Raw genomic sequence first — 72089 nt, forward strand, 5'->3', positions numbered from 1 at the left:
TTACATACAACCCAACTTTATATAGGAATACATTGAGAACACCAAAGTGTGTGTCATAAACATGGGTAGTATTGGGGGTTATAGAAATAAAATGTGGGGGTAGTGGTCATAAAGTAATAGGGGTTACTTCTACAAGAGTTATGAACATGAAGTAGTAGGAGTTATATGTAGAGGAGTAATAGACATCCACACATTAACATTTTCAAAACATGGGCAACATATTCAATACAATAGAAGAAGAAGAAAAAGAAAGCATTGTAAATCATAACAGGAATCATCATGAAAAAAAAAAAAAGTACTCCATTATATTCTAAGATGTAGTAATACACTTTGTTGGCGCATGTATGAAATTGTTTCAAGTCACTGGCGGTGTGTATGTTCATATGATATGCAGTGGCGTAGCCACGTACATGAACGGTGGTCGAAACACCCTTCGTCGGAAAATTATGCAAAGTATAAAGGTTAAAAATTACTTCTCTTATGTATATATTAAATCTTGAACACTCTTAGCGAAATTTCTAGTTGCTTATGCAGGTTTTGACAATTTATGTTAATTAAGGTTCAACTTCATGACGTTGTGGATTGAATACTGCTTTCATAGAATGAATGTTAGCTAGCTGATCTAACCTCTTATTCTAAAAATAAGAATCGTTCACTCTACCAGTGAACTCTTTTTCTTCACTAAATGGTTCTGAAGGTTGTTATTACTTCTGGGGGTGCAATAATGATTCAAAAAGTACTGACGAAACATTACGACAAAAAAAAAAAAAAAATGGTCTAATGGAAGAAAAGTTTAGAACTAGAATTGGTGGGGTGCGCCAGGCCAAGGCATTAGTGCAACGCCAAGGTGACATTTGAAGGACCCGATAGCAAGCTACCGTGGTGGACCTTCCCCCATAAAAAATAGAGTTAATATCGTGTGAGTCGATGACTCACATATCAGATATTAAACTGATAAGAACAGATACTACACTTGATCTTAGCCAAAAGGCCGAGAAAGGTATGCTTTTTCACGTATTGTGCGGGCTTTATTATACCCCACTTCTTATGCAGAAGCTCTCATATCCAGTCAGTGTGGGACTAAAAGAGCTTCTATACTTTTCTCCAAGATCTAAGATTCACTAATCACTTCGATCTGGTTTTATATTAAACTAATTCTATCCCTTAATCATCTATAATATAATACTAGTGTCATTTGGCCCGTGCTAAGCCCGGGCCCAAACCGATATTAAAAATTAATTTTTTAGATATATATTAAACTTTTTTTTAGCTCTTACTTCTTGTTTATGTAATATCAATTTGACACTTTCTAAAGAATTCTAAAATATTATAGTACAAAAAGGTATCTGAAAGTTAAAGTAAAATATTTTTCTTGGTTTATATATTAAATTTTTAAAAAATAAAAAATCAAACAAATGATTTTTTTTTTTCTAATTTCCTTTTTACTGAATTTTTTGAGTTTTTCATATGTTAAATTAAATTTCCTTATATCTCTGACTTGAACGCATATTAGCTGATTCAATTTTTGCAAAAAAACATTACAATATTCAATTAATGTAAAAAGTATTTAATGCATATTGTTGTACGATAATTATTAAAGTTAACTTATAAAAATATAAATAATTAAAAGCCTTGGTATTACAAGATATTTTTGTAGGTGTTCTTTCAAACTAAACCACATAAAAAGTGCTGAAAATTGAATGAAATTAAATTGTTCTCACTTCAAGCTTTCTTTCTTTTCAAGAAATGCATGTTTAAAAATACTTAATGTTTTTTTCCTTATTTTTTTTAATTTAATGAACTCTTTTTATGGAATGTACATTGTAATAACATTTTCATGTTAAACTTAAATATTTAATCCTAAATAATATAAAATATTGACTATCCCGTATTTTTCAAAATATTTTAATACTAAAATATGTGTGAATTTTTTATTTTTTTTACAATTTTTTAGTGTTATTACTATTTGGAGATCAAATTATATTTTCTTTAACTAAAGTTTGTTCCAAATATTTTCAATATATATATATATATATATATATATATGAAACAGTGTTTATAGTTCCTCTTTTAATATAGTCATTTATTAGGTAAATTTAATCTTAAAAGTGTGTGCATGTAAAATTAGATGAGTTAAGCCATACTTCGGAATTCAGTTTTTGATAGAGATGGAAGGACTATAATATACATTTTTGATACGTTTTTAAAATATTTAACAATGATATAAGTTATTTGTGTTAATTTTTTTTGATATAAAATTTAATCCTATCCTAAGCGAAAACTTATTTTATTACTTATGTTTGCAAGCACGCCCTACATAAAATTACCGGAGAAAATAAAACAAACAAAACTTTACGTTCAATCGGACGAATAATAACTTACAATAGCAAATGATATGAGGACTACAAAAAAGGGGTATTCTCCCTTATATAGTAGTAATTTTTTATCATCTTTGTGCATAGGTGTTTATTTTATATGACATCATCACTATTCATAACTTTTTAAGCATTTTAAAGAGGCTCAAAGTTTACTGTATTTACCAAATTAAATGTGACAACTTTAAGTAATAAAGGAATAAAGTAGGGATAAAAATAAAACATACAAAAAAGTATAGTCCTACTTAACCTGCAAAAAGTTGATCTAAAGGGCTATGTAAAAAGGGTTTGGAAGTATTTCAATTTACTGGAAAGACACTTTGGTCTGCAAAGTAAGAAATAGCAAATGTAAGGGCATATGTGGAAAAACAAATCATTTTGGTTAGCAAACTTCACAACCAAATAGTTAGAATGTGACTAAGGACGACAAAATCATTACTTTGGCACTTATATATAATAGTAATATTTGATGAAAGAGCAATGAATTGCTTCATTAAGAAGTTAATATACTGAGTTTAAGAGCTTGAAGAAGCTTCTTTAAACTCACAATATTGCAGTTTAATTTTGTCGGCTGCAAATTATTTCCAACTCTCTTGCTCCAAACTATTTTGCTTTTAGTGGGAGCTCAATGAAACATATTCACCCTCCGATATTTGGCATATAGACATTACTCCCTCCGTCCCAATTTATGTGGTAATTTTTAGCTTTCTAGAGTCAATTTGACTAAAATATGAAGCTAAATTGGATTAGATTAACTTAATATTTTAAGATTAAAATTTATATATTTGAAAACTACATGAAAAGTATTATAAGTAACAACTTTTCTCATATTAGTTTGGTAAAAAAAAAAAGCATTTTAAAATGTTGGTCAAAGTTCATGCAGTTTAGATCTCGAAAAGCGAAAAATATCACATAAATTGAAACAGAGTAGTATTTTACGCCTTAGAAATGAATCAAGGCACATAAATGACTACATAGATCCACCAGTGTAAGTCATTAGAGTACTGAATAATAAGTGACATCTTCATATCAACTTATTGATATCAAAAATAGCTTAGACATAAGACTTTTCTGATAAATGCAGTAGAAGACAAGAAATTCCTTGTCCAACAAGCACCAGTGGTCTAGTGGTAGAATAGTACCCTGCCACGGTACAGACCCGGGTTCGATTCCCGGCTGGTGCATGACATGAGTGCTGTGAAGATAATTGCGCAATATGTGATGATTGGGGTCTTCACAATGTCTGATATCAGATCACAAAATAGCGCATCTGAGCCTCTCATTTTTTCTTAGATCTATTTTTTTCTCTTAATTCTTTAGTTTGTCTAACTAAACACTACGTAGGCGATGCTGAAAAGATATTGTATAAGCATTTTATCATTTTCAATTACTATATTACTTGCAAAGTACATATTCTTTATATCAAAAGCATTAGTTTGTCTAACTAAACACTACGTAGGCGATGCTGAAAAGATATTGTATAAGCATTTTATCATTTTCAATTACTATATTACTTGCAAAGTACATATTCTTTATATCAAAAGCATGTAAAATGTAACCGCTGAGCAGTATAGTATGATCCAACAAACTAGAGGTTTGGGGTTACTGGGACTTCAAATACAGAATATCTGTGTTGATTGAGAGTCATATTTGTGGTTATAGTTAGCTTTACCGGTTTAGAGATCACCCAATCAATATAAATAAGCATGTTTTGATGAGACATATACGAAAACGATGCATGATAATACTTGGAGCAGCATATTTAATACAAAAGAAGAAGAAGAAGAAGAAGAAGAAGAAGAAAGCATTGTAAATCGTAACAAGAATCATGATGAAAAAAACATTCTAAGATGTAGTTTGTTGGTGTATGAAATCATTTCAACTCATGACTAGCGGTATGTTCGTACCATATGCAGGTTGTTTGATCCGAAGGGAGTTGGAAGATATTGTGACACTTTATATTTGATTGAGATTCGACTTAATGAAAAGCAAAATATTTTGTGTATTGAATTGTTCTTCATAGAATGAATGTTAGCTAGCTAATCTAAGCTCTTATTCATAAAATAAGAATACTGGTGCATGACATGAGTGCTGTGAAGATAATTGCGCAATATGTGATGATTGGGGTCTTCACAATGTCTGATATCAGATCACAAAATAGCGCATCTGAGCCTCTCATTTTTTCTTAGATCTATTTTTTTCTCTTAATTCTTTAGTTTGTCTAACTAAACACTACGTAGGCGATGCTGAAAAGATATTGTATAAGCATTTTATCATTTTCAATTACTATATTACTTGCAAAGTACATATTCTTTATATCAAAAGCATTAGTTTGTCTAACTAAACACTACGTAGGCGATCTTATTGTATAAGCATTTTATCATTTTCAATTACTATATTACTTGCAAAGTACATATTCTTTATATCAAAAGCATGTAAAATGTAACCGCTGAGCAGTATAGTATGATGATTGAGCCCCCTCCACCACAAACTAGAGGTTTGGGGTTACTGGGACTTCAAATACAGAATATCTGTGTTGATTGAGAGTCATATTTGTGGTTATAGTTAGCTTTACCGGTTTAGAGATCACCCAATCAATATAAATAAGCATGTTTTGATGAGACATATACGAAAACGATGCATGATAATACTTGGAGCAGCATATTTAATACAAAAGAAGAAGAAGAAGAAGAAGAAGAAGAAAGCATTGTAAATCGTAACAAGAATCATGATGAAAAAAACATTCTAAGATGTAGTTTGTTGGTGTATGAAATCATTTCAACTCATGACTAGCGGTATGTTCGTACCATATGCAGGTTGTTTGATCCGAAGGGAGTTGGAAGATATTGTGACACTTTATATTTGATTGAGATTCGACTTAATGAAAAGCAAAATATTTTGTGTATTGAATTGTTCTTCATAGAATGAATGTTAGCTAGCTAATCTAAGCTCTTATTCATCAAATAAGAATACTTCCGCTCTGTGAACTGTTTTTTCACTTCATTGTCCTGAAGTTTTTTCTTACATTTGTGGTTTCTTCTCTCAAAAAGTACAGAGGAATATTACGACAGGAAAAAAAAGTCTAATGAGAGAAAAGTTATAGAACTAGAATTGGTGGGGTGCACCAGGCCAAGGCAATAGTGCAACACCAAGGCGACACTTGAAGATCCCGATAGCAAGCTACCGTGGTGGACCTTCCCCCTTAAAAAATAGAGTTAATATCGTGTGAGTCGATGACTCACATATCAGATATTAAACTGATAAGAACAGATACTACACTTGATCTTAGCCAAAAGGCCGAGAAAGGTATGCTTTTCCAAGTATCGCGCGGGCTCTTTTATACTTCAACTCCTTACTGGTAAGTTTTTCTGTCCGGTCAATGTGGGACTAGAGACTAGAAGGGCTTCTATACTTTTCTCCAAGAGATAAGATTCACTAATCTCTTCTGGTTTTATATTAAACTAATTCTATCCCATAATCGTCTATAGTATAATAGATTAAATATGAAGGTTAATATACTGGGTTTAGGAGCTTGAAGAAGCTTCTTTAACTTACATTTTGTTGTCTGCAAACTTACTCCAAAATTTTTGCTTTGATCAGTAGAAGCTGAAACAGTAGATCATTTTGTAAGGTTAGTTTAATTCTTCAATATTCAGTTGAACAAAGAGAGCTTCCCAATGCCAAAAGATTTCATCAAATTTTACTGCTTTTGCTAAAAATCTACTAACATTCTGCTATAACGAAACTAAAGAAGGACCCCTGTGACACTTCACTAGACTTTTCCTTATATAACCAAAAATATTATTTATCCCACTATTTATGCACTATATGTCAACGAATTATGGAGATCTCCTTCCCTCCGCTTAGCTCCGCCACTGGATGGGGTGCTCAATGAATGACATTTAAACATTACAGTATTTTAGGCCTTGGAAATGCATCAAGGCATATAAAGAACTATATAGATCCGCCAGTTTAAGTCAATTAGAGAGTAATTTCCTTCATCTGTCCTTTTACAATAATTCTCTTTTATTTTGTGACAAATAGACAAACAAACAACAACATACCCACTATAGTCTCACAAATGGGATCAGGGGATGGTGAGCTTTACGCAGATCTCATTTGTAATATGTTAGACGCCAATATATTGATATCAAATAGACATGGGAATAAAATGAAATTCTTTGGCCATCAAGCACCACTTGTCTAGTGGTAGAATAGTGCCCTGCCACAGTACTTACCCGGGTTCGATTCCAGGCTGGTGCATGCTGAGTTTGTCTAACATTAACTTAAAGTTCAATGTGAAAATGATATTAGGATCTCATACTAAAAACTACATAGGCGATGCTCAAAAGAAATTATGCGGAATATCTGTGTTGATTAAGAGTCATATTTATGGTTCTTGTTTAGAAGAAGAAGAAGAAAGCATTGTAAATCATAATAGGAATCATCATGCAAAAACATTTGAAGATGTAGTAACTTTTTGTTGGTGTATGGAATTGTTTCAAGTCACTGGCGGTGTGTTTGTACACTATGCAGGTTGTGAGGTTTAGCCTTATGACAGGAAAAATATTTTGCGGATTAAATTGTTCTTCATAGAATGAATGTTAGCTAGCTGAATCTTACTTAACTCTCTATCAATGAACTGTTTCTTCACTTGATTGTCCTGAAGTTTTTGTTACGATAATGAGCAAACATTACAACAAAACAAAAAAAATCTAATGATAAAAGTTTATAACTAGAATTGGTGGGGTGCGCCAGGCCAAGGCAATAGTGCAACGCCAAGGCGACACATGAAGGCCCCGATAGCAAGCTACCGTGGTGGACCTTCCCCCTAGAAAAATAAAGTTAATATCGTGTGAGTCGATGACTCACATATCAGATATTAAACTGATAAGAACAGATACTACACTTGATCTTAGCCAAAAGGCCGAGAAAGGTATGCTTCTAAATGTTTCGCTTGGGCCCTTTTATATACCACTTCCAAATTGCAGCTCCTCTATGCAATCAGTGTGGGACTAAGAAGTAAGAAAACACCTAAAGGAAAGTGCAAACATATATTAAAAATTGATGGCCTTTTCCACTTGTTGCAGCAGCACATGATGTTCTCAAGTAAAAGTAATAAATATAATATTACTAGGTTTATGCCCGCGCTCCACCCCACGTTTGACAGATACGAGGTACAAGTACAGGAAATGATTTTTTATTCACTGTAATGTTTGTATATTCTCTATGCAGCTTGTAATTTAGATGTTTCAGGAACTAATTACGTAAATTGGTCATGTGACCATATGGCTTAATTAGCATAAAAAAACAATCAACCCCATTCATTGTTATGGAATTATATAGTAGGCATATGAAGAATACTGATTAAATTGGTTATGTAGTGCCAGTTGTTTCTTTAATGATTCAAAAAATGACTTATTCAATCGGCAGTTTTTGCGATAGTTAAAAATGATTATGCTATTGTTTGTTAGAGATGGCAGTCCAATTTCTTTTAAACTGCAGTAGTATAGGAAAAGGAAAGTTGAGACTTTAGATTTTATGTTTTTCCTCTGTCTAAGGAGGAACTCTAAAAGATCAATAGTGTAGTGATGGGAAAACTAAGTTCTGTTCTGATGCTAATAACTGCAGTATACCAAGGTGAATTTCATAAATGATTTGTTTGTCCTTAAATAATAAGCAACTGAAGAAGTTTGAATAGCTTAAAGAGAACATTATAATATATAGCTAGTGTTATACTAGAAGTTTAGCATACAACCATTGGATCATTGTTAGCAAAATGTTTAATGATAAGAGGGGTGTGGTGAATGGATGAGATTCCTCCGCATCGTTTCGCCTTAGATGGGCCCTATGCAGGGTGAATATCAACTTAGTCAGGCTGGTTTCTTCTAGATATCAAATAGTTATACCAAAAAAGAAAAATCGTTTAATACCCAATTACACAACTTTCTTAGTCAAGATTTGTTATTTCTATTTAGTCTTATAACAAAGAACACTACTAACGAGTGGAATATAGTAATGAAGTTAAGCTCTACAAAGTGATGAATTGGTTATCTTCATCATGCTTTCAGCTTGCTATATTTTCTACTCATAGTTGACAGTAAAAGAGCATCGATAAATGTTACCACCAATAAAAGGTTGACTACTGAAAATAAGTTTAGAACTAGAATTGGTGGGGTGCGCCAGGCCAAGGCAGTAATGCAACACCAAGGCGACACATGAAGGCCCCGATAGCAAGCTACCGCAGTGGACCTTCCCCCTTAAAAAATAGAGTTAATATCGTGTGAGTCAATGACTCACATATCAGATATTAAACTGATAAGAACAGATACTACACTTGATCTTAGCCAAAAGGCCGAGAAAGGTATGCTCTTCCAAGTTTTGCCCGGGATGTTTTATATTCAGCTTCTTACATAGGAACTCTTCTGACAAGTCGATGTGGGACTAGAAAAGCTTCTATACTTCTCTCGAAGATATAAGATTCATTAATCTCTTCTGGTTTTATATTAAACTAATTCTATCCCATTAATCGTCTGTAGTATAGTAATAGCTTAATTCTGAAGGTTAATACATTGGGTTTAGGAGGTTGAAGAAGCTTATTTTTAACTAGCAATATTACAGTTTTCAATTTGTGGCTGCAAAATATTTTCAACTCTCTCCTACTCCAAAATTTTTGCTTTCAGTAGGAGCTAAGCAGAGAGAGTTTGCCAGTGCTAAAAGATTTCACAAGTTTAAGTCAATTAGTGAGTAATTTCCCTCATTTGTCCTTTTATGGTAATTCTCTCATATTTTATTTCAATAAACTGAAATACTAAGTTACATGTTCAATATAATCTAATCGACGTGAGAGTTACATGAAATTCTTAAACGATCGAGCACCAGTGGTCTAGTGGTAGAATAGTACCCTGCCACGGTACAGACCCGGGTTCGATTCCCGGCTGGTGCATTAAATGAGTGCTGTGAAGATATGTTGTGCACTGTGTGAGAACTTGGGTCTTCACCGTGTCTGATATCAGATGACAAAATAGCACATCCGAGCCTCACTTTTTTCTGAAAAGAAATTGCGTAAGCATTTTATCGTTTTCAATTATAATTATTGCAAAGTACATTTTCTTTTATATCAAAAACATGTAAAATGTGGACACGAAAGAAAGATAGAGGATGATTGAAATACTCTCCACCACTAGCTAGAAGTTTGGGATTACTAGACTTCAAATAGGGAATATTTATGTTGATTGAGAGTAATATTCGTGGTTATTGTTAGTTTTACCAGTTTAGAGATCACACAATCAATATGAATAAGCATGGTTTGTGAGACTTATATATGAGATGATGCAAAATAATACTTGGTGCAGCATATTCAATTCTAAAATGTAGTAATACACTTTGTTGGTGTATGAAATCGTTCGTCCCATATGCAGGTTGTTTGATCCGAAGGGAGTTGGAAGATATTGCTGGCACTTTATAATAATTGAGGCTTGACTTCGTGACAAGAAACATGTTGTGGATTGAATTTGTTCTTAATTCATAGAATGAATATTAGCTAGCTGGTCTAAGCTCTTATTAATAAAATAAGAATACTTCAATTTACCAGTGTACCGTCTTTTTTCACTAAATTGCCCTGAAAGATTTTCTTACTTTTGGGGGTTCGATAATGATTCAAAAAGTACGGAGGAAACATTAATGAAAGAAAAGTTTAGAACTAGAATTGGTGGGGTGTGCCGAATTTTTTTTAAATAAGGCAATAAAGTGCAACCAAGGCGACACTTCAAGGCCCCGATAAATTCAAGCTAATGGTTATCGTGTGAAGGTGGACCTTTCCCCCTTAAAAAATAGAATATCGTAAATGAATGACTCACGATCGGATTATTAAGAAAATATACTACACTTGATCTTAGCCCAAAGGCCGAGAAAGGTATGCTTTTCCATGATTTTCTTGGACTCTTTTGTATCATGCTCTTATTTAATACGAGTTCTCTTGTCCGTTCATGTGGGACTAAAGAGCTACTATTTAAATAAGCAAAGGGAAATTGAGGGATAATATAATATTAAAAATTTGCTCCTTTATTTAAATAGTTGAATGGATCCTCAATTCTAGTCCTAAGCTTTTCTAGCATTGGAACAAAAGAGTTGTGTAATGTGAGTTTGATGAGATAGTATAACCCAAATTGGTTCTTTAATTTATCCTCCTCAACTCCATGAAAGTAAGTTCTTAGGTTGTCTTTTATAGTTATAAAGATTATAATATAATATCAACAAAGAAAAAAAGTAAAAGAATTTGCACAATGAGTTTTCTTTATTACAAGAAAGTTGTACTTAACATAATCCTTTGTATATTATTTTGTTTGTATATCAAATTGTAAATCTTGTGAAGGACAATTTACTAAGTTGTGATGGAGATATTTTGGATCGGATAGTTCCCCAAAAACTTCAATTGAGAAGATCTTTACAAAGAAGAATGAAATGACAATGAAACATTGAAGATAGCAGGCAATTCCTCCAGAGATCTTATCACCTGAAGTTGAATGTGATACAATTCTTTGATGATTTATGTATTTTGCTTATGGCTCTATATGTGAGCGTGTGCGAGGTGGGTGAAAAGTGAAAATGTGAGGGTGGTTAGGTGTGTGAGTAAAAATTAGGTTTTTTTTATTTTTTCTTTTTAGCCACTATTTAGAATCTAATACTAGGAAAATAGTCACTCTTTAACGTCGATATAAAATTTGGACACAAATATTCCTATTTAAAACAAGGAAAAACTCTAGGAACGACTACTGGAGTTTCAACAATTCCAGTTGATGAGTGTGTTATCGTTCAAGAAGGAAGAACTCGAGCGCACTTTACTGAATTAATAGTAGGAACAATTATTTTTGCATTTTCAAGTTAGACTATCTTTGATTTTAAAGTGCTAGTTATTCTTCTACAAGATTGAACTTAATCCCAAACAAAACAATGAAATGCAAAAATAACATAGAACTAGAATTGATGGGAGTTCATTTGCTTTTTTTTTTTTGTGCCAAGGCGGTATTTCAAATGAGTGCAAAGTGTCAAATAAGGCATATTACTCGAATTATGTACTTTTATTAACCGAACTCAACCACCAAAAACAGTTCCTTCCCCCTTAAAACATTCATTAATATCGTGTGAGTCTTGGCCCACATATCAAATATTAAATCCAAAAGAACGAGAACTACAAAGCCCCTATCTTAGCCAAAAAATCCATCACCGGCCGAGAAAGGTAGAGAGACAAGTATTGTGCGGGCTATTTTATACCAGAGAGAGAGAAGGAGACTTTGCAGAGAGATGCTCTCATATCCGGATTGTGGGACTAAAGAAGAGAATTCTCCATCTCTCTTCAAGAGATAAGATTTTATATTTGAATAGGCTACATTTTTTAACCCCCTTATTTCTTTCTTGGATACAAATTTACTGGTCTTAATTTTCCTACAAAACGAGAAAATGTAGAATGATATGAAAAGAAAAGAATGGATGAGACAGTACTAACTCTAGTATATACTACAACTATACCAAGTTCATCTCCTAGAGAGTAGACAGATTTAGAAATATTTTTGATTATCTCTACTCTTTGTTTCTCCTACGATGATTCACCAGTTTCTGGTTTGTTTAAAGTAGTGCTATATGTTGTGGTCGTCTGTCTTGATCAAAGATTAATGAATGAGTAACTTGAAAGGGGTGCCTTACTAAAAAAAGTGCCTTACTAAAAAAAGTTTCAAGAATACGAGTATTCCGTTTCGTGGTGCTTGAAGAGAATCCCCCAAGTGCCTTAAACTAGCACCGAGAGAAATTTTAATCCTTCTTGTTCTGCTTTTGTAGCTATCTTAATGTCATTTGAAAATATTCAGATACCTTCCCCCAATTTTGTCTCTGTACGTAACACTAGCTTCTTCTTCTTCTTCTTTTTTTTTCCTTTTTTTTTTCCTTCCTTACGCCACCACCAAATTTGCCGCTGCCTTCACCTTCTATTTCATATCTGAAAAAACAGTCAAAAAACCACCACTACTTGTTGAAAGAAAGGTACTGGTGTTCCCTAATGGAGAAGAAGGGTGATTGATTTCTGATGGTGGAACGATTTTAAGGGTCGTGCAGCTTGTGGAGAAACTAATGGGAAGGCTTTATTGGGGACAGTAGGATGATTGGCGGCTTGTAAAGTTGCACTTTATTATTAAAATGTTAATTAGATCAATTTAATATTTTAAAATTAAAATTTCAAATATTAAAAATATTATACTTAATTTAAAAATTGTTCATACCAAATAGAACACTATTAATAGGGAATTTAAAAAGAAAGATTAAGTCCTTGGAATGAACTTCGTAGTGGTTATGCCTTTTCCTAAACACATAGGAATATCGCAATACCCTTCATGGTTTCCAATCACTGACAGAGTGTTCATACAATAGAAAATTCCTGGATTATATTATTCTTTATAAAACAAATTAGGTTTAATAATGAAAAGAAAATTTTAGAACTAGAATTGGTGGGGTGCGCCAGGCCAAAGGCAACAGTGCAACGCCAAGACGACACTTGAAGGCCCCAATAGCAAGCTACCGTGGTGATCTTTCCCTCTTAAAAAATAAAGTTAATATCGTGTGAATCGATGACTCACATATCAGATATTAAACTGATAAGAACAGATACTACACTTGATCTTAGCCAAAAGGCCGAGAAAGGTATGCTTTTTAAAGTTTCACTTGGGCCCTTTTATATCATGTTTCTTTAATGTGAGTTCTCTTGTCCATTCGATGTGGGAATAGAAGAGCTATTTAAATAAGCAAAAGGTAAGTGAAGACAAAAATTAAAAATCTGCTCCTTTCTTTTTCTTTAAATAAGCTGAAGTGCACCCCACCAATTCTAGTCCAATGCTTTTCTTGGATTGGAACTTTCTTAGTATTTCCATTGGATTGAAAAGAGTTGTGAAATTTGAGTTTGATGAAACAGTATAATTTCTAATATTGGTGCTTTAACTTATCCACCTCAATTCCCCCAAGGTAAGCTCTTAGGCCTTTTTTTTTTTTTTAATAGTTATAAAGATTATATTTATGATATTCCTTGAATTAAAGAAAAGAAAAGGAATTTGATCCTAGTCGTGTCGATAGGCTTCGAACAACTTGTTAGGGCTTCGTTGATCTAAATATGAATATTTAATAAAATCATAAAACTTCATATTGTTTGGCAAAGAAACATAATGAGTTTTCCCTAAAATGCTAGAGTTGCATTTAACATAATTCTTTTGTGATTATTGGTTTATATCTGTGAGAGAGACGGACCTAAATCTTGTGAATGAAAATTTTCCTCCAAGAAAGGATTATTCAAATGTGGAAAGACAATTTTCTTACTTTTTTAACACTAAATTCCATCAATTTGAGTTTTTAAAAAACACAATTATGGTAGCATTTGACACAATAACTTTGATCTTATGGTAAACCCTAACAATTTTCTCCTAGTCGTGTTGATAGGCTTCGAACAACTTGTTAGGGCTTCTGCTTGTGAGTATAATTTTGAGGTAATCCACATATAAATTTGATCTTCTCTGCTCTTTGGAAGTACTAAATTCTTTTAATTAGAGTCTCCTATTGCTCTTCCAAGTTGATTCTTGCTTCTCATTTCATTTTCGTCTAAACTTCATATTGTTTGGCAAAGAAACATAATGAGTTTTCTTTAGGCTGCTACAATGCTAGAGTTGCTTTTAACATAATTCTTTTGTGATTATTGGTTTATATACTGATTGTAAATCTTGTGAATGAAAATTTGTTGAGTCGCGATGGAGGGTCTCTGCGTGGAAAGACAATTTTCTTACTTTTTGGGAACACTAAATTCTAGTGTTTGAGCTTTTCTGAGGTCATTATGATTGTTGTCTAGGAAGCAAAACACATTTTTATCACGGGGCTAAAGTTGCATTTGACACAATTCTTTGATCATTATGTAAGAAGCAGATCTAGAGTGTCGTTTATGGGTTCATGTGAATTCGGAATCCATTTTTTTTCAAGTGATATCACGGCCCATCTTAGCAACTGTATGATATATATCAACTAGAAATCTTGAATAATATCTAATAACTGGTCTATATGGAAGGTAAATCTTGTAATATTCGCTCACTCATGTTGAACATGCAAAAATTCGTTTTGGCAAAAGTTGAATCCAAAAACTTGAGATTGCTCTAGCGGAAGTCTTTACAAAGAAGAATGAAATGACAATGAAACCTTGGAGAGTAACATTGGAGCCAGATTTGGGCAGGTGTAATTCCTTTATACGTAGAGATGGTCTTCTTTACTCCTTGAATTACTAAATTTTACTAGTGTTCTTTTGCTTTTCTGAGGTCATCTTTGTTCTCTTGGAAGCAAAATGCTTTATTTTACACATTTTTGTCTTATTTTTATCTTCCACCAATTTTTTGTTTGTACTAATGGGCTTAGAAGAGTGAAATTAGGGTACAACCCAAAAGGGAATCCACTTCAGAAAAGTGAACAGGGCCGGCCCATCTTAGCAACTGTACCTGAGATAGTTCATTATAAACTAGAAACAAAAGAGTCCAGTTGAATCCCAACTATCTAGTTACCACATCGTCTTAAGAAGAAATTTTTGAAGCGTTTATATGCGCGAACTAGAAGAGTGAAACTTGTCCCTTCGGGGACATCCGATAAAATTAAACGATACGAGAGAAGAAACAACAATAGTAATATATGGCCACACTAGTGATACACGCAAATCGAGAAATGGTCCAAATTTTTTTCTCCCATTGACGGTCCATACAAGAAAGAGATATATCTTCTTTAATGCGCTTCAAGTATTTGTTTATATATGACTCTTGAACATGACTTAAATAACAAGATTAGCCCTACATTATTTTATAGATATTTCTTTATTTTATTTGTTTATATATGGCAACTCTTGAAAGTTATGACTTAAATAACGGGGTGTAAATACTTGCATATGCACCTTGAGTTGTTATTATAATAGATGTGGAAATATAAAATAAACCCATAAGGGTTATATTTTTGTAAAAAAAAAAATACCCATAAGTTGGTAGATATTTTTAACAAACCTTATCCCCAAAATGATTTTCCAATCTCATTAAAAAGGCTTCCATGAAAATTTATGCTACCAACCTTTTAATTAAAAATATATGTAAAAATTATATTTATTGAACTAAAAACAACAATAGTAATATAATTTTAGAAACCATCTTGATAATAATTTTGGAAGTAAATAAGTGTTCCATATAGAATTAGCGTAAAAGATATATCATGACAACCTACTATTCATCTAATAATTTGACTAGTTTTCACAACTTGTGTGAACATTATGCATATAAAAATATTTAAAAGTATCCTATTTTATTTTATATGATATTTTTTATTTTTTAGTCTTAGCAAAAATAATGACACTTTTCTATATTTTAAAATAGACAAAATATAAAATATCATTTACCCTTAATGACATGATTTTATAGTTACAAGAATTTCGTGGCATATTTAAAAGACCACAAATTTTGGTACAGAAAGAAGTTTTTAGAGTTCGCTCACAAGGGAAAGTTTAATTTGACATAATTCTTTTGGTTTTTGTGCTATGACAGATGATTTTGCAGTATTGCTCAGTCATTTTGGACAGGGAAGATCCTTTTGACAAAGTTGAACAAAAAGAACAATAAGATAATGAAAATTTGTTGCATCATCACCATAACTTATCCTTCTAGGATTCCTCATCTATTAACATGTGGAGTAATATAAATCTGAATATCAGAGAAGTCTTATGACATAGTTAAAAGCACATGAAGTTTCAAAAGTTTTACATTCACATAAATGTTATGACATTTTTAAGATTAAAAATACTAAAAGTCTTCATTCTTTATTAAACTTTGTGTCAAGTCAGACTGTGATAAATAAAGTGAATTTGTGGGAGTATATGTTTCTCTCCTCAATTTCAAAGTATTCTATTTAAGGATGAGTGATCTTATAGAAAAAGTGGTGATCATTATATTTATCTTAATTTAATTTGTCATGAAGTTTGACGGAAAAATTGACACGACCTAAAATGAGTGACTCAAAGCCTAAAAGAGATTCAGTGACAATTTTAAAATTATATATTAAGAAATTAACCATTTACTTCATCATTACCATGATATTGAAATGAAGTTATTAACATAGAAAAATTTAATTATGATGTGATGACAAAAGTAAATTAAAGATAGATTTAGATTTTCTTTTCCGAATTTTCAATATATGTATACTGAAGGTTACCAGTCTCTCTTTCTTACAAGCAGTCACACGTATATCAAACAAATTTGAAGATTTGTTAACAAAGACAATGACAAAAATGATTGGGAGATTTTGAGCCTATGATTTTGCAGTGGCCTCCATTGCAATTTTGCTTGCAAAGATTATCACATATGATATCATCATTGGAGCCTGGAATGCAACTTCCGATGTGGTTGTTGGTGCAACATTTCAAACCATCTATTCGGATGATACCTGAAATTCAAATTTCATTATAAATTTTCTCTCATCTATCTTCAAAAATCTTTTAACATAAGGTAACATAACAAAATATGAGGAAAAAATATATAAGCAAAGTTTTTTCCTTTGTTCTAGAATTGGGAAAGAATTATTGGCATTATATTGTAACTTTAAATAATCACTTACACACTTCATTTTTTGGTAGAATATATTAATTTTTTTTAATTAATCTTTAATAATATAACAAAATGTTTGTAAACAGAAGAAACTAACATGTTGATGCTATGGGATGTTCATGGTTCGGTTTTCCTCTAAAAGGAAACTAAGATGGGCTTATGACTTTTGACTTATAACCTAAAAGTCATAAGTTGGGAATTTTCGCTTACGACTTTTGGCTTATTTTTGTCATTTTAGCTTAAAACAAGTGGTTAAAAGCACTTTTCTATTTTACCCAAACACTACGAAAGTGCGTAAAAGCTATTTTGGCTTAAAAGCACCTAAAATAAGCCAATCTAAAAATAAGCTCTTAGTAAATTTTTCATAGATCTGATTTTTGTCTGTTTTTCAATTAATTCAATTTTTTTGTTGAACATATGACAATATACTTCCATGCACATATTAGATTGGCTAAATTCCAATATAACACTGCCAAATCAATTGCTCTTTTAAAAAAGGACTTCCTTAAATAATTTGTATGCATTGTTCAAGAACTTAGCCATTTCCAAGGAACATAAAATTATTCTTACAATGTATTTCTTTTTTTATGAAAAAAACTAAAGATCTAGATGTGATATACCAAGATATCTTTGCGATAATTGAATAAAATAATGATGAATAATTAAAGTTCTCAAAGACAAGTTATTTTGAACATTCTATAAATTCTTGAATTTATCGAAATAAAAATTACAAATCAAACCAGAAAGTAAAGACAAATAATTACTATAAAGGCAAACAAAGAAAAATCAATAGTGCTAAATATTAATATTGTACCGTAAATTTTTAAAAAGTATATATATAAATATACATATGCAATTATAATTTTTAAATAGGTATTTATGCGATTTGATTTGGTTTTTCGTGAACACCCCTAGTTAAGCTATATTTTGTATAAAAGAAAAAACAAACTAAATCTTTTGAGACGTTGAGCTTTGCCATTATTCAATATTTTGAGGTTAAGTCTCTAAACAATTCTTTCAAAATCAAACCAAACTATATTTATTGTCTGTCTAAAGATTTTTATGTATCTTGTTTATTTTCTTTTCTTTTCCTTGATTTAGTTCAATTTTCAATTTGGTTGGAATATTGTTAAACTATGACAACATATATTTAGAGGTATATATATATATTCACCAAATTAGTTAAGCTATTGTTTAAATATGGGATATATTTTGATTGTTGGTGAAAAAATATATACATAAAAATAATGGAGAGGAGGAACACAATGAAAAGGACACCATAAAGGAATTTTGAGACGTTGAGCTTTGCCATTATTCAATATTTTGAGGTTATGAAATAGTCTCTATTTAACAATTCTTTCACTTAATTTATAGCAAAGGGTTCAGAAAATTTATGGAAAATTATTGTTAGTTCTATATTTGTTGTGTGTCTATGAGATTTTTATGGTATATTGTTTACTTTTGCAGTCCATTTCAGGAATTTTCCTTGCAATAAAAAGTTACATGCACTGTAATAACATTAAACAATAGATGATGCGATAGATAAAAACAAGGAAAAAAGTTCCATAATTATATGATTCGCTTTCTTTAGTTTCATAGAAACTTTTTCTATTGGGTATATCACATTGAGAAATAAGATGACAGTTGAGATTTTGTTAAACCAATACGATTTGATGTGCTCGGACAATCGAGAAAATATTTGACATAATTAATATATTTGATAAGCATCGTTGTAATATTATTTTTCAAATACCAAACCAAACCAATTGTATCGTTTTTAAATCGATAAACCAAACCAAACCAACAAAAGTCGGGTTATTCATCTCGGTTTGTCTCGGATTTTTCGGGTTAGTTGATTGTTTTTTTTTTTTTTTTGGTTCAATACGAAGCATCTTATAATAGCATTTGCTTGACCAAAAATAAGATCTTACCCTTCTATTTCTAATTATGTAAAATGAAAAATGTGTGGTGAATTCATTGACTCATTAAATAAAAAATTCATAACAATTGAATTAAATAAGTATAGAACATGCATGTGATGTATAACTATAACAATCAAGTTATAAACAACTTTAATATTGTTCCGTAAAATGAATTTTAGTTAGCTTTTAAACATTTACTTAAAAAGCCTATCGCTAAATGAACAAAAAGATTATAACTCAAATTTAGCATTAAGAATTAATTATACACCACAAATACTTACAAGGAGGATTATACAAGAGGTGTTTCTTAGAGGTTCCCAGCGGACTCCATAGGATGATGATTTTCTACACCAATTTTTTATTGTTTGTCTAAAGTTGATGTGATAAAGGCTATTTTGATCACTTTGTAGGCTGTTACTCGCGATATTAGTGTTTTGACATTCGACCCATTATTTTGTAATGAAAAAGTCTCTTTTAATTGCCAAAAATAAATTAATTATACAATCGGATGTGGTATCAATTCTTAAACGGATTGATCACGAAGATAAAAATCAATGTTTAAAAGTGATAAAGTTATTATTTATAAATTATATATGTATAAAAATATTTATAAATTGTCTATATTAATCGGATCAAGTTTGGTCTCGGTTTGACTTTTTTTTTGTTAAAACCAAACCAAACCTATTATGATGGGCATCCACACCAATCCAAACCAAACAAACCACTACTCGGGTTTTTTTTTTGGTTCGGTTTGTCATTTTAATTTGTATTTGATAAGCATCGTTGGTACTAATACTAGTTATGATAGAGATTAATGAATTAGAGTTATATGGAAAAGGTGCCTTACAAAAATTGTAAAAACTAATATTTTGGACCTGGAGCTTGAAAAAAATACTTCTAACTACCTATTTTTTCATGTTATATTAGAGTTGATTGTTTTATATGTAACTAAACAAATGAAAGAAAAGCTTAGGAATAGATTTAGTGGGCTGCGCCAGGCCAAGGCAGTAGTGCAACGCCAAGGCGACACATGAAGGCCCCGATAGCAAGCTATCGTGGTGGACCTTCCCCCTAGAAAAATAGAGTTAATATCGTGTGAGTCGATGACTCACATATCATATATTAAACTGATAAGAACAGATACTACACTTGATCTTAGCCAAAAGGCCGAGAAAGGTATGCTCCTAAATGTTTTGGTTTGGCCCTTTTATATGCTACTTCCACATTGCAGCTCTCCTATGCAGTCAGTGTGGGACAAAGAAGTAAGAAAATTCCTGAAGGAAAGTAAAAATCTGTACAAAACAGTTTGTTAGCAGAATTAAGTGTCCTAGCCAAGAGAATAATGCCAAAATCTTGAGGTAAGTGTCGCAACGCCAAATTGTAAGAAACAAGGCCTGCTACAATTGATTGTCGGTTGATCTGTATATGAACTACGAAGTTTGTATTTTTAGATGTATCAAAAACTAATTACGTAAATGATCAACTGAATTCCTTCTAATGGAAATAGTAGGTACATCAAGAAGGCCGATTAAATTGTTTCTCTATTAAACAACTTAAACATCATGTCCAGTCTAATTGTGATACAAAATGAATTCAAGGGAATAATCCAATTTGAGATTCTTTGGCTCCTACAAGGGTTACACTTATCAAGAAGGACGGGAAGGGGAAGTAATAACTAATTGTAACTGGAAACACACTCGATCAAATAATCTTTTGCTAAAATAACATTCTGCTTAAGATCTGAAGAAACATGAATAACTTTAAGAAAAGTAGTATAATGGTGAAATACTCTTTCGGTTCCAATTTATGTGATGCACTTTACTGAATGCGAAGTTTAGGATACAAATGAAATAATGGTCTTCATTATGAGTAATTTGAAAAGTTTAAATTAAATGAAATAATGTCACTTCATTAAGAGAAATTTGAAATTAACGAAAAATACTAATGAAATAATATTCTTGAATATGATGTTTTAAGTGCAACATCTTTTCTTCCTACTTCACTTTCAGTTTTCTTATAGTAGGGATTTGTAATAGAATTAAAGAAACATGACATCTAGAAATTAATTTATATAAATGCTACAAAAGTTTAGGATTTGAATTGGTGGGGTGCGCCAGGCCAAGGCAATAGTGCAACACCAAGGCGACACTTGAAGGCCCCGATAGCAAGCTACCGTGGTGGACCTTCCCCCTTAAAAAATTGAGTTAATATCGTGTGAGTCGATGACTCACATATCAAATATTAAACTGATAAGAACAGATACTACACTTGATCTTAGCCAAAAGGCCGAGAAAGGTATGCTTTTTCATTGTTTGCTTGGACTCTTTTGTATCCTATTTCTTCAGTACGAGTTCTCTTATCCAGTCGATGTGGGACTAAAAGAGCTACTATTTAAATAAGCAAAGGGAAAGTGAAGACTAATATAATATTAAAAATTTGCTCCTTTATTTAAATAGGTTGAAGTGGATCCCACCAATTCTAGTCCTAAGCTTTTCTAGCATTGGACTGACAAAAGAGTTGTGTAATGTGAGTTTGATGAGATAGTACAACTTCTAATATTGGTTCTTTAATTTATCCTCCTCAACTCCCTGAAAGTAAGTTCTTAGGTTGTCTTTTATAGTTATAAAGATTATAATTATAATACTCCTTGAAAGAAAGAAAAGTAAAAGAATTTGCATAATGAGTTTTCTTTAGGCTGCTACAGTGCTAAAGTTGTACTTTAACATAATCCTTTTGTGATTATTTTGTTTGTATACGGATTGTAAATCTTGTGAAGGACAATTTACTAAGTCGTGATGGAGATATTTTGGATCGGATAGTTCCTCTGCATGCAAAGACGATCTTCTTACTCGTTGGCAACACTGAGTTCTGATGGAATCTCCTCTTGCTCTTATCACTGCACTAAAGTTGAATGTGATACAATTCTTTGATGATTTATGTATTTTGCTTATGCTCTATATGTGAGTGTGTGCAGGTGGGTGAAAAGTGAAAATATGAGGGTGGTTAGGTGTGTGAGTAAAAATTAGGTGTGGTTGCTAGTTTTTGGGTATTGCTATGAGTTTTAGCCACTATTTAGAATCTAATACTAGGAAAATAGTCACTCTTTAACGTCGATATAAAATTTGGACACAAATATTCCTATTTAAAACAAGGAAAAACTCTAGGAACGACTACTGGAGATTGAACATTTATCAATTCAAAATTTGCGTTGCTAGTTCAAGATGAGTGTGTTATCGTTTTAGCCAGGAAGAACTCGAGAGTAGGAACAATTTTTTTTGCATTTTCAAGTTAGCCTATCTTTGATTTTAGAGTATTAGTTATTCTTCTACAAGATTGAACTTAATCCCAAACAAAACAATGAAATGAAAAAATAAATTAGAACCCAATTGATGAGTGTGTTTTGAACATTTATCAATTCAAAATTTGCAGAATTCCAATTGATGAGTGTGTTGTTGTTCAAGAAGGAAGAACTTGAGCACACTACACTGAATTAATAGTAGGAACAATTATTTTTGCATTGTCAAGTTAGCCTATCTTTGATTTTAGAGTACTACTCATTATTCTTCTACAAGACTGAACCTAATCCCAAACGAAACACTGAAATGCAAAATCAACTTAGAACTAGAATTGGTGACATAGGAGTTCTCTTGTCCAAGGCAGTGGGAGTACAACAACAACAACATACTTGAAATCCCACATAGCAAGCTACCGTAGTGGATCTTCCCCTTAAAAATTGAGTCAATACTCACATCTCGGAAGATGGGGATATTTTCGAAAGACCCTCGGCTCGAGAATAACATGATCTCAGCCAAAAGGCAGAGAAAGGCATGCTTTTCCAAGTATTGTGCAAGCTCTTTTATATTCAGCTTCTTACATAGGAGTTCTCTTGTCCAGTCGATGTGGGAGTATGAGAGCTATTTAAATAAGTTGGAGAGTGAAGATAAATATTAAAAATCTGGTTAGTGCACCCCACCAATTCTTGTTTTACGCTTTTCTTGCATTGGACCATTGTTTTGGTTTCATGCTTCTCTTATAGTATGCCTTTGGACTGACAAAAGAGTTGTGAAATGTGAGTTTGATGAAACAGTATAATTTCTAATATTGGTTCTTTAATTTATCCACCTCAATTCCACGAGAGTAAGTTCTTAGGCTGTTCTTTTTGTAGTTATATAGATTATATTATATGTATAATATTCCTCAAAAATCAAAATAAAGAAAAGAAAAGGAATTTTCTTTAAGACTTGAGTCTTTACAATTTATTGATAGTATGAGATTTATGATTCTGCATATAAGTTGGCTGCAAATTGCTCATGTTCGTGTTGAAAGGCTTCGAACAACTTGTTAAGCCTTCTGCCTTCTTAAGATCAATCAAGACACAAATAAGCAGCACATACAAAGAACCTCATTTTAGTTATTGAGTTGACAATTAAATATTTATACATAGTCAATGAATTCCCGAACCCACACCTAATACTATAGCTCTGCCCCTCTACAAATATCTCATGTTTACTTGCGGATGTGCTTCTGCTGTTCTGCATAATTAATAAGTGTAAATGAACATGTATCTGTCAGATGCTTGTGAGTGTAATTTTGAGGTAATCTACATATAAAGATTTGGGTAACCGCAATATAAGCAGAAATTCTTCCTTGATTCCTTTGACCTGAGAGGTGTAATTGTATGTATAGTCTCCTATTGCTCTTCCAAAGTGATTTTTGCTCCTCATTTTTTTGTTTGACCTTCATATTGTTTGGCATAGAAAGATAATGAGTTTTATTTAGGCTGCAACAGTGCTAAAGTTGCATTTAACATAATTCTTTTGTGATTATTGGTTTGTAAATCTTGTGAATGAAAATTCATTGTCGCGATGGATATAGCTTGGATTGGGTAGTTCGTCTGCATGCAAAGACGATCTTCTTACTTTTTAGAAAATAGTACTAAATTCTGATAGAATCTCCTTCTGCTCTGTTGTTTGAAACGAAATTGAATGAGCTTTTGAAGCCTTCTCAGTGCGCTAAAGTTGCATTTGACACAATTCTTTATTGATTATGTACAGGGCGGACCTACAGTGTTGTCTACGGGTTCATGTGAACTAAGTAGCTTTTTGTTCACATACTTATTAAGAAATCTACATATCTATATACATTTGATTATAAATCAAATTATTGTTGTATATTAACTTGACGTCATTATAGATTCATAAATTTCAAATTTTGGATCTGCCTTTGATTATGTATAATGTTTATGCTCTACATTATGGAAGGTAAATCTTGTAATATTAACTCTCTCTTGTTGGACAGGCAATATTCTTTTTGGCTAAAGTTGAATCCAAAAACGTGAGATTGAGGGGAAGTCCTTACAAAGAAGAATGAACTGACAATGAAACTTAATTTGCAGGGTAATAATGGACATGGCTAGGGCAAAGTAGTTCCTTCACATGTAGAAACGGTTTTCCTTACTCCTTGAAATACTAAAGTTTACTAGAATGATCTGTTGCATTTTCTAAGGTCATTTTTGTTCAGTGTTGTCTTTTAGTTTTTTATTTTTTTATTTTTTTTAATTTTTCTTTGCTTTTGGTATGTTCAGTGGCGGAGCCACATAGAGCCGAGGGTGTTCATCCGAACCCCCTCGGAGGAAAAAAAAATACTGTTTTTACAAGTTTAAAATTATTTTTTATGTATATATAGTAGATGTTGAACCCTCTTAAGCTTCTTCGTATGTTTACTTTTTTATATTTTAAACTCCCTCGACGAAAATCGTAGCTCCGCCACTGGGTATGTCACATACACATTTGATTTAACAGCATAAGATTTCTTAAACGTTATGTCCAGTCAAATTAAGATAACATCGTATGAAAAAGGAACTAATCAGTTTGAGATTTTTTGGCTCCTACAAGGAATAAACTTATCAAGAGGGATGGGAACTGGGAAGGAGATAACTAATTGTAACTGGAAACACACTTCCACCAAATCTTTTGCTAAAAATCTAACGTTGTGCTTAAGAAAAATAACTTCTAGGAAAACAGTATATAATTGTGAAATACAATCCCTTTGCCTGTTTCAATTTATTTGATGCGCTTTGATTGGCACGAAATTTTAAGATACTAAAGAAATAATATTCTTCATTTAAATTAAATTGAAAAATTCAAAGTTAAATTATTTTTAAATATAAATAAGTCATTCTTTTTTGGACAAATTTAAAGAAAAAATGCATTCTATAAACTAGGACATCACTACTGAAAGAAAAATACTGATCAAATAATGTTTTTCAATATGATGTTTCAAATGCAACATCTTTCAGAGTTTTTCTTATACTAGTACTAGTAGGTTATAAGAGTATACAAGAAACATGAACTATGAACTACAAAAGTAGATGCATGCCAAAAGTTTAGGACTTGAATTGGTGGGGTGCGCCAAGCCAAGGCAGTAGTGCAACACCAAGGCGACACGTAAAGGCCCCGATAGCAAGCTACCGTAGTGGACCTTCTCCCTTAAAAAATTAAGTTAATATCATGTGAGTCGAAATTTCGACTATCGTATATTAAACTGATAAGAACAGATACTACACTTGATCTTAGCCAAAAGGCCGAGAAAGGTATGCTTTATTAAGGTTTTCGTGAGTCATTTTATATCTCACCTCGTACACAACAGCTCTCTTATGCAGTCAGTGTGGGACTAGAAAAGCTTATAAAGTTGATTAGAAAGAGTGAAGATGGATTAAAAACAGCTCCCACTTTAATCTGCTTATAAGAGAATTATTTGGTATTTGAAGAAAATAGAGCGATATTTGATATGGAAGGTTCAGGTAACTCCAACTAATTTGAGATTGAGGTATATAGATGATCGATTGATATCTTCTTAGTGGTTTTTCATATTTGTAAGTTGGTTCGCTAAAATATGTATTAGACTTGCTTAAGAAGTGATAAGATGCAAATGATACTCTCCAAAATAAATTTCAAAAAAGATTGTGAGATTGCCATACGTCTACAACTACAGCATCTATATTCAGAACACTAGTATGTCCTGATGAAAATGGTATGCAAATTAGCCTATATATTACACTAGTTACAGAGGGCATCAAGAAAATACTTGGTCTTTTTGAACATGTCATAGTTATGAATCGAGTAAACCTGAGGTAAATGGTTGATTTTTGTATGTAGGAATATAGTACAATCATTTGAGCATAGGATATGGAAGTGTAATCACACTGGTAGACATAACTAAAAATGAAATGAGATGTCTGAATATATACATTTATCTAAAAGAAAAGGGGAGACTTCGGATTGGTTCTAGTTCGTTTAGAAACGTAACTGTTATTCTTGGGACTATATGTGGAGCAATTCAAAGATAAATTGATACTGACTCCTCTGAATATGGTAATTCAAACTCCTTTATAACAACTATTTATGCATCATTTTCTAGTTTACACCCATTATCTCAAGTTTTGGATTGAATTAGTTCATTGACACTAATAGTTTATAAGAGAAAATTAAGTTAATTGATTATAGGAGGACTGACAGGGCGCACTGCTTGTCTTGCGAGCTAGTACATCTTCGTCATCGCGAGCCCATGCCGCCGGTCGGGTCACAAAGGATTGTGATCAAAGGAACTCCGCTACCTTCCCTGGTCAACTCCCTATTGCTATTGCGTGCGATCATAAAATTGGGTAATTTTCATAAATGTTCACTACCAAAGTTACATAACTTTGTTTTGTCACATAATAATCACAGTACTCTACGCCATTTTTCTTTCAACACGTCCGAATCCCTAGAACTCAACCCCAAATATCCAAACAAGTCACAAAAAGTAGAGCAATATAAACAACCTAATATGCTTAAAACACAATATGAGACACAAATAAACCAAACGAGGGTTCAGTTATTACACATTTTCTCTAGTACGTGGCATTTTAATTGCATAAGATTTGTGAATATTAATACTTCACGGTTCATGACTTTATTCGACAGTTTCATTTGGTTCCATTGAGCACTTCCGTTTCTTGAAAACTTTCACTACATTACAGAATTTTCAAAGTACACGGCTAGTACTATTTATTTTGAACTACTTTTTCTCAAAAGTGTTTTACTCCATTATTTACTTGGTGGTGAGTACGTACAATGTGAACATGCCTAAATCATTTTGAATTACAGACTCGTGAATCGCCATGTACCTTTTCCTTTGCCATGTACCTTTTCCTTTTTTCTTATTTTTTGGACAAGTAACGACAATATAGAAGTGCAATAATTTTCACAAAGAGACAAGTGCAATTAGTCATGACTAGACTAGTCACTGTCCCACTTTTGTTATCTTTTTCCAAATACATGCTTTCCACATAGGATTAGAAATTACTGCTAACTTTTTTTTCGGTGTCCTTTCCTTTTTCTTTTTACTTGAATTTCTACCAACTATGAGAGGCCACAAGTTACATTGTGGTTTTTCTTCCACCTTGTGATCGGCACCAGTTTTAAAGTTTCACTTTAAGGTATAATTCCTACCATATACACATCTATGCTATTAAGAATATGGTGAAATAAACATCAGTTTTGGACAAAATTGAGTTCTTGAAACTTCTATAGACTAGACCTTAATTCATACATAAGCCAACTTATAATAATAAGTCAGCATTGCTTGTGCAAAGTTCGGCATACATACGAATATTAACTAAAGTATTGATCCAAAATTCTTAATCAACCACACCGCCAAAAGTTATATGGCGAGTAATAATTACTTCTTCATCTTTAATTATTCATTAGACGTTTTTTATTCAGACAATGAAATGAAATCATCTTGGATAAAAAATGTGTTACGTCCCAAAATGGGACTTCCTAGCTAGTGCCTAGTACTATCGTACTTAATTTTTTGAGTTTTGGACCGAAGTAATCCATTATTTAAACCAATTTACTAAAATAATGCATTTCAATTTTTTTTTACATAACTAGAATAAAGATATTCCGCAGTAACGTATTAGGCATTATTTTATTCAAAAAAGTTAGTACTTGACGGTGTTAAAGGATACTACATACTTGTAAGTAACGTTTTATTCTTAATATGTAACTGAGAGTAACGACTCTAAGAATTCAGGAACAACTTTTGTACCAAATCTGACATTGATTGATTTAGGCTCAAACATAACTAACAGTAACATTTCTACAGTTATCCAGTAAGCGAGTTTAATCATTTGATTTTGAAAGAATGAGATAGATCATCACTTTTGCTATAATGATTTTAATTGCAAACCAATTAGTAAAATGAGTTGTGCATTTGATGATGAGTTCATAACGCCTAAATTTTAAATCATAGCTCCACCTATGTTTAGAAGATATTATGTATATGGTGTTTGGGAGTGTTCCTTTATTTTGAAACTTTAACACTTGAGAAAAAATTTACCGTGAATTTATTCTTAACTATAGATATTTAAGAATATAATATTTGTCCAATCGATTATAGATGTAGACAAAAATTCAAGTCTTTGCATAACAATTTTTGTTGGTTTTATACGTATGATATCTCGCTTATATGTGTCACGAAAAACATGTACATTAGCGGTGCATATTTTATCGTTGAATTGTAATTCACTTTAAAATGATGCTGACAATTGATATGTCACGTGTAAGCCATGAAACACATCTAATCTATACTTACGAACATTATAAAATGGGTCTTTTAAGATTCACTTCCATTCAATTTATGCATTTTATTAAAAATCCGCTTTTTATATTTAAAACTATTTTTTTATCCGACATATAACATAGCAGATTTAAAGTTATATAAGAAATATTGTAATATATTTATTAAAACCACCAAATTTACAAGGCTTTTTATTTTTTTAAAATTTCGTATCTAATTAAATTAATATAAGATAAAATGAAATATGAAGTATTTATCTTTTTTATAACTTTTACTCTGCACCGTCATAAGTTCACTGGATGAAAGTGACCTATCTCATTCTTTTGAAACCAAAATATTAAACTTAGCTCACTGGATCAGAGAAACATTCTTTGTTAGTTACGTTTTAGCGAAGTCGAATCGGTTACAACTTTAAAATCAATCAGTGTTAGATTTCTTACAAAAGTTGTCTCTGCTGAATTCTTAGAGTCGTTACTCTCAGTTACGTATTAAGGGTAAAACGTTACTCACAAGTACGTATTATCCTTTGATACCGTCAACCGCTAACTTTTTTGCCCGTTAGATTTTTTGAATAAAATAATGTTTAATACGTTACTACGAAATATTTTTATTCTAGTTTTGTAAATTTTCAAAAAAAAAGTTATTATTTTGATGAATTGCTATAAATAATGGCTTATCTCGGTCAAAAATTCTAATTTATTTCAAGTTTGGTCTAGACATATAAATGATCTTTGAGATGTCAATTTCTGAATGGTCGAAACATTACTACTATATATAAGGCAGAATGAGAACTTTTTGTAGTCTCACAAAAATTTTGATCCTATAATGTTGTTACACTTGGCTTTGCTTTGTCTTTTTATTGCATATTTTTATTTTTGGTCTCATTTTTTCTCCTCCCGTCCATTTCTATGTGGGCCTATGTAATTGGTGTATCTATTGAATTATAGTAATATTTTGTGAATCTTTTCTTGCCCTTTATTTCTTTCTATTCATATTATAGCTCTTATATTTAGTTCGAATAAATAATTTTTTTTTTATATAATCGAGAAGGCATTAACAGTTTATTTACCAAATTTATCATTATTTACATAAGTGAATTTTTACATAACCAAAAAGTCATATTAGGTTGATACTATTTAATCAAGGTAATTTAGTGAAATGCTTCTTACTTTCTAGGGATATAAGTTATGTCTTAATGGGTGTGCCCAAGCTAAAAATACAAGATAATATTATCCAAAAGGAGTATTAGATTACCCTTTATATCATTTGTCATTATACATTAGTAAGATTTTGGCAATTATGGAGCCACATTATCGTTTTCAACTTGAGCATTTATTAGATTTTACTAATTACTCTTGCTCCCGTTTAAATTTATGTGGCACTTTTCATTTTCCGGAGTCAATTTGACTAAATTTTAAAGTTAAATTGAATTAGATCAACATAATATTTTAAATTAAAATTTAGATACTAAAAATACAAAAAGTAGTATAAAGAAATTTTAACTTAGAATTAATATTTTTCGGCATAAACTATATTTGAATAACTAAATTGATTCTTGAGGTCAATCAATAAATATAGTTTTTCCCTTTGTTTCGTCTAATTAAAAGTAAGCTTATATCACCACATTTTAAACTTAACATAAAACTTTGTTACATGAAATATTATGAGTGAAATTTAAACTTAATAAATATTAAAAAGAAAATTAGTATTGCTTTTATATTTAAAGTTTGGGCCGGCTAAAGCACGGGCCACGTGTAACTAGTGTGTGTATATATATATATATATATATATATATATATATATATATATATATATACACACATACTTTGGATATAATGATTCGTGTATGTACTTGTGTTTGGATATATATATATATATATATATATATATATATATATATATATATATATATATATATATATATATATATATATATATATATATATATATGTATTGCTAATAAACATAAATAAGTTTGTACTGTTTTTATGCATATAGATATATATACTATGTTCAAAACACAATTAATATAAATTGTAGTTTGTGCTCCGTATCTAAAACTTTATTATATTAGTGTTTGCTACGAATACAAAGTCAGCAAAAATCTATTAATACTTTTTAAAAGGGAAGACTTGTTTAAAAGAAAACTATTTTCCTCGCTTTGAGATAAAACAAAAGCAATATTTAAGCATCAGTTGATACTTTCAATTTCAATTCGATTAATTTAAAGGTGTAAAATAGTTATTATTTTTTATCAAATTTTGATTTGGATAATTCTAATTCAAATTATTAAATTAATTTTACATGTTTAGAACGAAAAAAGTAGAAATTGATTTTCTATTTAAACGAAGAAATACTATTTTTTAATTTTTAGTAAATATTGTCGGTTTAGCTTATTTTACTTGTCATGTTGTCTTTTGCATGGTTTTTTAATGAAACGTCAATTAGAATTATAATTTGACCAATTTACCTTATTCATTATTTGATTTCCATTTGATATTTTTTTTTACGACATTAATCTCTTTTCACATTTATTAGAGTAAGAATAAAAATGAAAAAGTAATTAAATTTTATCTTGTTTTAAAATATAAATATTTTAAGTATATTTATTTTAGTAAACATAATAAATAAATGATATGTCGAAATAGCAAATAAAACAGTTCAATATCTAGATTAGATCTCAGGCTAATACAAAACAAAAAAAATTGTATGGTTTGACTACTTAACCTTTTGACGAAAAGCAATAATATGGGGTCCATGTTTTTTTATAATTTCATTCTCTTCACTAATTTCATTTCTCCATCATTATTGACTTAATGGATACTGAAATTACGAATATTGTTTGATTTTTTAATATGGAGTATACTTTTTTTTTTTTTGACAAAGATATATATATATATATATATAAGTAATTACTTAAACATAATAATCACAAAATAATTTACATAATAGGGAGATTAGTACAGAAAACATAGTAAATAAACTTACACACACTATGTTCAAAACACGATTAATATAACATTGTAGTTTATGCTCCGTATCCAAAATTTTATTATATTAGTGTTTGCTTCGAATACAAAGTCGGCAAAAATTTATTAATACTTTTTAAAAGAGAAGGCTTGTTTAAAAGGAAACTATTTTCCTCTCTTTGAGATAAAACAATAAAGAATATTTAAGCATCGGTTATACGTTCAATTTTAATTCGATTAATTTAAAGGTGTAAAATACTTATTATTTTTTATCAAATTTTTATTTGGATAATTCTAATTCAAATTGTTAAATTAAGTTTTACATGTTTAAAACGAAACAAAATAGAAATTTAATTTTCTATTTAAACGAAGAATTGCTATTTTTTTTTAATTTTTGTTAAATATTCTCGGTTTAGCTCATTTTACTTGTCATTTTATTTTTTGCATGGTTTTTTAAGTAAACGTCAATTAGAATTATAATTTGACTAATTTACCTTATTCATTATTTAATCCCCATTTGATATTATTTTTTCTTTTATGACATTAATCTCTTTTCACATTTATTAGAATAAGAATAAAAATGAAAAAGTAATTAAATTCTATCTTATTTTAAAATATAAGTATTTTAAGTATATTTATTTTAGTAAACATAATAAATAAATGATATGGCGGAATAGCAAATACAATAGTTCGATATCTAGATTAGATCTCGGTTTAATATAAAAAAAAAAAAAAATTGTATAGTTTGACTCTTATCTCTTTTGAAAAAAAGCAATAATATGATGTTCATATTTTTTATTGTAATTTCATTTGTTTGGGTTGATACGCATGTGGAAATCGATTATTAACTTAATGACATACTTTGGAAATTACATGAATGTTGTTTAATTTTTTAATAGATGCACTATTTTTTGACATTGTTTGTTTTTTAATATGGGGTTCACTTTTTTTTTTTTTTGATATTGGTTGATTTTGTTAATATGGGGTCCACTTTTTTTTCGTGAGTTTGGAGATGGTGGGTTAAAATATTTTTTTATATTGCTTGGTGTTTAGTCATTTTTTTTTTTTTTTTTAATGGACGACGGACGATGGCATACTTTATATAGTAGTAAATATATATATATATATATATATATATATATATATGTATTTGGGTTGTTGTTGTATATATATATATCTTAGTTATGTTTGATTTTTACATGGTAGTTATATAAAAGCTTTTCATTTTGACATATTTTAACTTCCATTTTGATGAAATTATTTAATTCAAATCAAATTTGGAACCGGTTTACTTTTTTTTTTTTTATATTTAGTTCTAAATAAATAATCTATACATAGTTAATGAACTTTTAAGACAAATACTAATTTAACTTGTGCGACGGATGGAGTTTGGAGGGATTAGGGGTTCGAACATGGATATGGAAAAAAAAATCTTTGGAGGAAGCCTCCCTTTTTTATTTTTTTATATTGAAACACTGCGTGTATTAGATGTGAAAAATGAGGTAGGAGGTTCGATAGGCTTTTTTTTTTTTAAAAAATTTTAAAAAAAAATTTGAAAATTATTGGATGATGAAACCAACTCTTCTATATAAAATTAGGAATATATATATATATATATATATATATATATATATATATATATATGTGTGTGTGTGTGTGTGTGTGTGTGTGTGTGGTGGTCCACAATATCTTTTATCTTATCACTTTCGTGATATTGTTGCCCTTTGTGTTTCAGAGCAAGTTGCCGTAAAGTTCAAAATGTGCTTTATCATTACACGGAATAATAATAATATTTTAAAGAAAATAGAGATAAAAAGGGGCCAAAATTGATCACGCATTCACCATAGATATTTGTCGAATAAGTAGAGGATTATTATAGTTATAAGTGCTAATTAAATATGGTCTAACGAGAGCTACAAGCACAGCCGAATAGCTTTTTAACACTTAATTACGTGCATGACTTGCAAAGAATTTTTAATATCAGAAAACACTTTTAATGAGGATGATATGGTTTCGCTTATGAGTTCGGCAAAATTTAATACTTCCTCCGTTCATTTTTACTCATCAATGCTTTTAATTTTTGGGAGTCAAACTACATGAATTTTGCCAACATTTTAAGAAATATTTTTTCATCATATTAATATGAAAACAATTGCAACTTTTTTTTAAATTAGGGATCCCGCAGCCACTACTCTTTGGGTGCGCTCTGGGTAAACTCCGCTTCTAGTGCAATAGCCCGCAAATCACATACGAGTAAGAACCAGATAGGCAGTTCTGGCGATGTCTTTCGAGAAGTTTGTTGGCAGGGGAATCGATTCCAGGTCTCTCATGTGATAAACGATTAGCTGAACCAACTCAGCCACCCTCGCAGGTAACAATTGCAACTTATAATATTTTTCATATAATTTTTTAACATCTAAATTATAATTTTAAAATATTGAATTAATCTAATTCAATTTAACTTTCAAAATTAGTCAAATTGACTCTCCAAAAGCTTATGACGCAAATCATATATTTATATTAAAAATCCAGTTAATATATATAAATTTTTTATATAAAATTCAATAACTTTCTTTTTTTAAAATTTAAAATTCTAGCTCCCATCTCTAATTTTAGTTACTCACGGCTACTGGCCCAATTGAATGGTAAGAACTGGCAACGTCCCATTTAGCTATCTGCCAAAGTTTCAAATTCAAAATAAAAATCTTAAAAAAGTCGTAAAATTTGCTGCCGACATTGGTATATCAAGATATTGGTTAAAGTCTATTAAAGATGAGGACAAGTCATCAACAATGTCGGATGGTAATTCAATTATTGGTCATGGCTCATGAATATCACGACAGGTAAATAATTCTGCAGTAGCTTTCAACTTTCATCTTTAATTTGCTTTTCTGTTTAACCAATGCAACATCACACGTTCTCGAAATCTGACAAATTAAGGTACTGTCTAGATACTTTAAAGTGTTACTGTCAACTTTCAATAATTCAACATATTACTAACTCAAACTCAGACAAGTGTTTTAGCTACGACATCTTAGTATAATAGTGTGTGTCCATTATTTAGTTCTAATAAAAAATTAACTTACTAATTATTTTTTTTACTTAATTATCTTATCACCCCCTTTAATGTGTGAGCTTGAATTTTCCTTTTTATGAATTAAACACATAAAGATTGCTTTTGATATGAGCGGATGACTCTTTTTGATATTATATTGAATTGTGTAATCATTTTGATTAAAAATTTAATTTATAAAAAAAAAATACTTTTATTTACTTAAGTATATATTCATTAATTCAAATTCAACCTGTCTAATGTAGAAGGTTGGTTTAACTAATGTTTACATGAGAAAACACAAACCATCTAGTATTTCATAAAGTGTACACGTAAGTAACGTATGGAAGGAATAATTTTAAACTCAAGCTAAAAGTTCGAATAGAACTCGAAAAGAAGAAGAAAAATAAGAAAAAGTGAGAGGTAATAGGGGATGAAGATAGTCTAAGTAAAATTAAAAATTGTATTTGGATAATTATTCATTTTCTATTACAACAGGTTGTTTATTTTATCTTTTAAAACTATTTTCTATAGATCATTTTAACTTGGTGATATAAACGATCTTCCACCAGTCAATATTGCGAAGTTTGAACGTGTGACATAACGGACACGCAGTCTTTATATATATATATATAGCTGATTTTTTTTTTCAAATGGCTTTAGATTATATAATGTATACAATTTTTGAACTACTGAAAAAATAAGAATTAGCGACGATAAATTCTATAGTTAAAAAGCAAAATCCTTTGCTAATTCTATTTAGTGACATATTAGTGATGAATCATTAAAAGATTCTGTTATAGATATGAGCAATTTAGTGACAGATTCACGACAAAAGTCATAGCTAATTTCAATTTTAAAAAAAAATGATATTTACAGTTAAATGATCTCTTTAAAGTATGTGATTTGTAATTTTAAAAATAAATCAAATTACCTGCTAAACAAATAAACGTGACATAGTGATAACAATCTATATACATCTTCTATATTTAATAAAACAAAATGAGAGCCAACAAAGAAAAGCAAGATTTGAATGACCAAATATTCAAACAACTTTTTCATTTCTCACCCTTCAGGTAGAAACATGTCTTGCACTGTGATGATTAATTTAACTTTTGCTCCATTTTTAACGGAACAATGTCACACCTTTTGTGATATATCAACTAAAGTGATTGATCAGATTAATGTTGAAAGAAAACGACATTTATTAGTACTTCATTTCTTTTATTTTATATGCTTTAGTTTGATTGGAAACGAAATTTAAGAAATTAAGAGACCTTAAATTTTGTGAATTTAAATTAAAACAATATGCTACTGTATCAAAATATTGAAATTTTATGAAAAATAAATATTCTAACTATCGCCCCCCCCCCCCCCCAAACAACAATCTATATAAAATAATAAGGTAAAAAAACTTCATTTTATTTGTAAATTCCATACCAATTTAAACTTATACCACATGAATTAAAAGCAAGAGTAATAAATACTGATGAAAGCCAACAAAGAAGAGCAAGATCTGAATTGCCAACCATATATGGACACAATATTTCCAAGTTCCAACAACTTTTCATTTCTCACCGTTCACGTAGACACTCATTTCACCAACTTTTAATTTATTTAATTTCGTTTGAAATGTAAAAGCTTTGTTAATGTCTTCTTGCTTTAATCTAACTTTTCCATATCTTTTAACGAGACAATATTATCTTTTTTTCTTTTTGGCAAAAGCTCAAATATACATCAAACTATCGAAAATGACTCATTTATGTCACTCATCAATAGTTTGATTCATTTATATTATTAAACTATCGAAAATAATTTATTTATGTCAACCATCAATAGTTTGACTCATTTATAACATTGCCTAATATCAAAATAATTCATACATTTTTCATTAACGCTGATTTTATAATACCAAATATGACATGTGGCCTCCATTTTTTCCGATCAGGTTGACCACGGATATATTTCCTTTCTAAAACACTAATTGAAATACTTCCCCAAATCTAAAAGTAGAGAAAGAAGCTGTTCTACTTTGACCGGAAAATTGGATTCCGGTGACTTTGCTTTTGTCCTCTATGTGATTGTCTATCTCATCTATGGAAGCTCTTTAAATTACGGACGAGTGTATGTGTGTGTGTGTGTTCTGGATATTTATAATTGAAAAAAAAAAAACCACCATCAATGCGCAGCTTTTAAGCTGTCATGGATATGGAAAAGAAGAAGAAATAGGGAAAGAAGGAAGAAGGGAAAAGGAGGAGGAGAATAGAATTTAAAAAAATGAACAATTTTTTATTAAAAAAAATGGTGTTATACACGTGTTTGGGGCGTGTATAATACTCATGTAGGTAAATTTGGGATTGTTCTGGGAAGGGGTAATTAATTTAATTTCAAACAAGAATAAGGGGTACATAAATGTCCGCAAAGTTGTAGTGCTAAACTAAGTTTCCGGAATAAGTTTGAGGGAAATTTTATGTCTTTTCTCAATATCAAAATAGTATCCTTTTTGAAATAAACTAAAAAGTAAAGTAGGACAGAAATTAAAACACAGCGAGTAGTTTAACACCCCCTCTTTTTTATTTGTTTATCTGATTTTGACATGATACGGAATTTAAAAAAGTAAAGAAAACTATTTAATTTTGCGGTCTTAAATTAAAAATATATAAAATGTACCGAAATGCTCTTGAATCTTACGATCATAAACATGTCATGCATGTGGAAAGTTGAACGTAAAGAGTTGCCCAAAAAAAAAAAAGACATTCTTTTTGGAGAGGACTAAAAAGAAAATTAAGACAAATAAATTGAAATGGAGATCAATAAAAAAGCAAAAACATATATTGATTATTTATTTATTTTCTTATCTTCTGCAAGATAAGCCTATATAAGGACATACTAGCCCCAGTAGCTCTCACATATATCAAAAAACACATAAAATTGTAAGGTGCCTCTCTCTCAAAAATCTGTCTGAAAATGGCACACTCCATGCGCTTCTTTGCTAGTGTGTTACTTCTAGCATTGCTTGTCATGGCCACTGGTTCGTCTTCTTCTTCCTTATATTTTTTTAATTAAAAATAAATAAATTAAGTATTCGATATAAAGAAAGCTTTTGAATGATTGTGTAACATGTCAAAAATATTCTTTTGAATTTTGAGGTCTTACACATGTTATGTAAAGACATAATTCTTATAAGTGGCATCTATTAGGATCTATAATCAGAGAATGTTGGAATAAAAAACTAATTAGACTAAATATAAAAATGTGAAATTATCTTCGCAACAGATTAAAAGAAAAAGTAAGACGCATCAATTGAAACAGAGAGACTATATACATATATACTTTGCGAGAATACTGATATATATATATATATATATTGAAGCGGAAGGGGTTCATCTGAACACCTTTGACGAAAATCATACTATTATTTATACAAGGTCAATTTTTTAAACAGTATACACTTGGCATCCATTAACTTAAAATCTTGAATCCACGTTTTCTCTAACATGGATGTATATGGACTTACTAACTAACATTGAGGTATATTTACAGAGATGGGACCAATGAGAATTGCAGAGGCAAGACATTGCGAGTCGCAGAGCCATCGTTTCAAGGGCGTATGTGCGAGCGAGAAGAACTGTGCCTCAGTTTGCGAGACTGAAGGATTTTCCGGTGGTGACTGCCGTGGACTCCGCCGCCGTTGCTTCTGCACAAGGCCATGCTAAGAGTAGTATTCATGATATGTAAAGAAGAAGTTTGAGAGTAACTCTTTGAATAAATTACACTATGATTGTTCAAAGTTTGTGCTAGTTTTGTTTCTTAAGCTAGTTGTGATCTTTGATTGTATGCAATTATGGTGTGGTAGACTCGTAATTTATGTGGTGTATTTCTTGTTTTCTGCAACATTATGGATAATTACCTTCTTTTCTGCAGTGGTCTTGTGTAGGAATAGATCTCGATTCTTATATTTTTATATAACTAAAAGGATGAGTAAAGGTTGGACACTTTAAACTTGTCAATAAATTTTATTTAGATACATACTCGATATATATATATATATTTTATATATATATATATATATATATCTTGAACACCTGAATACATGATAAAGTTAGTATTTCTATTAGACACTTCTGACTCATAATTTGAAAAAGTTTATGTGTTCTTAAATTTCAATTATGCAGATAAGTTAATCAAACAAAATATATATACTATATGTTTTCTCCTTTAATTATGCCAGTCAAGATCAATTGGAACAAGCATGAGTTTTACGGCTTATTGGGGGTTAATGTGTATAATTAAAGGAATAAATAAATAGGCATATTTTAAGTGTTAACTAATCTATGTAATGGACGTTCGATAACACACACATAAGCTCTTCCAAATTTTTGCTAATAAAAACATATTATCATGTACTCAAATGCTCAACCGGAATAAGTCGTGGTTCATCAAGTATCTAAATGGAACTTACGACAAGTTTAAGGGGAATATCAGTATAGTAAATATCTCAAAAGGTCATTGAACTTTGAGATATTATGTAGTAAAGTCATTAAACTTTGCTACATATCAATAAAATCACTCAACTTTATGTGTTCTTATTATCTCATAAAATCACTCAACTACATATATCATTAAAAAAATTGACATGACAATATTAATTAATTATTTTTAAGTGTGCCATGTAGACGTGGTAACACACACATAAGCTCTTCACAACAAAATAAAATAAATCCATATCTTTATACCCACACCCACTCACCAACCCTTCATCCAAAACCCATTTTTCCACAATAATAGACAATGAATATTATAAAATATTGAAATTAAGATTTAGATATACGAAAAACTGTAAAGAAAAGTACTATAAACTGTAAATTTTTCACATAAGATAATTAAGAATGTTAAAAAGTTCACTTAGTTTATATTGTGAGAAGTATAAGTGAAAAACATCACTTTGATCTCTCTCTCACACACACACAAATAAAAGATACTTTATTTGTTTTGACAAGTGTCTAATTAAGTGCAGCATGGTGTAAAAAAAGATTATGAAAAAGGAAAACTTCTTGTGGGTTTCAAAAGTTCCATGTGAAAGCATCGACTCAAATGCTAAATTATGTAAGCAACACATAACAATTTTGAAACAAAAAAGAAGAGCACTAATCACAGCTGATTCATTGAAATTAAAACAATTTAAAACTATTTTAGTGCTTGACATTTGTAAGAGCATGATAATAATCTATCTTATGGTACATCAAATCATCTGTGTAACTAAGACATAATGTCAGTACAAAATTGAACAAATATGTATATAGGTCTTGATGGTGATAGGTTCATAATTAATCTACATTAATTTTAACACCAATAAAATTCGTTAATAGTAAAACCGATAAACATGAAAAGAGGAAAAAAAAAAAAAAAAGAACAACTTAAAATTGCACATAGCTAGTCCGCCAAAAACTAAGGATAAACATGAAAAGAGGAAAAAAAAAGAAAAGAAAAAAAGAACAACTTAAAATTGCACATAGCTAGTCCGCCAAAAACTAAGAGGAGAGGATGCAAAATAGTGACGATATGGCTTTGAAGTATTGGGAATACATGCAATGTATTTAATCAAAATAAGTTATTTTTTTCATCTAAAACAAAGAGTTATTAGCCCCACTGATAATAACAAATGTTGACTCATAGACACAGTCGGATTTAATCAAGGACTTGCAGGTTTGATAAAATCCAATGCTTTGAGCGTTGATTTATATGTTTGTGAAAAAACAAGTTTAATCAATACAGATTTATATATTTCAAAATTCACTTTCTCATTTTATAATTTACGATGTTTAAATTATGAATTTGCTCATCTAAAGATATGGATTTATTTTATTTTATTGTGGATTTGGATGAAGGGTTGGTGAGTGGGTGTGGGTATAAAGATATAGATTTATTTTATTTTATTATGGGGCCCACATCTACATAACACAAAATAATTAATTAATATTGCCATGTAGATTTTTTTAATGACATGTAGTTGAGTGATTTTATGAGATAATAAGCCAAAGTTGAGTGATTTTATTGATATGTAACAAAGTTTAATGACTTTACTACATAATTTCTCAAAGTTCAATGACCTTTTGAGATATTTACCCTTTAGCCGATTGATGGTAAATGTTTAGAGATAATAACAGTTTTGGTGCTTCAGTTATTGGTATTGTTTTTTAAAAGTTTTTTTATTATATAAGGCGATAGGGGAAGGGGAAAGGGAGAAAGGGATTACAACGTGGGATTTGAACTCTTGGTGAAAGTTCAAGTAGTCAACTAATTGAGCTACTAGATCTCTACAGTTATTGGTAAATTCTAATTTTAGTTTTTAAGCATATTTAATCTTCAATTAATTGCAAAACGTGTCTTTGGTTACCATGTAAAATATATATTGCATTTGAACAATTTTAGTGCGTACTATCGAATATGAAAGTAACAGTGTAAGCTTTAACATAAACAAATTTATGAACACTATTCAAGGGATCAAAAGTACTTAATTGAAAGATCAGAATTAATAGGTAATTGATGACTACGTCTGTCTACGGACAGAACAGTGGTCCTTCCTGTCTTGCCTCTTCAACCTGAGTACCTAACCCCTGCTATGGAGAAAAATATCAGAACTCAATACATACACCAAACAATGATAATTTAATGCAATTAAGTAGAAAAAATATTATATTTTTATAACTAGAAGAAGGAATGGTAAAGGTTGGACACTTTAAACTTGTCAATAAATTTTATTTAGACACACTCGAATTGTAACCTTTTTTAATTGAGTACCTGAATACATGATAAAGCTAGTGTTTCTATTAGACACTTCTGACTCATAATTTGAAAAAGTTTATGTGTTCTTAAATTTCAATTATGTAGATAAGTTAATAAAACAAAAGTTATATATGTCTTTTCCTTTAATTATACATGTCAGTGTCGAGTTTTACGGCTTATTGGTATAATTAAAGGAAGCGGCATATTTTAAGTGTTAACTAATTTATGTAATGGACGTTCGATAACACACGCATAAGCTCTTCCAAATTTTTGCTAATAAGAACATATTATCATGTACTCAAATGCTTAACCGGAATAAGCTGTGGTTTAAGTATCTAAATGGAACTTATGGACAAGTTTAAGGGGAATATCAATATATTCAGCCGATTGATGGTAAATGTTTAGAGATAATAACAGTTTTGGTGCTTTAGTTATTGGTATTTTTTTTTTAAAAGTTTTTTTATTACATAAGGGGGTAGGGGAGGGGATAATAACGTGAGATTCAAACCCTCACCAACAAGGAGAAAGTTTAAGTAGTCAACCAACTGAACTACTAGATCCCTACAGTTATGAGTAAATTCTAATTTTAGTTCTTAAGTATATTTAATCTTCAATTAATTGAAAAACGTGTCTCTGGTTACTATGTAAAAGGTATATTGCAGTTGAACTATTTTAGTACGTACTATCGAATATGAAAGTATAACAGTGTAAGCTTAACATAAACAATTGATAATCACAACAAATTTATGAACACTATTCAAGGGATCAAAAGTACTCAATTGAAAGATCAGAATTAATAGGTAATTGATGACTATGTCTGCCTACGGACAGAACAGTGGTCCTTCCTGTCTTGCCTCTTCAGCCTGAGTACCTAACCCCTGCTATGGAGAAAAATATCAGAACTCAATACATACACCAAACAATGATAATTTAATGCAATTAAGTGATAGATTGATGTAGAAAAATGTTACTACTGCAAACTGATTAACCTTATTTTCTTTCTATAAATTAGGACTTCTTCCTAATCCTCATCACTTTCTCTACATATAGATGTAAATTTTCATCTGATATTTTTAATCTCTTTCTTCAATATTCTTCTTCCATGAAGCCTAACTTTAGATAATAATAAATCAGGTAATGAGACCAAAACAATAACCTTTTCTTCTAAATTCATATTTGTACTTAACCTTGCTCTTGTGAGAAGTTCAAGGTCGGCCCCTGGACCTGCAGGTTTGTTTTCTTCTTATTATCTAATGCACATTATCGACGCTCTCCCAAATAATTCTCCTCCTTTGACCCTTCGTTGTCAAGATAAACATCATGATCTTGGATATCATTCACTTCATGTCTCTGAAGAGTTCCGATTTAAGTTTCATGGTGGTACTTGGTTCTTTTTTAAACTTTCCTTAATGTGAAATTCATATAGCTGGCAAAAATACGAATAAAGAAAAGAAGTAGCAATTAGTAATAAACTGATGGCTAGGTAAATAAGATCGTAGTACGAAGTACTATATATCATCTAAGTACCACCAAAAAGTTGCTCATGAAACTTAAACCTTTACTCTTCAGGGACATTGAATGTGTGATATCAGAGGCGAATTCAGGATTTCATGAGGATGGGTTCACCATTGCTTTAAGATAAAATATAAATTTTTATGGGGACATCGATTTCCCGAGCAAAAGATAATTAATTACATTTTGTTAAGAAGTAAGTTGTTTTATAATTACAATGACATCAAAGAGATGCATAGTTACAAAAGAAAAGGAAATATCAACTCATACAAAGATAATAAAAACCTATCATAAGTCTAAAGAGCTGACAAATCCAAGGGCCTATCATAAGAGTAAAGAGCTAATGAAATTCAAAAAACTAAACAACCCTTCTATTACAATTGTACTCGACGAGGCTTCATCCTTTGAAAACGATCCATAATCGCATCATTGCTTATAGTTGCAAATACCTTACGCTCTATCTTACAAACTAAACAACCATTTAGAAATTCTTCACCAACGCGATTGCGTAGATCATTTTTTATGAGCTTCATTGAGGAAAATGCTCTTTCCACACTTGCAGTAGCAGCATGTAAAATCAATGTCAGCTTCACAAGTAAATGAACAAGAGACCAAGTTTGATCCAATTTTATTTTTGCCATCACAATAGCAAGATCCTTAATCCCCTTCAAGTTGAGAAACTTGCTATCACACTGCCGAGCATACACAATGAAACTATCAAGCTGGTAACTGAGATCTCGAAGTTGGTTATCACCAAACTCACTTTTGTAATACCCGGCCAACTTCATTAGCCTATTCTCGTCAAAATTAGCAAATGAATCAACGGGATTCAAATTAGCCATACTAAGGATCGAGTAAGTCACTAGCCACAACATCAAAACGATTATTGAGCTCCTGAAGTTGCAAATCAATAACTGCATAAAATACTTCCACATGAAAGTGATGTAAATATGAAACTCCGGACCTCTTACGCTTCGATCTTGGATAGTCATCATCCATTTTGGGAATCAAAATTTCATGTTTTCCACAAAATGAATAAACGTCATCGATCAAAGACTCCAATTCACTTTCTCTCATTTTTTGCAATCTTATCTTTGCAAGGTTAAGCAACTCCATAGCATTGACGATATCTTGATCTTTCTTTTGTAAAGCTCTGTTCAATTCATTTGTAAAAAGCAACATCTTGAACACCAAATGCAAAATAAAGACAAATTCAAATTCCTGAATGTTATCTAGAAGATTTCATACTGCAAGTCTATCAAGCTTGAGTGGAGAATCTTCTTTCATATCTTTAAGTACGTTAGAAATTGAAGAAAATATAATCATGAAATTTTCCAAGGTCTTAAAATGAGATCCCCAACGAGTATCACCGGGTCATTAGAGACCACATTCTTGATTCAATCCTTGCCCAGTAAAAATCTCTCCGACTTTAAGCAATTCTTCCAACTTCTCCACTTGGTGTTGTCGAAGTAATTCCCTGCGCTTAAAAGATGTTCCAATAGTATTCAATATATTAGTGACAACATAAATGAAATTTTTCACAGCCGAATGTTTTCTAGACAGAGCGACAAGTGCCAATTGCAACTGATTAGCAAAATAGTGAATACAATATGCAGATGGAGCATCTTGCAAAATCAAAGACTTTAGGCCATATTTTTCTCCTTGCATATTACTAGCTCCATCGTAACCTTGTCCACGTAATTTTGATAAACATTGCAAGTGATCCTCAAGTAAAGAATAAATTGCTTTCTGTAATGATCTTGCAGATGTATCACTCACATGGACAATGCCCAAAAAGCGCTCTATCAACTCTCCACTTTTGTCAACGTGTCGCAAGACTAGGGCCATTTGCTCTTTATGTGAGATGTCCTTTGATTCATCAACTAATATACCAAAATAATCACCATCCAAGTCTTTGATGATAGCTTTAATTGTTTCTTTAGCACAAGAATCCATGATATCCTTTTGAATTGTCGAACAAATCATCATATCATTTTTTGGAGCATGTTGTAATATTACCTTTTCCACATCCGGATGGTTATTTCCATGAAATTCCAAAAGTTCAAGAAAAAGACCTTTGTATTCGGAATCTTCACTCTCATCATGACCACGAAATGATAATCCATTTCTTAGCATAAACATTACCACATTAATCGAGACATTTAAGCGAATTTGATAATCACTCTTGTCTTTCTCATTGAGATTGGAAAAAGAAGCTCGAATCGATTGACGTTGGTTTTTCAAATCTAGCATCCTATTAAAACATTTATTATGAGTACTATTTACTTCACCAACATGTGATTTAAGTCTCGCCGGACCATGGTTCCAACTTTTAAAACCATCGTCTCCAAATGCTCTCCCCGCATTACCACGACTTTCAAATTCATTCTTGAACAAATAACAGCACAAACAACATGCAACATCATCTTTTATGCTATATTCCAACCAACCAGAATATGGAGGCTTATACTAATCAGGATTAAATTGACGCATCTTGTCCCCAGATTTAGTTTTAGGAAATACTTTCAGTTCCGGTTGATAAGGCCCCATCTCAATATAATATCTCATCACTTTATCTCGAATATCAGGACTAAACTGAAAAATGGGTCTTCTTTCTTTGGGATCACGTTCAAGAGAGCCCAACTCAAGACTACAATCAACATTTGAAGGAGGGGGTGAAATTGTCTCTCTTTGAATTTCTGGAGCTATATGCGAACTAACGGATGGACGGCTACTAGAACTTGGTTGTCCAATGTACAACTTAGTCACGTATTTATCTATTTTGATTCCTACAAATTTAAATAACTATTCAACTTAGTCACAAATTTATCTCTTGCAAATTCATAATAAAATAGGGGAATAATACCCCTTTCACATTAAAATATAAGGGTATCGCACCCTTCCAAATTTGTAATAACATAGAGGAATCACACCCCTTTCGCATTCAAAAATAAGGGAATCACACCCTTCCAAATTTGTAATAAAATGGAGGAATCACACCCCTTTCGCATTAAAAAATAAGGGAATCACACCCTTCCAAATTTATAATAAAATAGAGGAATCACACCCCCTTTCGCATTCAAATATAAGGGAATCAGACCCTTTCACATTTATAATAAATCGGAAAAGACTCAAATATGCCATCCAACTATCGGAAATGGCTCATTTATGCCATTCGTCAATAGTTTGGCTCATTTATGCCATCGAACTATAGGAAAGGCTCATTATGCCATCGAACTATAGGAAATGACTCATTTATGCCACTCATCAATAGTTTGACTCATTTATGCCATCGTCCGTTAATAAAAATGACTTATCCATGCCATATTTCATTAAAGTTGGTTTTACAATACCATATATGACACGTGGCATTAAAGTTGGTTTTACAATACCATATATGACACGTGGCCTCCAACTAGATTATGGTTGTGGGTGGGTGAGGTATATGGGTCTGATTTTTTATTAATTTGGTATTTAAAATTAGGCTGGTTTAATTAAACGACATAGACCTCTAATTGAAGGCCACGTGTCATATCTGGTATTATAAAATCGGCGTTAATAAAAATGGCATGGATGAGTCATTTTGGTAACGAGCGATGGCATAAATGAGTCAAAATATTGATGAGTAGCATAAATGAGCTATTTCCTATAGTTCGATGGCATAAATGAGCCATTTCCTATAGTTCGATGACATAAATGAGCCAAACTATTGACGAATGGCATAAATGAGCCATTTCCGATAGTTGGATGGCATATTTGAGCCTTGTCCGATAATAAATTAGAGGAATCAGACCCCTTACGCATTCAAAATTTAGAGAAGTGTTCATTACCGTCTATCGAGCTCAAAATTTAGTGCAAATACGATCCAAGAGGTCCAAAACTTTAAGGCCCCAGTGCAAATGGTACTTCTCTTTCGAAACAAAATGATGACTCCAACCTAAAAATGAAAATTTGTCAAATTGCTTAAAACCCATAAACCCCAAAATTCAAAAGAACCAAGAAAATAAGCTTTCAAAAGTCAAAATCCATAAACCCCAAAATTCAAAAACTCAAAAAAACCAATAAAATTCAAAAACCCAAATTCAAAAATCAATAAAAAGACCAAAAGGGTGTTCGAAATTCGAATTCAAAACTTACCGGACACCTTGTTGTTTTGAGATATTTTGTTTTGGGATTAGAGAATAACTATGAGAATGGAGAATAGATTTTGTCTTTTGAAACTTGAGACTTTAATTTTACTTGATGGATTTTGGGATTTTGGTGGGTTCATTAGCTATCAACTATGGGTTTCCAAGTTTCTGATCATGACTCAAGTTGGGGATTGAACCCGTGTCTTTTTTACTTGAGTAATAATATAAAAAGGAAGGTAAAATGGTTTTAGAAAATAATAGCAAAAATTTAAAAGCCACCAAATTATGGGATTGAACCCGTGTCCTCGAGAATACAAAGATAACCATTTAGTTAATATTAGATATATTTATATTTTCAGAATTATACATATAATATATCGAGATTAGTCGAGTGACCATGTGTTCACGTGACCCAAAATTTATTCGCCCCTGTGTCATATCCTAGATCATTATTTTTATCTTGACAACGAAGGGTCAAAGGTGCATAATTATTTAGAGGAATCGATAATGTGCATTAGATAACTAGGATAAGACATACCAAGTTAGTTTGGGGTCAACCCCAGGGGCGTATGTAGCCTTAAAGGTGGGGTTCATTTGAACTCCTAATCAATGCGGAGCATAAATTTATGTGCAAAAGTTTATTAAAATTATAATAAATAGTAGATATGAACCCATAACTTTTAAAATATAATGGGTTCAATTAAGAATATTAAAAGGTTGAACCCCAAAAGTTTAAATCCTGGATCCGTCTTTGACCCCGACCTTCTTCCTTGACCACAACGCTATTAGAATCCAGTAGTCCTACTTTGCAAATTCACCTGCAAAAGAGAAAGAACAAAACCTTAGGACATGCTCTCTTTAAACAAAACCTTAGGACATGCTCTCTTTAAATTAATTGTAGTGTATCTGATACGACGAATCATTGAAGAAAAATGTTTTCTATCAGAAAATTATTTCTTGTGTTTGGTCACCGAAAAATGTTTTACACGGAGAATATTTCCTACTAAAAGGGGAAAAGTGACTTCCCCTCACGGACATAAAGTCATTTTCCTTGAGAACTTTTAATTTAAACATTATCATCAACATTTCTTATAATCAAAATTTCATCAAAACACTATCTTATTTATGTTATATAGATATTCATATCAATCTTTCACTACAAGAAAGAAGATATTTGCCAACAATTTTTTTTATTATCAAGCAAGTATTATTTATTCATTAAAAAAAAATCTTTTAAAAAATATTTTTTGTTGTTGCGTAAACTTTTCCCCATTGTTATTACAACGACGTATAACAACTTTTTCTCATTCGCCAAAATTACTTTTTGCAACAATAATCAATATATGGCAACAAAATTAAAGTATTTGGCAAGAAAAAAGAAGTTCATTTTTAAAAGTTTCCTCATATATAATAAAATTAAGTTGTTGTCAAATATTAAATTTTGCTAATAATATTATTTTTGTTGCCAAAAAGTTGTTACCATTTCTGTACCTTCTTGTAGTGTTTGGTAGATATAAAAATTATTTCACTCGTCAACCCAACACCAAAAGATATTCCTTTCAAAAGACATTTTACATAAAGATTTCTATGTGCCAACTTGAGGTGGGAATTCAGCAAGCTAGTTAAGGAAATATATCAATTTTCAGTTACCAAAGAAAAAAAAAGGATCAATTTCCTTGTAATTAATTTATTTCCTTTACACTGTTGGGTCTTGTGTTTATTTTCTTACTTTGTATATAAAATATTAGGTACCTTAGTCGATTCTCTGAATATGATATATTTATTTTGTTTCCTTTTTAGTTAAGACTTATGGTTTCCTAGTTTAAGCCAATCACAGTATCTATATATTAACTCCAATTGGAGAAGAAATATACAAACCAAAATTATTTTTGGATATCATTGTTTGACACTCATATAGATATACAAAAATTGTATCTGGCTGTGAAAATGGCACACTCCATGCGTTTCTTTGCTACCGTGTTACTTCTAGCAATGCTTGTGATGGCTATTGGTTCGTCTTCTTCTTCCTTATCAATATTTTAATCTAAGCATTCTATATTTAAAATTAATTGACTCAATTCTTTCGATATCGCATTGATAAGGCTATTTTGGGAATAAAACACTTCCTACAAAGAGATTCATTATTCAAATGGCCTAAATCTGAGACCTTCGTTACTCTAAGTAAACATTTATACTTTGTGAGAATAATAATAATAATGCACACTATACATTTGGCATCCACCACTTTAAAATAAAAACAGGAATTAGCTATGAAATTCGTCGCTAATTTGTGGCTCAATAATTCATAGAGAATCAATCTCTAATACATCGTTATATAACAATTTTACCTTATTTAGCTATAAAAGTTGTCTGTCGTTAATTTTTTTTTTAATCGATTTATTAACTTAAAATCTTGAATCTCACATTTTCTCTAACATGAATGTGTTTTAACAGAGATGGGATCGACGCAAATTGCAGAGGCAAGAACTTGCCAGTCCCCGAGCCGCCTATACAAGGGGGAATGTTTGAGCGAGAACTGCCTCGTCGTATGTGAGTCAGAAGGATTTACCGATGGCGACTGTCGTGGACTTCACTACCGTTGCATCTGCACTAAGCCATGTTAATTAAGAGTATTATTATATTATTCATATATGTAAAAAAGAAGTTTGTGAGAAACTCTTGAATAAGATGGTTCAATTTGTGCTAGTTTTGTTTCTAAAGTTAGTCGTGATCTTTGATTGTATGCAATTACGGTGCAATAGACTCGTAATTCATGTGGTGCATTTCTTGTTTCTACAACATTATGATAATTTGTCTTCTGTCCTCTAATTTGTGTGTAGTGTCAATTGTATGTGCATGTGAGGTGGGGATCCGAGGTCTTGATTCTTGTTTTGTTAAATAAAAGAAGGGAAGTAAACATATTATTTTTATTAGCAAGAAAGTGATTAATCGAGGGGTGGGGGGGGGGGGTGGGGGTGGGGGGTTTAATTAACCGCTGGAAGTTTTTGAAATTGAATTATCATGTATGTAATCTTTTACATACTTTAGTAGGTGTTTTCTTCAAAAATCTTTTGAAAAAGAGCTCAATATGTCAGAATATGAGCTGGTTGCCTGAATGCTCATTCAATTTTATTTTTAACCTAATAAATTTGAGTTAAGATAGTATTTGAGTAGAGGCAAATGTGTTCAGATGGATATGACTATGGGTTACAATTTGCGCATTGGTTTGCTCAAATGAATTGGATCCTTTAAATTAATCTCAAGCTCTCGACATGTCTATTTTAAGGTTGACATAAGATCCTTTAACGGATGACAAACATCTTTGGATAAAATTATAATACTAGAAGTATTTATATTCGAATAGTGAAAATGAGAGTAGAAATTAACGGTATTTTGTTTTTATTTTAAGGGGGGATGGGTGGGGGTGGGGTGGGGTGGCGGGGGGATGATGGGGGGATAAGTATGATCCTTTTCCTAATAATGTTTAGGAGTAGGAGTAAATTAGTTTTGTCCAAAATGAAATCTGAACAGCGATATTAGAGTTTTCATCTCTACTTTTGAACTAGTTCTCAAGGGTTTCTTCACGATTGTGCCACATCAATACCTTTTTGTGATTTAAACAAGTGTTCTATTTTTGAAAATAATTTGACCATGAGATTATATAAAATGGAAAAAGAATTTCTATTGTATGTTAATAACTTATGAAACAATTAATGATTTGTTGCTTCTTGCTTATGGGGTTGTTAAAGCTTATACATTAAAAGGCATGCAATGCATTTTTTGTTGTAAATATTTTCTTTCATTGAAACTATTTCAAGATAAACATTGAAATGAATTGTGATGTAAGAGTTCATTTTTAAAATAGACTATCGTTAAATATATCCAAATAAGTTTAACGGGTTTATACCGCGCGATGAATGCTTAAGACCAAATCAATACCACTAAACAAGCTCGTGTTTTTTTAATTGATTCAATTTGTAGTAAAGGCAAATTATAGTATAATTATTACCACCACTTTTGTTCCACTTTTAAACTCGTGAAGTGAGTGAAGTTTAGTTTAGTTTGTTTTTGTAACAATATCCACAATATGTTATTTTCACTTCATTATATGTCATCCTTTCACTTATCTAATGACATTATAATCAAAATTGTCTCTGCATGAACGAACTGATGATCCTATATACTTTTTCCGCTTAATCATTTGATGTCCAGAATTTACTATCTCAGAGTGGAGCCATAATTTGTAACTTTATGGGATCTAAGTTTTAGGAAGGCAATGCAGATGCTTGTAACTGTCGGTTTAACATTTAATTAATATTTTAATACAAAATTTTGACTAAACTTATTGGGTTTAGTCGAGTCCAGAGTAACTTTCTTGCTCCGCCCCTATACATTAATCATGCCGTAGAAAATCTATCTTTTTTTCGTGCGGATTTCTCTTCTTTTGGGCTGGTCTTTAATTTTTGTTCTTCGCCTAATACCCCGAGGTTCTGGGTTCGAATCTTAGCTTAGTAAAAAAAAAAAAAAAATTGCAAGGCAGATGTTTGAATGCAAAACTCTACCTTAAGGTAGAGTAAGGAAAAAAATAAATCCTGCCTTAAGGCATAGTTTGAAACTCTACCTTTGCATGCAAAACTCTGCCTTGTGAATCTAAATTCTACCTTGTGATTTTTTTTAAATTTTTGGTGACGAGGGTTGAACGCAAGGGATTTTTAGTGAAGGTAAAAAATTAAAGACCACCAATTTGAGGGATAAAAATTAAAGACCACCCCAGTGAAGGACAATCTTGCAAATTGCCCAAAATCTATTATGGGCCGATTGTTTGGCTGACCTTTCTCTTTTCTGGCCCAAACAAGGCCCAACCCCCTCACCAATGTAGAGGTCTAGTGGATTACCGTAATCTTCATGTATTTACTTTCATCTCATCAAAATTTACTTTATGATCTTAGTGAAATTGGAAGTATATGTAAAATGGAAAAAAGGAGTAATTATTAGGTACCTTATATTAGTTGATTCTCTGTATATGATATTTTTATTTTATTTCCGTTTTAGTTATGACTTATGGTTTCCTACTTTAAGCTAATTACCGTATCTATTTATTGAATCCAATTGGAGAAGGAATATACAAACCAAAATTATTTCTTGGATATCATTATTTGACTCTCTCATTTATATCAAAATTGTTTCTCTCTCAAATATTTGGTTGTGAAATGGCACACTCCATGCGTTACTTTGCTACTGTGGTACTTCTAGCAATGCTTGTCATGGCTACTGGTTTGACTTCTTCTTCCTTATCAATATTTTAATTTAAGCATTCTATATTTGAAATTAATTAGCCCGATTCTTTCGATATCACGTTGATAAAGGCTATTCGGGGAATAAAACACTTCCTACCAAGAGATTCATTATCCAAATGGCCTAAATCTGAGACCTTTTGTTAAAGAGTACTGATAGAAAAGATTTTGACCATCTCACTATATTGGGGGCTCCGTGTTAAAGCAGTCACTATTGTCATATCATAATATATTTTTTTAGCAGGGGCGCATATCTAAATACTCCCTCCGTTTCATTTTTGTGTCTTTGATTGGATTCAACATTTAAGAATGTAAGGAAGATTTTTGAATCTTGTAAATTTTAATTAATTAAAATGTGTGTAATATAATAAAAATACCGTTTGAAAACTTATATTGTTACACATGTTTTGTCTAATTAAGAACTGGTTTTGTTAAGGGTAATGGGAGAATGTTGAAATTATGAACCAACAAAATATAATATTGGTATTCTTCCCGAAACAAACTAAAAATAAGAGTAAGACACATAAATTGCAATGGAGGAAGTAAACATTTATACTTTGTGAGATATTAATGTACACTATACATTTGGCATCCACTACTTTAAAATAAAAACATGAATAGCTATGAAATTAGCCGCTAATTAATTTGTCATTAAATAGCTCATAACTAACATAATTTTGAGAATCAATCTCTAATAATCGTTAAATAGGATTAGCAAACAAATTTTTTGTTATTTAGCCATAAAAGTTGTCTGTCGTTAATATTTTTTTTTTTATCGATTTATTAACTTAAAATCTTGGATCTCACTTTTTCTCTAACATGAATGTGTTTTTATAGAGATGGGATCGATGCAAATTGCAGAGGCAAGAACTTGCCAGTCCCCGAGCCGCCATTTCAAGGGGGAATGTTTGAGCGAGAACTGCCTCGACGTCTGTGAGGCAGAAGGATTTACCGATGGCGAATGTCTTGGACCCCACTTCCGTTGCATATGCTCTAAGCCATGTTAATTAAAAGTATTATTATTCACATATGTAAAAAAGAAGTTTGTGAGAAATTCTTGGATAAGATGGTTCAAAGTTTGTGCTATTTCTTGTTTCTGCAACATTATGGATAATTTCTTTTCTGTCCTCTAATTTGTGTGTAGTGTCTAGTGTATGTGTATGTGGGTGGGGAGGTCTTGATTCTTGTTTTGTTAAATAAAAGGACAGTAAAAACATTATTTTTATTAGCAAGAAAGTAATTAATCCAAGGGGGGGGGGGGGGGGGGATTAGGTGGTTTCTTCAAAAATCTTTTGAAAAAGAGCTCAACATGTCAGAATATGAGCTGGTTGCTTGAATGGTCATTCAATTTTATTAATTTTTAACTTAATAAATTTGAGTTAAGATAGTATTTGAGTAGAGGCAAATGTGTTCAGATGAGTCGGTTTATGGGTTGCAGTTTGCGCATTGGTTTGCTTAAATAAATTGGATCCTCTATATTAATCTCACGCTCTCGACATGTCTATTTTAAGGTTGGCACAACTGCACAAGATCCTTTAACGGATGACAAACATATTTGCGCAAAAGTATAACCCCATAGGTATTTATATTCGAATAGTGAAAAGGAGGTAGAAATGAACGATATTGTGGGGGGGATTTAAATATGATCCTTTTCTGAATAATGTTTAGGAGTAAAGCTGTTTCGGACCCTCGAATAAAAAATTTAATTAGTATAGGACTTGCGCATTGCGCCGATAGTGTTCGAGAAATTTTTTAAACTTTTTATTATTTTATCAATTGTGAAAACGTAATCCACGACCGTTTAGAGAGGGAAAATCATTTAATTTCCTTCATCTTAAGTTGTTGTAAGATTTTGTGTTATGTGCAATAAGATTCAACGTTTGTTGATGAAATCATTAAATTACTTTCTAGGATAAGAGAAAAGTTCATTAAGATTGTCAGTTAGATATAGATATATTAGACAAACTAGTAAATTCGCCCGCGCTTCGCGCGGTCGTAGTATGCCGCAGTGAATTTACGAACTATTCTAATGATTTAAGGAGTATTAAAGGGTTGATTTCTCAAATGGTTACTCAACTAATATTTATTATTATCTTAGAAAGTCATCTTTCTTCTTGATTACAATTTCCTGCAATAAAGAAAGTGACTTTCTAAGTATGAGGTAATACCTATTAGTTGAGTAACTATCTAAAAAATCAACTCGAGTATAGTATTAATAGATGAAAAGGTTACAACACTAATTACCATATAAATTAAGATAATTAGATTATTATTTTTAGTTCTACACTTGAGAATATACAATTTTATATAAATGAACTTAAACTTTTTCTTTAACAACAATAAGCTATCCATAGACAACAAAATTGGAGTTGATATTTTGAGGAACAACAGCAAGAAACTTTTCTAGTTCCTCAACATTTCTCACAGCCAAATCAAGAGAGCAACCTGGAAAAAAGATGCACAAAACTAAATCATGGTAATCATTCATAAATAAGGAAACTGTCATTTGTGACATATCTAAATTATGATACTCATTTACATAGAACTATACCTTACTTTGGCATTTGAATTGAATTAATTAAAAAAAAAATGTGGATGTAACATGCCAGTGGGATTAAGGTTGGTCAAGTTTTGATAAAAATTATTTAGAAGAGAAGTATTTTATTATTCTTGAACACCGCTCTCTCAAATTGCCATCCATGAAAATTTTTCAGTATTGCTTTTACATCATAACCGAAGTACCTAATTCCCTATATTGATTATCAATGTCGAAAATTGATACACTGATAATAAGAAGGAAGTGCCAAAAAGACTAAACAATGTTTAAATAATTAGACCTCTTCAAATCAAAAGTAAATAAATATTCACAGGGTATATGACTTAGTAATCCAAAAAATGGAGTTCAACAGTTAGAAAAAGTTAAAGCAATTTGCAATTTTTTTTTTTTTTTTTGCTGCAGGCTAGTTCTTTTTCATTCTCCATAATGATATGAACAGACACTGAAAAAAAGGAGCTACTAAATTGTACCACACGATTCAGAATCATCGAAGGGGTTGCTTAATCCTAAAATCTGTATCTGTCAATGTTATTGATCTAGAAATGCAGCCTGCCAATTTTTCTCACTTTTGGGTTAGATTAGAGGCCACTTTCATGAAGTTTTGGACCCCTTTTACTTTTACCTACAATTAAATTACATTGAGAAGCGCATTTTTTTTTTCTTTTCAACTAATAGGCAGAACAGGAAAAACTACTGAAACTTGTTTATAACAACTACATAATTATGTTTAGCAGCAAAAGCTAACCTTTAAAGTGATAGGTGAAGAAATGAATCGATAATGACTCTCTAGCGAATACATTTTCTAAATCTTCAGCCATAGGCATCCACTGTTTAAAGCTAAACATCATTTTCTTACCACTCAAAGTCTCAAACTAATAACTATTCACTCCATACCTGAGTTTAAATTAGAAAAACACAATAACAAACACTAAAGGTTGGAGTTGTAACTCCCATTCCAAGGTTATACAAACGGTTACTATGGCTCATGAATAGACAAAACAATTACTTGGACTTAATTGCAAGTATTACGTGGGCTGATATATTTGCTAATTAAATTAGTTAGTTTATTATTGTGTTACTATTATTATATAGTGAAATGGAGGGCAAAAAGCCAAAAAAAAGAGAAAAAAGATAAATATGATTCTAAGTTATAGAGAGGTGCCACATCACCTTGTCTATGCTTAGCTTTATATTATATATAGATACTATGAGGTGGGAGATGGAATTGATGAGGGGGGAGAGCCCGGAACCTAAATGACCCGGAAAAAAACCAAATAGACCAAAGTACTGCATGGAAAAAAAACTGTGAGCATTTTACCTTTTAACGCATAAATTTACGCGTTAAAAATTTAACTCCGTTAGACACTAACAGAGCATTGTGTTATACAAAAAGGGAACTTCCGAGAAAATGGCTCCTAAGAATCTGCCTCAATTTCATTGAGGGAACATTTAATGACTGAAGAGTCATTTAGTTATGAATAAAATTTGAATAATTAGCATGGGTATTTGACCTACTTTATCCTTATTTATATCTATGTTATAATCTCTCTCCATTAAATGCTTACTTTATTTATATATCATCCCCATTAATTAAAAAAAATTCTACTAAGGGTAAAATGGTGAAAAATAATTAATTATGCCTTGAACTTTTAAAACGACAAATAATCTGAGATAACTATTTTTAATGACCACGAAAAATAATTTGAGACAGAGAGACTACTTCTTTATCAATTTTTTTTTTTTAAAGTTTCAATCAAGTGCTGTGCAAGCTAAATTACATGAATTAATTAGGTAGTAAAAGATTTAATGACTAATGTAATGAATTGGTTGTAGCAAAGTACCTAATATAATTCTATAGAAAAATTGTTAATCTACGTATCAAATTTACCTATAAAAAAATATTATTTTGTGAGATGAAAAAAGTGAAAATTGATACTCCAATTGAGTAGATAAGTTGACGACTTTCTATAATGAAATAATTGAGCCTTATAGATATATTTAATGCACATAATGCAAAAAAATAATTAAGAAAATTCAGGTATTTTATAACAAATTACTAAAAGATTCTCTATTTATATTATAAATAAATTGAAATTGAAATTTAGAAAATATTTCATTAATGACAATTATAACAAAAGGATGTTTTGTCAATATAATTAATGGAATGAATATTGTCCAAGACTCTTGAGGTCCCTTTCGAGTGTCAAAACACAATTTTTCAATAATCACAATATTTACCTGCTTTGTTTTTTCCTTTTTACTTCTTTAAAATCATGATATATATTTTTAATATATGTAGTAAATTTACCTATAGGAGAATATATATTATTTCTAGTGATAAATGTATCTTCGATAAGGTATACCTTATAGAACGTAATTAATTTATATTGTATTTTGGTACTAACATTATTATATAGAACGACATTAACAATTATTCACCTCAAGAAAATTGTATTTTGACACTTGAAAGGAACCTCAGACCCTTGGATAATATTCATTCCCTTATTTATATTGACAAAACATCTTTTTGCTATAATTGTCATTAATGGAAAAAATTCTAAATTATAATTAATTTTATTTATTTATAATATAAATAGAAAATCTTGTAGAAATTTGTTGTAAAATACCTAAATAAATCTTGTAGGGGTATTTGACATGCTTTATCCTTAGTAGAATTTTGTCATTAATGGGGATGACACATAAATAAAGTAAATATTTAATGGAGAGAGATTATAAGTTAGACATAAATAAGGATAAAGTAGGTCAAATATTTCTGCTAATTAATATTTCTTAAGAGGCGTGTAAAACAAAAAAAAGGGACAAACAATTTGAGACGGAGGGAGTACTTATCTAAAATAACATTCAAATTTTATTCATAACTAAATGACTCCTCGGTGCTAAATAAATGTTCCCTAAATAATTTTATCTAAATAAATGTTCCCTCAATGAAATTGAGGCAGACTCTGGGAGATCCCTTTTTGCATAATATAGTGCTTTGTTGGTGTGCGTTAAATCTTTAACGCATAAAATTTATGCGTTAAAGGTTAAATCACAATTTTTCTTTTCTTTTCATGCAGTACTTTGGCTATTTGGGTTTTTTCCGGGTCTTTTAGGTTCTGGACTCGAGGGGGGATGATGGATGAGAGTGTGTGTTGGGGGGGGTAGGGGTTGGGGGTTCGGGGCTCGGGGGTGGGAAGACAATCAACGTAGAATGTCACTTATGGACTTGTTTTGTCTCACTTTTACCAGGGAAGTTATTTTCATGATCTTAAGGAACTTATTTTTGGATAAACTATTTTTTATAACATTGACCACTCAAACATGAAAAAAGAAGTAAAAATATTATTTGGAGGAAACTATTTTCTTTCCATTTCAAACACGCCCCCAGTCTAGCGGCTTTAAAATTGCCTTTGCAGGAACTACCCACAAACTTTGTACTTTCTTTGTCAATCAATCGATATCCCTAGCTACAGCCCTACCACTTTGGATTGATTGCGTTGTAGAAAGTCTACTATGGGTTGATTGTTTGACTGGCCTTTTTATTTTCTGGCCCATTTCTTATTAAACTCGGGCAATTTGCACGATGTCCTTAATAGGGGGTGGTCTTTAATTTTTGTACCTAAAATTGCTGGTCTTTAAATTTTTCGCCTTCGCTTAAAATTTTTGGGTTTCGAGTTCGCACTCCCGCTCAGTTAAAAATTAAAAGAAAAATTCGCAATGTAAAGTTTAGATTCGCAAGGCAGAGTTTGCCTGCAAAACTCTACCTTGGCAAACTCTATCTTATCAGGCAGAGTTTGCCTTTAGGCATAAGGCAAACTCTATCTTAAGCCTGAGGTTTTCCTTAAGGCAATTTTTTTTTTTTTACTCAACTGAAATTTTGCAAACCTCTGCCTCAGGGACTGACTTTTCCCGAATAGACCTAATATCTTAGAATATCCCAACACAAATCGTTTACAGCTGATAAAACGCCTATATATAGCCTAGGGTTAAAACAAAAAATAAGTAAACATAATCCCGATCGAAACGGGAAAGCTGTGCGTAAACATGCTTTCCTTTCGCAATGCGGATGGATCGCGCAAGCCTGTTCCGCTTTTCTTCCGCGATGCGGAAGGAAAGCCTGAACATGAATTTTGGTCAGGAGCTTGTTTTTCTTGCTTTCTTCACGCGATGCGGATGAAAAGCCTGATTGTGCATTAGTCAGAGATAGACTTCTTGCGCCTTTGTTCCGCTATGCGGAAGGATAGCGGATTCCTCAGTTCGTCACTTTTCCTCTACTATTTCTGCTTCTCACGTCGCCACGATCAGATGCCAATGCTTCCAAAATTCCACCAAACTACTCACTTCTCCTTCAAATGGTTGCATTGCACCTATTCACAAAACCTAACAACATAAGCCCGGATACAACGATTTTATCTTCAAGAAAGCAAGTAAAGGACCAAGTTTTAGAGGGAAAGTGACATGAAACTTTAGATATTTGTGCCAAATATCACCACCGCCCACTTAGACCTTGCTCGCCCTCGAGCAACCACTTACCAATACCAATGTGCCACAATTTCACTACCTTACCATTCAAACAGGTCTGCTCAGGCTTCGGCTAATAAGACTATTTCAAAAATCCAAACCTTAAGCAAATTCTTATGAAAACCATGCCAAAAATCAAGATTCTCAGTTGTAGAACATTAACAAGCAACCTTCTCAAAAACACATTATTTTCAAAACTTATGACTCAAGGACACCACTTAAAACAAGGCAATCATGCTACTTAACCAAGAATGTGACACTTCACCAATCCGTTGTCAATTACGTGCCCTCACAAGAAGAGAGTTGTCTATATATCTCACAAGAGTAAAAAAATTTCATTTCAATGGTCAAGAATTTAAGCAAAGTCGCTCACTCTCACAAAGAATATCACATGCTAAATACGACATACCATAAGCTTGCCCGTAGTGTAACCGCTTTACTAATATAAGCACCTCGAACCTAGGATCAAGTAGGACTTAAAAGGGTTGTAATGTAGGCTGAGGACGGGTAGGAATTATTTGGATAATATTAACTATCCTCCCTAAGAACTTTAATACATACAACATCTTCGTTTTACACACTTTTCTTGTCAACCCATTTCAAAACCAATCACCCAATCCTCCCTAGTTATTCATCACAATTAAGCACCATTTTTTTTTCCAATTGCAAGTTAGCGGGGAACTTTTAATCTAAAAACTAACCAATGATTCTTTTTTTTTTTTTGGTTTTCTGTTCAGTTCAGTTCAGTTTTCCAGTTTTTTATTTTTATTTTTTAATCCCCAACTAACAAGAGAACTTTACTTCGTTTTAGGTGCACCAGTAGACTTAACTCGATTTTTTTAAACCAACAAACGCCACCCGTTTTATCAACTCCCAACTCCAATTACATGATTTTATCATTAAAGTGCTCAAGGAGTATATTGGATCAAAAATAAGCAAACTAGAACGAAAGGGTACGGCTTATCAGTTGTTATCAAAGAAAAAGACTAAAGGCTCAACGGGGCTAACTAGGGTCATATGTACATGCACGGGTTGGAAGGAACAGGTTAAAATTTAGGCTCACAAATAAATGCCTCTATCACTTCCTAAGTTACAACATACTTCATTTCGCTTCACGAGCACACGGGGAAAGTTCTAGATATCAATACAAAGCATGGATCGTATACAAACATCTCACACACACATGGCACATAATTAGTGCAAGAAAGGGTCCATATCGGCCCTCGGACTAAGCAACATCATACCAACCATGCCAAGTGGGTCATACATGAGTCAAACAAACTTCAAGTTGAGTGTTTCGAGAAAGGTTATGTGTCTACACGACATGCTTTCAAAAGAAATCATAAGAAACACTCATATGCCAATATTTCACCTAACCCGAGCACCTAGCATTTGAATGGCCTTTCCTATGGACGAAATTTCCCTCAAGCAGGTTGTCATCCACCCGTCATCAGGAAATGCCCCTTCTAAGACTAAGAAATAGAAACAAAAAGAAAACAGAAATCCTAACGGATGTCTTATGCCACTACTGAGGGCCTAATCTAGAAAAACAAAATCTTTTTTTTTTTCAATTAATCCTAATTAAAAGAAAGAATAAGCTAAAGTTAGATCCTAAAAAAAATAAAAAATTCTAAGGCATAAACATCCTCTATCTCGAGACGTACTCCCACCCCACACTTACTTTCATACACTGCCCTCAATGCATATGAAAAGATAAAAACCAAAGTAAGGCGAGAGATACTCCCTGGGGCCCACTAGGGCCTAGTCCTCCTCCTCAATGTAATCCTCATCATCAGCCTCCCGTCGTCTGGCTCGGCGTCCTCTTCTCCTTCATTGGCATCGCCTTGCATTCGCGACTCTGCCTCCTCCCCCTCTTCTAGTGCGGCTATTACACGATCAATCGAATTTTCATCTTCATCATCAGGTCACTGAGATTCCTCACCCACAAGTGTCTGAGAGTATGGTGTGTGTGGGGTCTGAATAAATACCCTCGAAAGATCAATGTTGAAATGCTCACCAGCCACCATCATTCCCGTGTAAAGCTGGGATAGCATTGTGGATTAGGAGGACCTCTCCTCCGCTGGAGTCAAATGATGTCTAGATGAGCTTGCTGGGGCGATGACGTTTGAGATGTCGAGCACGTCAGTGGGTGCCTCAAGCACTCTATCAGTAGAGTCTGTCAACCGCTCGTCAAGCCTCATCAAGTAAGCAGTGAGAGTGTTTCCAAAGCTTAGCCTTTTAGGCTTGCCAGCCCGCACTCTGTGAATTTCCTTCATCATCCAATACCCGATGTTCACTGGCCGCCCTGTCATCAAGAAATAAACTATGCACACCTTGTCCTTTTGTACCTCAGAGAAGTGATCAAGTGGCATGATTCTAGCATTCAGAAGGCGCAACCAAAGCTGGGCTTCTCTACAAAAATTACTCATACTTATGCTCTGATGCTTCTTAAGAGGCCTTGAGTATCGTGCCCATTGAGCTTTAGAGTTAGCTCCACAAAGAGTTTCCTGTATAGTCTTGTAATCGGGCCGTTTGATGAATTCTAGCAAGGGCTCACTAGGCACATCCGGGACTCCAATAGCTACGCACAAAGTTGAAGCCATCAATGGCACCCAGTTGTTTCGAATGAACACAGAGTCTGGATTCCCCCAGCTTTCAATGCGAGCGTAAAACTTCATAACCAAATCAATATTCACTGGCCCCGGTTTCTCAAATACAGACTTTCATCCCATGGCTACTATGCGGTTGTATATGGCTTGAAAATTTCTCTTCAGAGGGACTAGACTGATAGCTCGCTCATGATTGTAACCCTTTGAGGTGTGGAAACCTGTATACCACTCCTTCCCGTCCCCAGACAGATTGGGATGAGGCCTCCTTGATGAAGCCCGAGGGATGGCAACTGCGGGATGCTTGCCTTTTTCGGATGTTTGTCCTTTTGTCGCTTTGGATGGGTTTTGTGCTCTTCCTCTTTTTGTGCCTTGGGAGGAGGAGGCGATAGACTTGCCCTTAGACTTGGTTTTAACCATCTCGCCTGTAAAACAACACATTACCAAACGAGAAGTACAATTCAATAACTAAACACTTAATTCTATTACATGTACTTGAGTTTAGAATGCGTGGCCCCTTTCGATTCTCGGGCCCCAAACTTGGTTATTCCTTCTTTTATGCTTACTTGGGGTGAACCGACCCCACACGTACTTCAAACTACATTACAAAAATTAAAATAAAAGAAACTAACTATTCCTATACTACAAAGCAAACAACTTAAAAGTAAGCAAAAATCATGTTGTAGGACTTTGGGTTAGAAAATCACAACTTCCTAATTCTCCATAAAAAAATTGAATTTTATGGTGAGAAGAGATGCACAAGGGTTCTTATGTTTAGTTAATGTTCCACTGCTACTCAAGACTTCACAATTTTCACAAAAACTTGGTTTAGGACTTTTATCGAACACCTTGTGGGCATAGAATCTTCCCTTAGTTTTTGACAACAATGGTGGGTTGTGAAACCCTTTCTTGTGCAATGAGAGTCATGTTCTAGCCATAAACAACTCAAACAAGCACAACAATACCAAACCCCGCCTAAAATTCGCCCATACCCATAACCCTAACTTTACAACTTCTTACAAACTCAAGAATAATGGGAGAAAGGCAAAGGTGGAGAATGAAATCACTTACCTTGTGAAGTTAGTGGGAGATGAATGGAATTTACTTGAGTTTGATTTAGTGAAATAGGGGATGGGAGAGGGGATTTTCTCCTTAGGAGGGGGTTGTGGTAAAGTTAGTAATGTAGTGAGAAAAATACTTCTTGTCCGTGACTTTAGACTTAAATAAAAATTCAAACCCCAACGACCCGCTCGATGGGTCCGCATGGCAGGTCGAATGCGCACCTCACTGTTCTTTGTCACTTTTTTTGAATCAGGCGATCCGTCCACATCACCGAAGGAAAGCCTGATTTTTGTGTTTCTGATTTTTTTACCACGCGCGATTGGTCAGCGCAAATCATTGGGCGTTCTTCTATTTTTTCGTTCCTTCCAAGTCCTGCAACATGAACAAACGTGACATATATCATACAAAAATTGGGTTGCCTCCCAACAAGCGCCTTAGTTAAGGTAGTGGTACGACACTTTTTTTTTAGTAATTTTCTCATTTTTTCATGTTTTTGTTTGTTTTTTTTTTTTTTTTTTTTTTTACAAACACGAGTTGCCTCCTTGAGAAGCGCTTGATTTAACATCGCGGCACGATGTAGGCCTTACTCAAGCCTCTTCTAGTTCCACCGAGGTCTTCTCTGGATTGATGACCTCTCCAAAATAGTGCTTGACCCTCTGCCCATTTACCAAGAATGTCCGCTCTGCATTGAGCGGTTTCAGCTCAACCGCCCCATGTGCGGTTACCCGAACGACTTCAAATGGTCCAAACCACTTGCTCTTTAACTTCCCTCCGAAAACCTTCAACACTAGAGTTATACTACAAGACTACCTGTCCAGGCTCAAAGTCACGAGGTTGGATGCGCTTGTCGTGAATTTTCTTAGTTCGTTCCTTGTACATTTTTGCGTTCTCATAAGCATGATAGCGAAATTAGTCCAACTCATGCAGCTGCAACAGTCTCTTTTCTCTAGCTTGATCCATGTCTAAATTCAGCTTCTTTATCGCCCAATACGCTCTATACTCGAGCTCAACCGGTAGATGACATGCCTTACTAAAGACGAGCTTATAAGGAGATGTGGGATAGAGTTTTGTAGAGATATTCTATATACCTGTATGTCACGAGCATCATCGAGCTTCAGCGACCAATCTTTCCTACTCATGCTCACAGTCTTCTCCAAAATTCTCTTAATTTCTCGATTCGATACCTCCACTTGACCACTCGTCTGAGGATGATAAGCAGTAGCTATCTTGTGTTTCATCCCATACTTGAGCAACAATTTATCAAAAAACTGATTGCAAAAGTGCGTACCTTGATCGCTGATGATGGCTTGAGGGGTCTCAAACCTTGTAAAAATGTTCTTCTTCAGAAATCTTGCCACTACACTAGCATCATTAGTTGGAAGTGCAATGGCTTCCACCCACTTCGAGACATAGTCTACAGCAACCAATATGTACTTATTCCCCTTGGATGGTATGAAGGGACCCATGAAGTCGATTACCCACACATCAAATAGTTCAATCTCTACGATGCCCTTCAAAGGCATTTCATGATGCTTGGAGATATTTTCGATTCTCTGGCAGATATCGCAGGCTCTCATAAATTCATGAGCATCTTTGAACAAAGTGGGCCAATAGAACTCGGACTGAAGTACCTTTGCAGTTGTTCTGTCACCAACGTGATGTCCACCATAGGGTGACGAGTGACACTTCTCAAGAATCGCGGGGACCTCGTCCTCTGGAATATACCTTCTAATCAGCTGATCTGTGCTAACCTTGTAGAGATAGGGCTCATCCCATACATAGAAACGGCTATCATGCAAAATTTGCTTCTTCTTCTTCTCGTGATTAGCACCAGGGGAGTAAATCTATCTCACTATAAAGTTCACCACGTCTGCATACCATGACACCTCAGCCGATTGAAGGGCAAAGAGTTGTTCGTTAGGAAAAGTCTCCCTAACCACCACTGCTTCATCTACATGCTCCCGATCTTCCAATCTCGATAAGTGGCCTACTACTTGATTTTCTGTGCCCTTTCGGTCAAGAATCTCAATGTCAAATTTTTACAGCAGAAATACCCAACGAATAAGCCGCGGCTTCGCATCCTTCTTTACAAATAAGTAGTGAACTGCAGTGTGATCAGTATAAACAATTAACTTTGTGCCCACAAGATATGATCGAAATTTGTCAAAGGCGTAAATAACCACCAACAACTCCTTCTCTGTGACAGTATAGTTCATCTAGGCTGCATTAAGAGTCTTACTGGAATAGTATATCAGATGAAATAGCTTGTCCTTTTTTTGACCAAGAACAGCTCCCACAGCAAAATCACTTGCATCACACATCAAAATAAACGGTAGAGACCAATCGGGTGCGATGATAATAGGAGCAGACACTAACCTCTTCTTCAACTCATCAAAAGCTGTCAGACAGGCTTTATTGAACACAAACTTCACATCTTTTTCCAACAGCTTGCACATCGGATTAGCAACTTTAGAGAAATCTTTGATGAACCGTCGATAAAAGCTTGCGTACTCCCTGAACTGAAACGGGTGGTGGTAATTTTTCAATTGCTTCAATTTTCGCCTTGTCAACTTCTATTCCTTTGCTCGATACCTTGTGCCCAAGAACAATGCCCTCACGAATCATGAAATGACATTTTTTCTAGTTAAGTACCAAGTTCGTTTCTTCACAATGAGCTAACACGGCATCAAGATGGTTCAAGCAATCATCAAAAGAGTCCCTAAAAATAGAGAAGTCATCCATAAATACCTCCACATATCGGTGAAAATAGCCGTCATGCATCGCTGGAAAGTGCCTGGAGCATTGCATAAACCGAAAGGCATCCTACGGAATGCAAACGTGCCGTATGAACATGTGAATATGGTCTTCTCTTGATCCTCAGGTGCAATCATGATATGGTTGTAGCCCGAATAGCCATCCAGAAAGCAATAATAATCGTGCCTAGCCAATCTATCGAACATTTGATCCATGAAGGGCAAAGGGATTTTCTAGTGGCGTTGTTCAACTTGCGTTAGTCAATACATATCCTCCAACCAGTAACAATTCGTTGAGGCACCAATTCATTCTTCTCGTTCTCGACCACAGTTATTCCCCCTTTCTTCGGGACACATTGAGCAGGACTTACCCATTTGCTGTCAGCGATGGGATAAATAATGCAGCTGTCAAGCCACTTGATTACCTTTTTCTTCACCACCTCCTTCATGATTGGGTTCAGTCGCCTCTGGCACTCAATACTAGGCTTACTGTCTTCGTCTAATAATATTTTGTGCATGCAAAATGAACTACTAATACCTCGAATATCAGCGATCGACCACCCAAGGGATCGGATTCGATCTCTTAGCACTCGTAATACATGTTCAATCCGCACATCAGTCAAATAAGCAGAGAGGATTACAGGTAAAGTGTCTCCACTACCCAAGAAATCGTAGCGAAGATGAGGAGGTAGTGGCTTCAACTCAAGGACTGGAGCCTCTTCGATAGATGGCTTCGGCTTCTTCCACGACTCTGGTCTGTCTAACTCCTCAAATGGTGTGTTTGCTCGCAAATAAGCACATAAAGTGTCAAGGATGCTAAGACACTTCTCGACTTCTGCATCAATCATCAAGTCTTCCCCACACACCAAAGCTGTCTCCAAAGGATCTCGCGAAGCTAGAAAGTGATCTAACTCTGCATTAGTGAGCTCGGGTTCCACCACGGTAATCAAATTCAATTCCTCATAATGGGCTGGAAGCTTGGTAGCTTTAAACACATCAAAAGTTGCCTCTTGTCCATCAACTGTCATAGACATCTTCCCATCTCTCACTCGGATCACAGTATCAACAGTAGCCAAGAATCCTCTCCCCATGATGAGAGGAACACTCTTATCTGCCTCATAATCAAGTATCACAAAATCAACCTGCAGAATAAACGGGCCTACCTTCATAAGAACATCCTCAATAATACCATCAAGATAAGCAAGAGATCGATCAGCCAGCTGCAACATAATAGTTGTTGGCCTAGGCTCACCCAAGCCCAACGTTCAAAACACAGAAGTGGGCATCAGATTAATACTAGCACCCAAGTCACACAATGCTAGCCCAACTTCAATGTTGCAATAGTAATCGAAATCGTGAAGCTGCCCGGATCTTTCAACTTTTACTCTTCGCTCTAGAACTGCACTCTTCAGTAAGTGCAACGGTCTCAAACTCTATCCAACGCCTTTTGTTCGGAACCACATCTTTGATATACTTCGCATATTTTGAAACTTCTTGCAAAAGCTCCGCCAAAGGGATGTTGATATGTACCCGCTTTAAGAGTTCAAGAAATTTCTTGCAAGTCGAATCTGCTTTTTGTTTCTGAAGTCGTTGTGGAAAGGGAGGGGGTCGAATCACTTCCTCTACGGGTTGCTCTGTGACTGTCTGCTTTGGCTCAGCTCGCTTAGCAGGGATAAGTTCTGCTTCTGTTATATTCTTTTTTTTTCAGAGGCACTTCTTCAAGTTCTATGCCATTCCCCAAGGTGAATGCCTTGCACTCCTTTGGATTCTTCTCAGTATCACTAGGAAGAGCAACCTGTGGTCTGACATTCTGCATAATAGCTATCTGCCCCATTTGGCGCTCAAGCTCATGGATAGATTTCTGCATTTCACTCTGAATTTTTTGATTTTGCTGTTGCGTTACTTGTGTTTGAGCTATAAGCTGTTTCATCATCTCTTCCAAATTTCTAGCTGGCTGAGCCTGGGGTTGTTGACAATTGTTCGGCTTGTGGAAGTCCTGCTTCCCAAATGGAGAGTTGTAATTATTTTCATAATAGTTCCCACGATTTTTGACACCCCGGTTCTGCTGCCCCACATAATAGACAGATTCTGGATTCAATGGGCAATTAGAATAATCATGAGGTTCACCACAACTTACACACGCTGCCTGTTGAATATGTTAAATTGGTTGGATTTGCTGTGCTTGAGGAAATGCCCTCAACATCACATTAGTAAGAGTACTTATATCGGCCCGAATAGCTGCAACATCATCTACTTAAAGAACCCCAGCAGATTTTGTGGTAGCCCCTGAATCGTCTCTTGATACTCATAAGCACCCTCGGACATCAACTCAAGGAGAGCTTCTATCTCTTCATACGTTTTGTTTAAGATCTGCCCTTGAGCTGAAGCATTCAACAAAGACCTTGATTCACGCTTAAGTCCTTCAACAAAATAGTTTCCAATGATCTCCTTTGGCTGCATGTGATGTGGAAAATCTCGCAGATAGCCCTTATACCTTTCCCAAGCCTATATCTGAGATTCAGAATCTCTCTGAGTGAAGTTAGCAATTCTCCCTCGCAGCTCCTTTGTTTTCTTGGGTGAGAAAAACCTGTCGATGAATTTATTTGATAATACCTCCCAAGAAGTGATAGTTACTGCCGACAGATTTGTCAACCATTCCCTCGCCTCCAATCAATGAGAACGGAAATAAGGACAGCTTCACATAATCATCGGCAACATCTCTATATTGGAAATTCTCGCTCAACTCCACGAACTGCATCAAGTGCTTATGTGGGTCTTCACTAGACTTACTCATATACTGGCACGTATGCTGCACCAACCGCACTGTTCCTTCGTTCAACTCAAAATTTCCAGTAATGTCAGTCCTAACGATAGCCTTAGCAATAGATGCCAGACTAGGTCTAGCATAACTGGACAAAAGAATCCGTTGTTCTTGTGCCCTTGCAGCCTCTCTTGCACCTTGTTCACCCCTGTTTCTATTTCTATCCCTTTCTGCCACTTCAAGAGCAAGTCTTGCTACTTCATCAACCATTTTTCTTTGTCTGTGTAAAATTCTTTTGATTTTGGGATCAAGATCAACTAACGATTTTCCTGAACTTCTAGTGCTTGGCATAAACCAGAGAAACCTGAAGTGACACAAGTAGACCAATGAAAAAAAAAGTAAAGACTTGAATAGAAAAACAAAAGACTTGAATAGAAAAACAAACTCAAATTAGAAAAACAGTAAATTTTTCTAAGTCCTCGGCAACGGCGCCAAAAACTTGTTGCTCCCAAACGCACACGCAAGTATACGCGGTCGTACAAGTAATATAAAACTTTTAAGTCCAGATATCGATCCCACAGAGACTTAGATTCTACTATTAATCTAATTCAATTTCGAATAAAACTATTCAAGAAGGTGAAAATCAAAGTATTTGTTGTAACTAAACTAAAACTGAAAAGTAAACAATTTATGATGGGTGTTTTTGTGACTGATAATATTTCGACAAAGATTGTAAGATTTATCAGATGATGGAGAGTTCCAGGGTCAAGGCTTTCCACAAGCCAGTTGATCTTCTGACAATTCTACCTATCTTATTTCCTGGGTTACTAGTTGACGGGTTAATTATAACTTTATGAGTATCTTCCGAATTGCTCACAAGCCTGTAGATGCTACTATAACGCCTATATCTCTATGGTCGCCAGAGGTAACAAGAACGCTTTTACTTCTCCGTATTCAACTAAGCAAGGTTAAAGGGTATATTCTTATCCTCAGTAGCGAAACGATTATATCGAACAAGCCTATTTATTCTTATTACACATGCAAATTCCCTATCCTTAGTTCAATTCACACGCCACCGATAGTATTCAACTATTGGCCAGATAATCAAACAATTAAGATCAAGAATAAATAAGCAACCTAAAATACGAAAATTTAATCGATAGAAATTATCGTCAAACCAACTATCATGTCTTTCGCCACAATCCCAGAATTAAGAAGTTTGGTTGCTCATGATTCTCAATGAACAACAAGAATTCATGAAGAAACTAGGGTAATAAAATAAACCTACAGAGAGAAAGTAGAATGATGGCTTACAAGTCTTAGAATATCCCAACACACCATTTACAGCTGATAAAACGTCTATATATAGCCTAAGGTTAAAACAAAAAATAAGTAAACCTAATCTCGAACGAAACGGGAAAGCAGCGTGTAAACATGCTTTCCTTCCGTGATGCGGATGGATCGCGCTGGCCTGTTCCGCTTTTCTTCCGTGATGCGGAAAGAAAGCCTGAACATGAATTTTGGTTAGAAGCTTGTTTTTCTTGCTTTCTTCACACGATGCGGATGAAAAGCCTAATTGTGCATTAGTCAGAGATAGACTTCTTGCGCCTTTGTTCCGCGATGCGGAAGGATAGTGGATTCCTCAGTTCGTCACTTCTCCTCTACTGTTTCTGCTTCTCACATTGCCACGATCAGATGCCAATGCTTCCAAAAGTCCACCAAACTACTCACTTCTCCTCCAAATGGTTGCGTTGCGCCTATTCACAAAACATAACACCATAAGCCCGGAGACAACGATTTTGTCTTCAAGAAAGCAAGTAAAGTACTAAGTTTTAGAGGGAAAGCGACATGAAACTTTAGATATTTGTGCCAAATATCACTCGGAAAATTTACCCTACATATACAGTGGAATTTTTGCCGAGGGTGTTCGGGTTAACACCCTGGCCTACCTTTAAACCCCAGATAAAGACATGTCATTTCAATGATCATCTCCCATAATCAATATTTTCATTTCTTATTTTTTTTAATTATGTTTGTATGAGGCTTAAGTAAAAAGACCTGGTTAATTAGTCTCTAAGCCAATGTATATTTTGATGATATGTTATGAAGTACCACATTGGAGCTTTGATACTACATTCTACCTCTTTATATCTTGGTTAATCTTGTTTAAAAGAAGTAATGTCATTGCCGGCCTCAATCCTAATTTGAATAATGAGTTCTATGTTCGTGTCGGAACATTACCTGGTGACAATTTATTCAAGATTTTAGCTTTATAAAAACTTGTTCGAAAACTTAGATCCTCACCTTAGGCAACTGAACGGGGTCATGGTACCGACCTTCCCTCTATTCCTCTGCTTGCGTCCTTCATAATGAAAAGGACATATTGGATGATACCCATTTTGCAACCAATGAGATCTGGATGAGGAGCACTGTGTGTACTAATAATATATACTAGTATTACAGTAGCAAGTAGGGCTGGGCATAAATACCGAAAACCAAAAAACCGGACCGAACCGAACCGAACTTCAAGAAACCGAAACCGAAAGAACCGAACCGAACTAGTTTGGTTCGGTGTTTGGTGTTCACCTTCAAAAAACCGAAACCGAAATAGCCGAACCGAACTTTGATGAAACCGAACCGAAGAACCGAAATTTAAACCGAAATTTATACACTACCCAAAAAAATTAAAATAGTCCAGACCCATTAAGTTTAAGCCCAAAAAAACCTAATTGTAATAAGCTCTCTTTTGCTTTTGTATCCCTAATTTTTCACTTTAGTTGAGAAAGTCAAATATCCTTAACAAAGAAATGTGACTAGGATGTGTCTTTAGGATTAATGTATGTCCTTTATATGTTTTCTTAATTATTCTTACTGTATGTATATAACACCTAGTAATCCTATATTATGGTTATGGTTTTTTATTCTTGTGTATCCTGTTTGTTTGATTTTGATTTTAATTTGTTAGTTTTATGTTTTGTTGCTTTTGAGAATATGAATTAGTGTAAATGAAATCGCTTCTAATATCATATCAAAAAAACCGAATTGAAAAAATCGAAACCGAACCGAACCAAACTTCAAAAAATCGAAAGAACCGAACCGAACTAGTTTGGTTCGGTGTTCGGTGTCCACCTTCAAAAAATCGAAACCGAAATAGCCAAACCGAAGTTTGATAAAACCGAACCGAAAAACCGAACGCCCACCCCTAATAGCAAGTCATATGCAATAACGCCGAATAATAAAAGGGGACCATTTCACTCATGTTAGTTAAGTTACTCAAGAGATCATGACAAGGTATTAGAAGCAGAGAGTGACAAATTCAACTCAAACTCATTTCACCGTTCAATCCACCCAGATTTTTATGGTTGGGTAAGATATATTAATGATGCGCTAAATTTATGTACAATCCAACTAAACCCGTTTATTTTCAGTAGTCCAAATCAGCTCGTAGTTTTCATCCAAAATGAAATCTGAACAGCCAAATTAATTTTTTCTTCTCTACTTTTGAACTAGTTCTCAA

At 32.8% G+C, this 72089-nt stretch overlaps 5 protein-coding genes, 12 non-coding genes and 1 pseudogene across 17 annotated transcripts; 7 read left to right on the forward strand and 11 right to left on the reverse strand.

The window, feature by feature from the left end:
• Positions 1-808: 808 nt before the first annotated feature.
• On the reverse strand, positions 809-1004 carry LOC132041239 (U2 spliceosomal RNA). The gene has a single exon (XR_009410945.1). It is a non-coding gene; the product is annotated as a U2 spliceosomal RNA (small nuclear RNA).
• Positions 1005-3488: 2484 nt separating this feature from the next.
• TRNAG-GCC (transfer RNA glycine (anticodon GCC)) lies at positions 3489-3559 on the forward strand. Its single transcript has one exon. It is a non-coding gene; the product is annotated as a tRNA-Gly (tRNA).
• An 8-nt stretch (positions 3560-3567) lies between these two features.
• LOC132041308 (small nucleolar RNA snoR114) lies at positions 3568-3653 on the forward strand. Its single transcript, XR_009411003.1, has one exon. It is a non-coding gene; the product is annotated as a small nucleolar RNA snoR114 (small nucleolar RNA).
• An 810-nt stretch (positions 3654-4463) lies between these two features.
• On the forward strand, positions 4464-4549 carry LOC132041309 (small nucleolar RNA snoR114). Its single transcript, XR_009411004.1, has one exon. It is a non-coding gene; the product is annotated as a small nucleolar RNA snoR114 (small nucleolar RNA).
• A 940-nt stretch (positions 4550-5489) lies between these two features.
• On the reverse strand, positions 5490-5685 carry LOC132041238 (U2 spliceosomal RNA). The gene has a single exon (XR_009410944.1). It is a non-coding gene; the product is annotated as a U2 spliceosomal RNA (small nuclear RNA).
• Positions 5686-7119: 1434 nt separating this feature from the next.
• On the reverse strand, positions 7120-7315 carry LOC132041236 (U2 spliceosomal RNA). Its single transcript, XR_009410942.1, has one exon. It is a non-coding gene; the product is annotated as a U2 spliceosomal RNA (small nuclear RNA).
• Positions 7316-8547: 1232 nt separating this feature from the next.
• Positions 8548-8743, reverse strand: LOC132041237 (U2 spliceosomal RNA). The gene has a single exon (XR_009410943.1). It is a non-coding gene; the product is annotated as a U2 spliceosomal RNA (small nuclear RNA).
• A 507-nt stretch (positions 8744-9250) lies between these two features.
• TRNAG-GCC (transfer RNA glycine (anticodon GCC)) lies at positions 9251-9321 on the forward strand. The gene has a single exon. It is a non-coding gene; the product is annotated as a tRNA-Gly (tRNA).
• Positions 9322-10086: 765 nt separating this feature from the next.
• LOC132041248 (U2 spliceosomal RNA) lies at positions 10087-10294 on the reverse strand (annotated as a pseudogene).
• A 2577-nt stretch (positions 10295-12871) lies between these two features.
• Positions 12872-13068, reverse strand: LOC132041242 (U2 spliceosomal RNA). The gene has a single exon (XR_009410948.1). It is a non-coding gene; the product is annotated as a U2 spliceosomal RNA (small nuclear RNA).
• A 6861-nt stretch (positions 13069-19929) lies between these two features.
• LOC132041241 (U2 spliceosomal RNA) lies at positions 19930-20125 on the reverse strand. Its single transcript, XR_009410947.1, has one exon. It is a non-coding gene; the product is annotated as a U2 spliceosomal RNA (small nuclear RNA).
• Positions 20126-21048: 923 nt separating this feature from the next.
• LOC132041240 (U2 spliceosomal RNA) lies at positions 21049-21244 on the reverse strand. The gene has a single exon (XR_009410946.1). It is a non-coding gene; the product is annotated as a U2 spliceosomal RNA (small nuclear RNA).
• Positions 21245-25345: 4101 nt separating this feature from the next.
• Positions 25346-25541, reverse strand: LOC132041244 (U2 spliceosomal RNA). Its single transcript, XR_009410950.1, has one exon. It is a non-coding gene; the product is annotated as a U2 spliceosomal RNA (small nuclear RNA).
• Positions 25542-37463: 11922 nt separating this feature from the next.
• LOC132040330 (defensin-like protein P322) lies at positions 37464-38510 on the forward strand. Its single transcript, XM_059430970.1, has 2 exons — positions 37464-37621; positions 38134-38510. The coding sequence occupies exons 1-2, from the start codon at positions 37558-37560 to the stop codon at positions 38304-38306; spliced, it is 237 nt and encodes a 78-aa protein (XP_059286953.1). The 5' UTR covers positions 37464-37557; the 3' UTR covers positions 38307-38510.
• Positions 38511-43262: 4752 nt separating this feature from the next.
• On the reverse strand, positions 43263-43730 carry LOC132039157 (uncharacterized). The gene has a single exon (XM_059429700.1). The coding sequence runs from the start codon at positions 43728-43730 to the stop codon at positions 43263-43265; it is 468 nt and encodes a 155-aa protein (XP_059285683.1).
• Position 43731: 1 nt separating this feature from the next.
• On the reverse strand, positions 43732-45141 carry LOC132039158 (uncharacterized). The gene is made up of 2 exons (XM_059429702.1): positions 44274-45141; positions 43732-44120 (listed from the first exon to the last, which is right to left on the reverse strand). The coding sequence occupies exons 1-2, from the start codon at positions 45139-45141 to the stop codon at positions 43732-43734; spliced, it is 1257 nt and encodes a 418-aa protein (XP_059285685.1).
• A 3757-nt stretch (positions 45142-48898) lies between these two features.
• On the forward strand, positions 48899-49818 carry LOC132040312 (defensin-like protein P322). The gene is made up of 2 exons (XM_059430950.1): positions 48899-49029; positions 49473-49818. The coding sequence occupies exons 1-2, from the start codon at positions 48966-48968 to the stop codon at positions 49640-49642; spliced, it is 234 nt and encodes a 77-aa protein (XP_059286933.1). The 5' UTR covers positions 48899-48965; the 3' UTR covers positions 49643-49818.
• A 2254-nt stretch (positions 49819-52072) lies between these two features.
• Positions 52073-53398, forward strand: LOC132040311 (defensin-like protein P322). Its single transcript, XM_059430949.1, has 2 exons — positions 52073-52292; positions 53150-53398. Exons 1-2 carry the CDS (start codon positions 52229-52231, stop codon positions 53317-53319), a joined length of 234 nt encoding a protein of 77 aa, XP_059286932.1. The 5' UTR covers positions 52073-52228; the 3' UTR covers positions 53320-53398.
• Positions 53399-72089: the final 18691 nt, after the last annotated feature.

The sequence above is a fragment of the Lycium ferocissimum genome, chromosome 12, assembly GCF_029784015.1.
Source record: "Lycium ferocissimum isolate CSIRO_LF1 chromosome 12, AGI_CSIRO_Lferr_CH_V1, whole genome shotgun sequence".
NCBI lineage: Eukaryota > Viridiplantae > Streptophyta > Magnoliopsida > Solanales > Solanaceae > Lycium > Lycium ferocissimum.

What these genes read in the sequence shown, in the direction of transcription:
- LOC132040330 (XM_059430970.1), top strand. Translation starts at nt 37,558, where the DNA reads ATGGCACACTCCATGCGCTTCTTTGCTAGTGTGTTACTTCTAGCATTG. An exon ending in ATTGCTTGTCATGGCCACTG is followed by an intron (nt 37,622 to 38,133) that starts GTTCGTCTTCTT and finishes GTATATTTACAG; the next exon opens with AGATGGGACCAATGAGAATT.
- LOC132039157 (XM_059429700.1), bottom strand. Translation starts at nt 43,730, where the DNA reads ATGGCTAATTTGAATCCCGTTGATTCATTTGCTAATTTTGACGAGAAT.
- LOC132039158 (XM_059429702.1), bottom strand. Translation starts at nt 45,141, where the DNA reads ATGCTAGATTTGAAAAACCAACGTCAATCGATTCGAGCTTCTTTTTCC. An exon ending in AGGATTGAATCAAGAATGTG is followed by an intron (nt 44,121 to 44,273) that starts GTCTCTAATGAC and finishes GAAATCTTCTAG; the next exon opens with ATAACATTCAGGAATTTGAA.
- LOC132040311 (XM_059430949.1), top strand. Translation starts at nt 52,229, where the DNA reads ATGGCACACTCCATGCGTTACTTTGCTACTGTGGTACTTCTAGCAATG. An exon ending in AATGCTTGTCATGGCTACTG is followed by an intron (nt 52,293 to 53,149) that starts GTTTGACTTCTT and finishes GTGTTTTTATAG; the next exon opens with AGATGGGATCGATGCAAATT.
- LOC132040312 (XM_059430950.1), top strand. Translation starts at nt 48,966, where the DNA reads ATGGCACACTCCATGCGTTTCTTTGCTACCGTGTTACTTCTAGCAATG. An exon ending in AATGCTTGTGATGGCTATTG is followed by an intron (nt 49,030 to 49,472) that starts GTTCGTCTTCTT and finishes GTGTTTTAACAG; the next exon opens with AGATGGGATCGACGCAAATT.